The sequence below is a fragment of the Sorex fumeus genome, unplaced genomic scaffold, assembly GCF_029834395.1.
Source record: "Sorex fumeus unplaced genomic scaffold, SorFum_2.1 ptg000058l, whole genome shotgun sequence".
Lineage (NCBI taxonomy): Eukaryota > Metazoa > Chordata > Mammalia > Eulipotyphla > Soricidae > Sorex > Sorex fumeus.
The window spans coordinates 1,489,917-1,562,005 of record NW_026606115.1 but is presented as its reverse complement, the minus strand read 5'-3'; the positions used below and the strand labels follow the sequence as shown (position 1 = coordinate 1,562,005).

The window sequence follows — 72,089 nt, the reverse complement described above, 5'->3', positions numbered from 1 at the left end:
AATCCAAACCCCCCAATAAATGGGGGAGTAAATGAACAAATACCACACAAAAGAAGACAGGTGGATGGCCAGTGGACACATGAAAAAATTCTCAGTATCATTTATGATTAGAGAGACTCAAACCAAGAAGACATCATATCAAACCAGTGAGAATGGAACATATCAAAAATAGTGGAATAATCTGTGTTGGTGGGATGTGGTGAAAAAGGAACTGTCAATCAGATAAGAATGTTGACTTGTTCAACCCCTCTGGAAAACAGATGGAGAGTTATCAGTGAACTTATAATTGAGTTGTCATGTCACCCAGAAATTCCATTTCTAGGCATTTGTCCCCAGACAGAAAAAACATTCATCCATATTTATCCCTGTATCTACTTTTAACACTTAGTTCTTAAATCATTTCCAACTATCATTGTCATACTGGTCCCTTCTCTGTCTTACTTACCCTCTGCCACACACACATTTGTGATATATTTCAACCATTGACTAGTCTTCCTAACCCCTGTTTGCCCTGGCCTTGGATATTAGTCTTTAAGAGTCTATCTTACAGTGATCCAATAAAAATATATTAAAATACAAAAGAAGAAAGGTAAGCATTCATCCAAAAGGATATATGAATACCATTATCCATAGCAACATTTAGTACAACAGCTAGATGTCGAATCAACCTAGGTGTCCAATGACAGATGAATGGAGTATGAAGATGTGGTATATATACACAATGGATCTGCAAGGAAAGATGAAATAATGAAATTCCCTGCGACCTAGTTGGAACTATAAGATATCATATTAAGTGAAGTAAGCCAGAGGAATGACAAACAGGATAATCTCACTTATCAGTGGTTTATGAATAACTGGACGAAGAAATGTAATGTGGTAAAGGGGGCTTGACCAGATGAGCCTTGATTCCAGATTATAGGGAAGAGAAGCACAGAGAAGGAAAGAAATAAATCAGTGAAGGGAGAAGTAATGAGGGGAACAAGGGCCAGGGGCCTCAGGTATAACCATGATGTGGGACAGTGATATAGCTACATATCTAAAGCACAGACTTAACAACACTGAAAACTTCAAATCTAAACTACAACCATACAACCTTGAAATGTGCCAGTTAAAGCTCAATAACTGTAAATTATGGTCCCTTCATTGAATAAAAACTTAAAAGATAAAAGATAAGAAATGAGTCAGAAAAAGAAGGACAGGCATAGAAAGATTGCACTCATCTGTGGAACATAAAGTAAAAGAATGGGAGATTAACTCCCAGGGATAGTAGAGATAAGGACCAGGAGGTCTGCTCCATGGCTTGGAAACCGGCCTCACATGCTGGGGGAAAAGGCAGCTCAGATAGAGAAGGTAACACCAAGTAAAGGATATTGGGAGGACTCATTTGGGTTGAAAGATGAGTGCCAAAAGTAGACTATAGACCGAACACAATGGCCACTCAATACCTCTATTACAAATTGCAACACCCAAAAGGAGAGATAACAAAAGGGAATGCCCCACCACAGAGGCGGGTTGGAGTGGGGGGATGGGTTGGGGGTGGTAGGAAGGATATTGGGAAAATTGGTGGAGGAGAATGGGCACTGGTAGAGGGATGGGTAAACAATTATTTGCTCGAGCGGGCCCAGTAACGTCTCCATTGGAGACTTTGTTGTTACTGTGTCTGGCATATCAAATACTCTCGGTAGCTTGCCAGGCTCTCCGAGAGGGGCGGAGGAATCGAACTCGGGTCGGTTATTGTATGACTGAAATACGAGAGTTTGTAAGTTTGTAACTACCTCACAGTGATTCACTAATAAACAATTTTTTTTCAAAAAAGATAAACTAAGGGACTGGAGCGAAAGCACAGCGAGTAGGGTGTTTGCCTTGCACGCGGCCAACTCGGGTTCAATTCCCAGCATCCCATATGGTCCCCTGAGCACCGCCAGGAGTTATTCCTGAGTGCAGAGCCAGGAATGACCCCTGTGCATCACCAGGTGTGACCCAAAAAGCAATAAAAGAAAGAAAAAAAGATTAACTTAAAGTTTTAATTTAGCTCCATGAAATTATAACGTTATTTATGAGTGGATTTCAGGCATGCAATGTTCCAATAGCAGTCCTTTCACTAGTGTCCACTTCCTCCCTCAAAGTCCCTCCACTGTTGGTCTCCCACTTACAAGTCTGCTCTTATGAGGGGTACTTTTTTAAAAATAGGGGATTTTGCACTGTGATTTGTGGTGATATTGATAGGGTTTCATATATAACACTTAATAACCTTTCAGCACCCACTCCTCCGCCCAGTTGAACACTTCCCTCTACCATGGTTGTAGACCCTCCCTGTCCTATCCCCCAGATCCCCAAGTGGCATGTTACTTATTGAATACCAGTTCTCATGTTGTTTCCATTACCTTCCGGCATTTGTTATTCTACCATTATGCTTCTTTATAACCCACATATGAGAGATCATACTATGTATGTCCCTCTCTATCCTTCTGACCTACTTCACTCAGCATGACATTCTCCAGATCCATTTATGTAGCAGCAGATTGAAAATATTATCTTTTCTTATGCTGAGTAATATTCCATTGTGTTTATGTAACAGCTTCTTTATCTAGTCACCTACTTTTAAACACTTGGGTTATTTCTAGATTTTTGTCTGTTGTGTATAGTGCTTCAAGGAACAAGGTGAAAATGTATTTTCTTCATTCTTGTTCAGCCTTTCTGGAAAAAAAGATATGGACATTCTTTTCAATAGGAATTAATATTCCATTTTACTTATAAATTTCACTTCTTAGAATATATCTCAAGGATGTTGGGTTAATTTTTCTATTGGAATTCTGTTTCCATAGAATGCTGTTCAGTGCCCCTCACAACTGATTCACATGTGGCAAATGCCCCCATCTCTTGTCTGAGACTGTTTCTATGATGTCCTCCAAATGTAAGTGATAATCTTGTAAGATACAGGACAGTTAAAGGTTCTTTGCATTCAATATAATTCATATATTATTCCATTATCTTCTTATTTGTAGTTTCACTTTCAAAATCTGATGTTAATCTATCTCATTTAAGAGGATTTGCTTCAGACTTGCTGCTTTAAGGAACCTATCTCCATCGTTAGCTCTTTCAGTTTTTATTGCAATGTGCCTTACTGTTGCTCTGTGTGGTGCTCTGTGTATACTCCTGGGTAAGTATACCAGTCTCCTTCTTCAGGTTGAAAAGATTCTCAGCTATTAGTTTTCTAGCTATACATTCTTTCCTTTTACCTTTCTCTTGTACATCTGTAATTCCAGTGTTTCTGAAGATTTTCCTCCTGGTATTGTCAACTATGGCTCTAAAATCTTCACTTTTATCAACATTTTAATTATATCTTCTTTATTGTCATATACCTATCTTTAAGGCCAGAGATTTTATTTTCAATCTCATCCATCCTACTGCTAAGACATGCTACTGCATTATTTAGCTCCATCATTTCTACTTGAATGAGGTATTTCATTCTTTCCATCAGTTTCTAGTCAAGTTTATTTATTCTGTTTAATTTTTTTCACATCATTAAACTTTGAGAGGATTATTATTCTAAAGTCTTTGGGCAGTTAAAAATCTGAAGCCATTGCAGATTTTCCTGGATTTGGGGTGAGTCCCATCCATTGGTGTAGCTGAATTCATTCGTTTTTCACATTGCTTCTGATGCTGTGTTGTTTGCCTGGATGTGAATCCTACCACTCAGATACCTAAAGTGTCTCTCTGCTTTAGAACTTGGATTCTGCCTCACTTCAGAAGAGTGGGTGAACAACCCTTGGTCTACTTGTACAACCTGTGTGGTGGGGCTCTAGCCAGATGTGCCTCTGTTTTTTTTTTTGCTTTTTGGGTCACACCTGGCAATGCACAGGGGTTACTCCTGGCTCATGCACTCAGGAATTACCCCTGGTGGTGCCCAGAGGACCATATGGGATGCTGGGAATCGAACCTGGGTCGGTCGTGTGCAAGGCAAAAGTCCTACCTGCTGTGCTATCACTCCAGTCCCTGTGCCTCTGTTTTTAAATGTGACAATTTTATTGCTGGATATTTCTTTCACCTAAAATATCCAGTGATCTGATTTACTCTCCTTGAATTTGTGTTCCTTTTGATTAATAATCTACGTCACATGGGTCTAAAAAATAGAGATTTTGTGCTTTCTGATTCAATTAGTCTCTAAGCCAGAAAATTATTTCTCAGCATTTCTATTCTTTTTTATGTATGAAGGGGGCACATTCTGCAGTGTTTAGGGCTCATGCCAAGCTCTGTTCTTAGGGCTCACCCCTAGTGGGGCTTGGAGAACCATACAGAGTGTTAACAATGGAATCAGGGTAAGTCATGAGCAAGGCAAGTGCCTTAACTTCTGTACTATATTTCTGGCCCCTCAACATCTCTTAGATGTCCTCTTCCTCCTCATTGTTGCCTATTCCACCCTTCAAAGTACACATGCATTTTGCACAGTACAGGAACATTAATCTTTCTAAATTGTGCTCTTCTGTTTGATAATATATCTTAATGAATTCAAGTTAAAAATGTAAAACAAAAAATCTTATGTTATACTAAAGTAATTTCAATGACAACTAAAATATTTTGACTTATACGTAGATTGATTTTTGAGGTTTAGAATGCCTTTGAAAGTTAAAATAATAAACAAGATACCAATTCCTACACAAATCTATCATTGCTGCCTATACTAGCTTAGGCTGAAGTTCCACAGCTTTCTAAATACTACACAAGTACTAAGGAAGTATATTGCAAACTCACTAATCTCTGTAACTGAGGAGTTCCAAATGGGCTCTAATTAATATGCAGTGTAACAACTTTCTGGAAGGCAAATGAGAAGAGAAGACTGTAATATAACTCTATATATCTTCCAACAGATGAATATATTCAATTCAAATAATATACTTGGGTTTTTGGGTTTTTTTTTTTTGCTTTTTGGTTCAAACCCAGCGATGCACAGGTGTTACTCCTAGCTCTACACTCAGGATTTACTCCTGGCGGTGCTCAGGGGACCGTATGGGATGCTGGAAATAGAGCCCTGGTCGGTCACGTGCAAGGCAAATGCCCTACTTGCTGTGCTATTGCTCTAGCCCCCAAATAATATACTTGTGAACTAATATCAACATTTGGAGGTATGTACGTCTCCACAGAAAATATATGGGAAATATTATGTGTTGATACAAATATTATCCAATATTGTGTTTAAGATAGAGAAGGGGACATTATGACAATAATAGCTGGAAATGATCACTCTGGACAGGAACTGAATGCTGAAAGTAGGTAAAGGGAATTGCATGATAACCGTTAAGTACATGTGTTGCAAATCATAATGACCCAAAGGAAAGAGAGAGTGGGAGAGTGAGAAAGAAGAAAATGCCTGCTATAGAGACAGGCTGGGAGCTTAGGGTGGTGGGAAGAAAATTGGGAACACTGGTTGTGAGAAATGTACACTGGTGATGGGACAGGTGTAGAAACATTGTATGACTAAAACCCAATCATTAACAGCTTTGGAACTGTGTATCTCATGGTGACTCAATTTTTAAAAAAATAAACAAAATGTGCGGCTGGCCTCCAAACCATGGAGTGAACCTCCTGGTACTTATCTCGGCTATTCTTGAGTGTCAGTCTCCCAATTTGTTACTTTATATTCCCCAGATGAATGCAATCTTTCTATGTCAGTCCCTCTCTGACTCATTTCACTTAGCATGATACTTTCCATGTAGTATCACTTGTATGTAAATTTCATGACTTCATCTTGGCCACTTTTTTTTTGATAATTTGACTTATTTTATTTTTTTAAATATTTTTAGTGAGAGACCGTGAGGTACAGTTTCAGACTTACACATTTTTGTGCTTGTGTTTCAATTATAAAATGATCAAATACCCATCCCTCCACCAGTGCCCATTTCCCACCACCACGAATCCCAGTGTCCCTCCCATCCCCCCATCCCCTCCATCCCACCCTGCCTCTGAGGCAGGGCATTCCCTTTTGTTCTCTCTCTCCTTTTGGGTGTTGTGGTTTGCAAAAGAGGAATTAAGTGGAAGAAGTCAGCTCAGATAGAGAAGGGAGTACCAAATAAAGGGTATTGGGATGATCCTCCCAGGATGAGAGATGCAAGCTGAAAATAGACTATAGACCAAACATGATTGCCACTCAGTGCCTCTTTTGCAAACCACAGCACCTAAAAGGAGAGAGATAACAAAAGAGAATGCCCTGCCACAGGGGTGGGGTGGGATGGGGGGTGGGGGTGGTAGGGATTTCAGGAGCACTGGAGGTGGGGAATGGGCACTGAGCACTGGTGGAGGGATGGGTACTCAATCATTGTATAACTGAAACCCAAGCACAAAAATCTGTAAGTCCACAACTTTACCTCATGGTGTTTCACTAATGAAAAAATAAAATAAAATAAAAATAAAATGTTACCCAAAATTAAAAAATAAAATAAACAAAATGATATATTCTTCAAAGAGAAAAATATTAGCCAATATTCATATGAAGACACATCTGCAAAGATGAACTATGTGAAACCTCATTACAGATCAACAATAAGTTAAGAATAAGTTATTAATTGAGATGATAGAGAACACTAACTTCAGAATTTTTATAGGGAGCAAATTCAACAGTGGTGGAGGATGTGTTATTCTTTTGGCAATGCTTGAGCAATTTGGTTCTTGGTGACATGTGTCAAGGCCACAAGAGCTACATCTTGTGCTGAGTGGAGCGTGCAGACTAGGGATCAAACTCAGGTCCCTTACACACCAGATACTTGAACTATCTCTTTACCTGAATACACTAACTGAACTTCACCTAAGCAAAATATTATTCTCCTTAAAAATTCCATTCCAAGTGCCAGAAAGTTGGGTAGGGCACTTGCATTGCATGCAACCAATCCAGGTTAAATCCCTGGCATCCCATACGGTTCCCCTAGGCCAACCAGGAGTGATCCTGAATTCAGAGCAAAGAGTAAGCCCTAAGTACTTCCAAATATGCTCGCCAAAATAAAATAAAATATTTTTATTAAAAATTAGTAAAATTGCATTCTAGGTCAAGCTAGAGACAATATATATGACAGAGAAAAGTGAAGGGTGAATAAGGTGGGGTTGGAGGGATAGCACAGCAGGTAGGGCGTTTGCCTTGCACATGGCTGACCCGGGTTCTATTCCTAGTATCCTGTGTGGTCCCCTGAGTACCGCCAGGAGTAATTTCTGAGTGCAGAGCCAGGAGTAACCCCTGTGTATTGCCAGATGTGACCCAAAAAGCAAAAAAAAAGTGGTGAATAAGGCTAGACACCGTGGTTTGGCTCTTTTTGCCCCCTTGTCCCAAGAAAAGGAAGCAGAGGGGCTGAGGGCACTATTTGTTCCTCAAGATTGCCATTTTGGATCCAGGTTAGGAGGCCCTATTAAACACACAGCCACACAATTTTAATTCACTGTTAGCATACAAAGAAATCCTAACCTAGCCACACAACAACACACAAGAAACACTTCCAGCTGCAAAAGTCACAATGGGAAGGTAATGCAGAACCTCATCATGTATAGGGACCAAAGATGGTAGCCTTAAAGATTCAGCCAGCAAAAGTGAGCTATATATCCTCTCTGATAAGGACTTTAGAGAGAAAATGTTGAGGATATTTAAGGAGCTCAAAGAAACAATGGAAGGTACTGACAATAAAACACAAAAGGATATGGGAACAGAAATGAGAAAACTACATATAGAAATGACAGAACTGAAAAACCTGGTAGGCGAGATGAAAAACTCACTGGAAGGCCTCAGCATCAGAATAACAGCTGCTGAGGACAGAATTGGTGAGTTCCAAGATGAAGTTCAGAAAACCTCCAGACAACAACAGAAGATGTGGAGGGGAGACTCAAAATAAATGCCTAGCTGACAAGAGAACTTTGGGATGAATTTAAGAGAAGCAACATAAATATCCCCAGAGTTTCAGCAGAACAACCTTAATAAAGAAGCAATATTCAAAGACAACATTGCTGAGAAGTTTCCAGAGTTGCAGAATATATTCACCCAGATCCAGGAGGCCCTAAGATTACCAGCTATAAAATTTTCAATAAAAATATTTCAAAAAACACCCAAGAACAGCTGTGATAAATACCAGGTTGTTCACTCCATGGCGTAAAGGCCAGCTGCACACTCTAGGGGTAAAGGCAGCTCAGATAGAGAAGGGAGCACCAAATAAAGGGTGCTGAGAAGATATGCCCAGGCTGGGAGATGCCTGTTGAAAGTAGTCGATGGACCGATCATGATTGCCACCCAATGTCTCTTCTGCAGACCGCAGCACCCAAAAGGAGAGATAGAACAAAAGGGAGTGCCCTCATGAGAAAATGCTCCACATCATTAATCACCAGGGAGATGCAGATCAAAACCACAATGAGATATCATTGCACACCACAGAGACTGGCCCATATCCACAAGAACCAAAGCAACCGGTGCTGGCGCGGATGTGGTGAGAAAGGGACACTCCTTCACTGTTGGTGGGAATGCCGACTGATTCAGCCTTTCTGGAAAACAGTATGGACGATTCTCAAAAAAATAGAAATTGAGCTCCCATTTGATCCAGCAATACCACTCCTGGGAATATATCCCAGAAAGGCAAAAAAGTATAGTCGAAGTGACATCTGCAATTGTCTGTTCATTGCAGCACTCTTTACAATAGCCAGAATCTGGAAAAAACCTGAGTGCCCGAGAACAGATGACTGGTTAAAGAAACTTTGGTACATTTACACAATGGAGTACTATGTAGCTGTTAAAAAAGACAAAGTCATGAAATTTACATACAAGTGGTACCACATGGAAAGTATCATGTTAAGTGAAATGACTCAGAAAGAAAGGGATAGACATAGAACGATTGCATTCATCTGGGGAACATAAAGTAACAAAATAGGAGACTAACACCCAAGAATAGCTGAGATTAGTACCAGGAATTTTACTGCATGGCTTGGAGGCCAACCACACATACTAGGGGAAAAGAGAGCTCAGATAAAGAAGGAGAACACCAAATAAAGGTGTTGGGAAAATCCTCCCAGGATGGGAGAAGCATGCTGAAAATAAACTATATATCAAACATGATTGTCACCCATTGCCTCTTTTGCAAACCACAACACCCAATAAGAGAGAGAGAACAAAAGGGAATGCCCTGCCACAGAGGCAGGGTGGGATGGGGGGGTTGGGGGGGTGGGAGGGATACTGGGATCCGTGGTGGTGGGAAATGGGCACTGGTGGAGGGATGGGTATTTGATCATTGTATAATTGAAACCCAAGCACAAAAATGTGTAAGTCTGCAACTGTACCTCATGATGTCTCACTATTAAAATTTTTAATAAAAATATTATAAAAAAGGGAGTGCCCTGCCATAGAGGCAGGGTGGGATGGGGGATGGGTGGTGGGAGGGATACTGGGATTGGTGGGGTGGAGAATGGGCACTGGTGGTGGGATGGGTACTCGATCATTGTATAACTGAAATCCAAGCACAACAGCTTGTAAGCCTACAACTGTTCCTCATGGTGTTTCACTAATAAAAATATTTCAAAACACAAATGATAGATATAGAAGATTAAAGCAGCAAGGTCAAAGAAGGAAATAATATCCAAACGACCATTCTTATGGTTTACAGGAGACTTATCAGATGAAACCCTCTGGGCCCAAAGAAAGTGGTGGGATAGTGCGAAAAAACTCAATGAAAAGAATGTCTCACCAATAATACTTTAACAGGCGCATTCTCATTCGGATTTTAAAGGAACAAAACACAACTTCACAAATAAATAACTCAGGAACTTCATGTATTCAAAATCATTCTTATAAGAACGAAAAGGGCTACTTTAAGATGAACCCCATACACCAAACTCTTGCACAAAACTTCATGACGATAACCTCAGTCATTATCAAAGGGCACCAATTAAGAGACACAGAGTAGCAAGATGTGTTAGAAAACTGAAGCCATTATTCTTCTGCCTACAGGAAACACATTTGAATAGAGCAAAACAGTCTCAAAGTCAAAGACTGGAAGACAAGTCTTCAAGCAAACAACTCTCTCAAAAGGCCGAGGTGGCCATACTAGTATCAGCTGACATAGACTTCAGGTTCAAAAATATTACAAAAGACAGCAAAAGTCATTTTTAATGATCAAAGGATACATACATCAGAAAGAACTGACACTCGTAAAACATATATGAGCCTATTGAGAAACCAACTTAAATTAAATTAAACTAAACCAACTTAAATTAAAACAACTACTAATAGACTTGAAGATATTGATGGCAACACAATAGCAGCTAGAGAGTTCATCACTGGTCTATCACCACTGTATAGATAAACTCAAATTCAGTATGAAAATATTTGCTCTGAAGGAATGAATGGAAGAGAGGGATTTAGTAAGCACATATAAGGTTTTTCATCCTCAAAAAGCTGAACACACAGTTTTCTCCAATGTACATGGGATATTCTCCAAGATATACCTCATGATAGAATGCAAAACATATTTTCACAAAGTCAAGAGGATAGATATCATACCAACTATCTTCTCAGATCATGATACATTGTAAATATAAGTTAATCACAAACAGAAATGAATAAACATCTCAAATACCTGGAAATTAAATAGTTCGATACTGAACAACCAATGATTCATAGATGAAATCCAAGTGAAAAATTAAAAGATTCTTGGAAACAAACGAGAATAAGGACATAGGCTACAAGAACTTGTGAGACATAGCAAAAGTGTTGTTAAAGGAAAAATTCATAGCTATGCAAACGTTTTTCAGGTAAGATAAAAAGACCCACATAAATACTTTAATGAACAAATAAAGAAACTGGAAAATGACCAACAAAAAAGAGCCCAATGCAGGTAGGAGTATGTAGATAATAAAATTTAGAGTATAAATTAATGAATTGAAATTTTAAAAAGAAGAAATTAGTGAAATCAAGAGCTGGTTCTTTGAAAAACAAACAAGATTGGCAAACCACTAACAAGACTCAAAAAGAAAGAAATTCTAATAAATCAAATCACAAAATCACAGTGCAAAGACATACATGTATATATACATATATATGTATGCTTTTTAAAAGAAGCCAATTTATTTTATTTATTTATTTTTCTTTTTGGGGTTACACCCAGCAATGCTCAGGGGTTACTCCTGGCTTTGCACTCAGGAATTACTCCTGGCAGTGCTTGAGGGACCATATGGTATGCCAGGGATCTAAGCCAGGTCGCCCGTATGCAATGCAAACGCCCTACTCGCTGTGCTATCGCTCCAGCTCTATGTATGCTTTTTAAGACACTCTCATAGAAGCATATTTTGGGGATGAAGGCAAATGGGGGGCATTGGTAGATAAAACTGGACACTGGTAAAGGGAATAGTGTAGCAAAATTGTATATTTGAAACCTAACCATGAATAACTTTGTAATTACATAGTGATTGAAAATAAACTTATAGAATAAAGAAAAATTAATCATACCAAATCAAAAAGGTATTAAGTCACAGGAGCAACCAAAATTCTAAGAGTGACCCCACAGAGTTCACAGCAGTAGCCAACAAAGAAATTTGGAAGAATTTTTATGCAGGAAACTTCTGAACATTATCAAACTCTAATGCTGTGGCCCAAGGTTGGAAGAGTGTCAAAGCAGATGGATGTGTCATGGCTAGATGTTCAGAAAAAGAAACAATGGGGTAGAAATTATGAATCTCCAAATGCACAAGGCCTGGGTGGAAGGCTGTACTGGAAGTTTTGGCTGATATTTGCAGTGTGATGGGTACAACTTTAATTCAGGCAAGGAAATAAAAGTATTCCAGGCTAAGAAGTCATGCAGATTAAGAGAAGCCTATGAAGTTGATAATAAATATTCTCCCCTCTCAAAACAAACATCTGAGTGAGTGTAATTATTCACTTAGACTCAGAGATGAGATCTTATCTGAGAAATAAGGAACCCTGGTTCTGGTGTGTACACTTTCCAAAATTCAATGACTTGGGCAAAGTGACAGGGTTGAATCACTGAGAACTGAGAACATATGGATGCAATGCTGGTTTTCACTGCAAAGTCTCAGTAAGGGATGGGTGCGGCATCAACTCAGCATCACAGGCTCTGTGTAGAATTTGTGAATTGAACAGTAGCCTTTTAGCCATCCCTGCACAGAAACACACACTCATCTGTAGCCCTTACAATATATCAGACACAATAGATAAACAGATCAATAAACCCTTAAATAGATCCACAAAGAAAAAGTGATATGATACGCTAATTAAACAGACCAGAAATGAAAAGGGAGAAGTTACAATAGATACCACAAAGTACTATGAAAAACTTTAGGCTACAAAACTGGAGATAAAAAAATAAATAAACTTTGAGAACATTCAAGGCTGAATCAGAAGGAATAAGAGTACCTAAAGCTGAACATCTCACATTTTCCTGACACGGAAATTGAAACCGTGATCAAAAGTATCCCCCCAAACAAAATCCTAAGCTCAGATGTATTTACTAGTGACTTCTTCCAAAACTTCAAAGAGAACCCTCTTCCTATTATTTGCAGCTTCTTCAAAAAAGTCAAAGAAGACAGAAATTTTCCTGAACAGTTTATATGAGACCAGTATTTCCCTAATACCAAAAGTGACATAAACATCACTAAAAAGTTTATTACAGATCTATATCCGTGATGAACAGAGAAACATATATCCTCAGTTAAGTATTAGTGAACATTAAAAGGATCACATATCATGATAAAATGGGGTTTATCCTAGAGATTAAAGAATTATTTAATATATGCAATTCAATAATGATATATCACATTAATACAAGGAAAGGTAAACTTTAAATTATTATTCTGTGATGTAACTGTAAAGGAGAAACATCAATTAAAGTAGTTAATTGGCCATTTTTAATCTTGCACAACAAAAAGGTATCCAGTCAAAATAGGTAATGGGATGGCTGATGGTGGGAGATTGTAGGAGATAAAAAGAAGCACCAACCAGACAACTTCCTTTTTGCCTTCTCTACACAGATGTAGGTGATTGTGGAGTGTGTCAGGGCTCACCTATATCTATACAGATGGCAAGAGAGCAGGGATCTCACCCTTGTACATGTAGCCAAGGCCAAAGATTAAGGAAAGCCAATGAGGCAGAAAGCCACTGGGCTACAGTCATAGAGAGGCCCAGTAATAAATTAGAGATCAGTACAGGACACAGAATACAGCACAGGACACAGGATTCAGAATTTTAGCTGCATATTTCAAACTAGAAAAGATTATATTAGAGAGAAAATGGTGTAGGGACAAGACAAGATCATTATATACTGGAGGTGGCCAAATGATGAGGGACAAAATCAAAACATCATAATATGAGCTGGGTATCTAGGGACAGGACATGTAAAGTCTTGTGCCAAAATGGAAGGAGAAGACTGGACATTAGAAAAGGACCTAAGACATCTACTTAAAATAAAACAAATTTTATCTTAATAAGCATGTGAGTTTGTCTGTGAATCTGCCATACAAGGTTCAAGAACCCACAAGTCAGGAATAAATCTACTTCAACAATAACAATTATATCAATAAATGCACAGAAAGTATTTGGCAAGACCCAAAACCAATATTTTTATAAAAGCTCTCAACAAACACCCACCCAAACAGAGCCATGGCACAACTCCACAATCGCCACCATGCTCCCGGCTCCAATCTACACTGCTCGGACAAGCCTCATCCAGAAATCAATTTTTTGAAAATCTCAGGTATGTGGGTTTTGTGACTGAAATTCCAGCTTTCATGGGGATGAACTACCTCCTTCTATACTGTACTTCCAGAATCCCTTGCAATAACGCACACACTCCAAACTTCGAATCAGCTAAGAATTTAACTCCAGCTTGCATCATCCCATTAAAAATTTTGGACACCCTGGAGCGAGCTGCTGCGATTTCAGTCACGCAACATCTCAAACTCTGTAACACTGATAAACCCGGAGTAGCACACCAGATTGGGTGGGATGTAATGTAGAAGGCAACCAATCTCGATTAAAAATATATAGAAACATAGAAGGCTTAACCTGTAATAACACCTTGGTAATCTCTGCTATAAGGGTTTAAGGGCTCCATGATGAGATGAAATAATCTTCACTACCTTGCTTTTTTGGAAACATTTTTATCACTATTATAGAAAATTATTTATAACAAGCAATGTAAAATAAATTATTGAGAACCTGCTATGGACGTAGGCTCAAGAGGTGGTTAGGAAAACTGGAAATAACGATGGTGGGAAGGTGCAATGGTGGTGGGATCGATCTTAGAATATTGAATATCTGTAACTAAACTAATGACTGTATAAAGTAATTTTTTAAAAATCTCAACAAAATAAAGACAGAAGGAACAACTATCCTCCAGTATAGTAAATGCCATGTAGCACAATTCTACAGATAACATCACATCCAATGTAGAAAAATGAAAAGCTTTTACTCCAAGATCAGTCACAAAACAAAGAGGGTTAACTCACATCAATATTCTGCATTATAGTATTGGAAGTCCTTGTCATAGCAATTTGACAAGAAGGATATATTAAAGTGGTTAAATTGTAAAAGAAGTCAAACTATAATTGTTTGCAGATAATATGTTTTTATATAGAAAGCTCTAAAGACCACAAAAACTTCTAGAAAAAATGAAACTACAGAGTAATGTGTAACAAGGAGACAGGATGTAAAATACACTGACATATATTTTGTATTCTTGTATATATTGAGGTAGAAAAGCAAGAAAAATATCCATTTACAATTATGCCCCTCACTCCAATATTAAGTACGTGGGGATCAAACTTAACAAAGGAGGTGAACAACTTATACAGAGAAAACATTAAGTCTTTACAAAAATAAATAGATGACAGGGACAAGAGAGATAGTACTTGTCTTGCACACATCCCATCTATGTTGGATCCCTGGCACCACATATTGGTTCCCCAAATCCTTCCAGGAATGATCCCTGAGCACAGAACCAGGAGTAAGTCCTGACAGAACTAACGTCTATGATCCAAAAACCAAAATGAGAAGAGAAAATAAAAAACACAAGCAAATGCAAGCACGTTCCTTATTCATGGTCTAAAAGAACATTAGTAAATTACAGTCTTACTTAAACATGGGCTGGAGTGATAATACAGTGGTAGGGCATTTGCCTAGCACGTGGCCAGCATGGCCGACCCGGGTTTGATTCCTCTGCCCCTCTCGGAGAGCCCGGCAAGCTACAGAGAGTATTTCGCCCGCCCGGCAAGCTCCCTGTGACGTATTTGATATGCCAAACACAGTAACAATAAGTCTCACAATGGAAACATTACTGGGCCCTCTCAAGCAAATCGATGAACAATAGGAGGACAGTGCTACTTAAACATAGATTCAATGCAGTCCACTTAAAAAATACCTTAGCATTTTTCAGGGACATAGAGCAAATACTGCTAAAATGTTTATGGTGTAATAAAATTCTTTAAGGAATCAAAGCAAATCTGAGGAAGAAAAAGATAGAAAGCATTGCATTTCCTGATTTTAAATCATATTATAAATAACTGTTTATAAAGTATCTTTTTTCTCTTTTGTACCTGTCTTACTTCTGGATCCCCCCCCCAAATGCAAGTTATTTACTCAGTGCCTTCTAAAGTTTCCCTAAATTAAGGTGCCTTTATATTGGACTGGTGGTATAGTTTGAAGGACAATTATAATATTAAAAGAATAGAAGTTGTATCAGAGAGATAGAACAGGGACCAGAGCTTATGTCATGTCATACACGTAGCTGGCTTGAATTTAATCCCAGCAGTACATACTCCTCTCAGCATCACCAAATAACTAGAAGCCACTCTCTTGCCTATCAGCCTATCCAGACACTGTTTTTCCCTTAACCCACTTCCTCATCAGTACCTAGCACCCAGTCCACCCTCTCAACACCCTAAGAGAACCCTAAGAACAATTAGGGTGGCCACTACAATTCCTGGCATAGAGGGACTCAAAGAGCACCACATCGTCTGGAACTGGCACTGAACCATCTGGTTGACTGAATCTCACTAAGAGGGAACTACTGAGAAGCATGACCACCTATCTCCCTCCTTCACCCTGAACCACAATTTGGTTGGCCCATTATTACGAGGGGCTGGTCTCCAGGGAGTCCATTATGAACCATATTAGGACCTCAAGCCGAGGGTCACTCATTGGCTGTATAACATGTCAATGCTCACGTCTCCACAAATGAGCGTGGGGCGCCGGAGGAAGGGGCGTGGCCTATATTCAGGAGAGGCCTATGTTCTTGTCCAACGTCACCAACCAGGCAACCTGTTCCACCAGTCCCGAGAGCGCCGCAACAATAGGTGAGTTCCTCCCTTTCCTTCCCATTGCCCGCCTTCCAGGGGCTTCACTGCCAAAGACTGCTATCTGCTGGACGGGGGGGGGGGGGGGGGAGGAGGAATCCTCCTGCCAGCTCCCCTCCATGCTCCCTTTGCTGGTTTTCTGTCCAACAGCCTCCACTCCACTGTTGCTGTCTCAACGGCCGCCATCTTGCCCATCAGCTGGCTGAAGTGCCTCCAGGGCAATGTCGGCCACTGGAGACCAAAACCAAGGGAGGCCTGAGAGCCCTGTGATCATGGTGGGGGTGTGGGCAAGGGTTGTGGGTGCTGGGGACGCGGTGGTTAGTGCCGTGGAAACCCTTGAGGATAGGGCACGGGCGGAGCAGAATGTGGTGACCGAGGGGATGGAGGAAGCAGGGGCAAATCCAGAGGTTGAGCCAGCCGAGGAATCCAGCGAGGTAGAGGTGGCTAGGGGGTTTCCTGCAGCCGAGGTGCTTGAGGGGCTTCAAGAAAGTGGAGCAACTGGTAAGGATGGAGAGGTAGCAAGATCTGGGTGGTGCAAGATCAGAGAGATTGGGGACGCAGAAAAGATAGGAGAGGCTGAAGAAGCAGGAGAGATTGGGGAGACTGGAGTTATTGGGAGAGCAGGACAGGCAGGAGAGGCCGGGGAGACTGGAGAGGCAGGAGTGGCCCCGGAGACTAGAGAAGTAGGGGTTGCAGGAGAGGCCGGGGGCATTGGAGAGACCAGAGATAAAGATGAGTCCAGAAATGTTGGGGAGACTGGAGCCACAGAGATCAGGGAAACAGGCGAAATGAGAGAGAGCCCAAATGCTGAGGAGACTGGGACAGTGTCAGAGAATGAAGAAGTGGAGAAGGTCCAGCTGTTCTCCACAATTAGAAAGGACCCCACATTTGAGGGCCCTGGGTGCAGCCTGCATGAAATGGGGTCCTCAGAGTTCATGGACATGATGCCAAGGAGCTGGAGCCTTAGTAGTTTGAGTGGTGCCAGCAGTGTGGGCTCAGGTGGCAGCAGTGGAGTGGAGGATATCTTCTGGCCGTTTGGTGATGATGTTAATGATGAGGATGAGGAGGAGGATATGTACAACGCAGAGCTCTTGCTAGAAGCCAACAGCTTCTCAGTTGGCGGTTTGCGCTTCATGTTTCTTGACATGGTGCACTCACTGTTGCACCGCATCTACTACAGCGACCACATGCTAGTGCGTGCCCGTGGAGGCAGAGTCATGTCCCGGTTCTGGTCCCGCCAGAACCCTCCACGTGCCCTTCTGCCCTTGTTGAGTGTTCCTAGGCAGTTACTCCATCCAGAAGCTGAGATGATAGAGAACGTGGGTCAGGGTTACATAACCCCTGAACTGGACGCTGACACAGAGAATGAGGAGAATGAAGCCATTGTGGCATTGCTGGAGGACGCTCTGATGGAACCTGAGCAAGAGGAGGCTACTGCCTTCCATGGTAAGACACCCCTATATTGAAGCTGGGAAGGAAAATAGAGGGCTGGGAGGTTTGGGAGACCCCCTTCACAGACTTGGGCATTACCCAACTAGCACCCTTTACTTGCAAAGCTTGGCAATGGCTTTTGGCTGTGCTCTGGGTCTGGCCTTCCACAAAACCAAAGCCTAAGAGACCCCAGCAGTAGCCAAGTTCCATAAAGACCTTTAACCTGTGGTGCAAAATAGGCTGCACCTACTGCTGTCAGGACTCAGGTAAGAGATCTATGGTTAACAGTGTATTGTAGGAACTTCTGCAGGTTGGTGTGGCAGTGAGACAGCAAGGAAATTGGAGAAGCATGCATAGAAGTACTAGCAAATGGTGTACCCTGTTTCTGTTTCAGGACTTTTAAAAAGGCCAATTTTAGAAAGTGGATCCCGAGTGTGACCTATAGCTAAACATTAGGAAGAAAGTGGACAAGAGGATGTTGCTTATTGGTCATAAAATGGGATTTATTTTCTGTGACCATCTGGTCCCTAAGTATGTATTATTCTTCATTACAGAAACAACTAATTCTTTTACTGAAAACTCAGAAGATGTGGACACTGGTGCTGAAAACGAAGAAGAGTATGAGGACACTCAGGAAGGACCAGAAGAGAATCCCAGTCTGGAAAAGAGTATGCCCTGAGAATCCAGGTAATGCAACAAGACCCAGCCATTTTCTGCCTTTACCTATTACTGATACCTCTGTTTTTTTAATTCTTCCAGTAAATTAAGAACAAACTTGTTTTCACTTAGCTTAAAATTCAATTTTAGCTACTTAAGATGCCAACAGATTACTCAAGTACCTAGCTATATAAGATAAAATATATTGTCACTTCGTCATGGTCACTTATTTGTACTTGTAAATTTTCTTGTACTCTCTTTGTATGATTCTGAACATGGCCTGCATTAAGTGGATCAGCACCTCAGGCAAGTAGCCCCTGAGGCAGCTAAAGTGACTAGGCCAGACACTTGTTGGGTCTTTGTTTTTCATCACAAAAATGCAGTCTTTCCTGAGTTAACTAGGAGGTAGAGTTAACTAGGAGGACATGACTATTTCCTGAGTTAACTAGGAGGACATGACTACTTACAAACATAAAGATTAATAATTCCAAGTATAACCACATTTAGTGATTAAAAATTGGACATTTGTTTTGTTGTAGAGGGTTTTTTGTGGGCTACTCAAGAAAAAAGTCATTGTATGATTGTTATTTATTACTGAATTGGTGAATCAGTCTTAAGGTTTATCTTCTCTTTTCCAGTGTTGAATGATTAAACTTTTTTTCCTTTTATTAACCTTTATCTCTCTTGTGCATTGCCATAGTTGTGCATTTCATAATAACTTTTTTCTCTATGGTACATATAGAAACTTGAGGGACTGGGAGATGTCAGGGAATTTCATTATGGTTTGAGCAAAGGTTTTTTACTTGAAGAGGTTTATTTCAAAGCCAGAACAACCTCCCAAGAAAAAGAAAAATTCTATGGTGAAAGGCAAGAGGGATACAAGGTGGTTGTGATCACATGACTGACACCATCAGCTACATATGCTCTTCATCCACAGGTGTGAGGTTACAGTTGGCAATTGTGCTGTTTTCTAGTCAGTAAGCACATGCAGCAAATTTATTAAGAGCTATCTTCTTAGCTGTATAAAGCTGTTAATTATGGCTAGTTCTGTACAGTTGCTAAGTTTTCCTCACTCTTTTTTTTCTTCTGCAGATAGAAGAACTACAAAAATGATGAAGGAAGAAAAAGAATTTATTGTTCACTGTTTTTTGATTATTTGTTTTTCAAAAGCTGATGGAGATCTTAACTCTGCCTCTCTAAAGTTCATTCTCCAAAAAGTGACATCTAATGTTATTTGGCAGCTTTTGTTCTATTAAAATCATTTTACCTTAAATTAACTGAGTCGCAAGCACATTTTGTTTAGATAAGCAATCCTCACTTAGATAGCTCTAATAAATATCGTTGTTCTGACCCACTCCCACTTTACTCCCTGGAAGATATTGTTTTTCACAATTTTGAAAGCCTATTTATTTTATTGCAGCCCACAAATAAATGATGTGTCACTTTAAAGTGTTTTGAAGGGTGAAAGTGGTATAGAGGTCAAACCAATGGAACTGCACTGTCCAATATGTTAGTCACTACCCATGCTTGTCTACCAAACCATTGAAATTTTACTGATTTGATGTGAAATGTGCTCTAGGTATTAAAAATGTCATTGAGTCCAGAGAGATAGTACAGTGGGTAGGTCTCTTGCGTTGTGCATAACTGATCCAAGTTCAATCTTCAGCACCTAATATGGTTCCCTGAGTCCCCATCAGGTATGATCTCTGAGCACAGAGCTAGGAGTAAGCACTGAGCACCTTTAGGTGTAGCCCTAAAACCAAAGAAGTCACACATCTTACTAGTAAATTTTTTCTTATCACATGTTGAAATGCTAATATATTGAGTTGAAAATATTCAAATTATATCAAATTATATTTTAAGTTGCATTTTATTATTTTAATGTGGCCACTAGAAGACTTGGAATTACCCATGAATTACATTTTATCTCTACTTGACAGCAATGCTCTAAAGCAGTGTTTCTCAGACAAACACATATGATCTTCTATTGCCCCTCAGATATTTCAAGGGGATCATACTATTAGGAGACCAGCCAATAGGATGGGGCAGTTATCAGCATGGAAATGAGGTTGGAAGAGATGACAACTGTGAAAAGATTGAGAATAACTTCTCTAAAGCATATATTTGGAGACAACCTCATGCAGGTAAAATGGTGTTTCTGAGTTTAGGCGTGCACAATATATTTCAAAGACTCGTTCTCAGGGTAATCCCCAAACATCATCATTGGCATAACCTTGAATTCACAGGCTCTTCCCAAGACCTAACTGAATAATAAAATAGGGTAATCCCAGAAATCTTTTGACAAACCCTCCAGGGAAGTTTGATATACATAAGGCCTTATAATCACTGGTCTAGGGACTGGAGTAATAGTACAGCAATTAAGGTGATTGCCTTGCATGCAGCCAGCCTAGATTCAATCTCCAGCATACCAAATGGTCCCCTGAGAACTGTCAGGAGGGATTTCTGTGTGTAGAGCTGAGAGTAATCCCTAAACACACTGGTGCGGCCCCCCAAAAAAACACTGGTTTATTTTAAAATTAAAAACATTTTATAGATTGAGATTCTGTGGTTTACAATACTATTAATAATCACCAATGTACCCACCTCCCTCCATCTCTCAAGTACCCCAACTCTCCTTCCTCTCAGCCCCCTCTCCAACTCAATTGTGTGGATCAGGTCTCCCTATTATTTTGCCTTTGGACCTTTGTTGTTACCATGATTTAAGTGCCACAAATTAGAGATAACTATATAACTATATATATATATATTTCCTTCTGACTGACTTCACTCATTATGATACCCTCTATTTCTATCTACGTTGCTGCAAATTTAATTGTTTTCTTCTTTCTCAGAGCTGTATAGTATTCCATTGTGTATATATACCACAACTTCTTGATACATGCATCCATAGTTTGGCATTTGGGTTGTTTCTGTATCTTAGATATTGTACCAAGTGCAGTGCTGAACATAGGGATAAGCATTATTTTTAAAGTACAGGTGGAGAAACTCAGACCTAGATATGATAGGACCAGTTTTCATTCAATGGCTTTAGTCTGTTACAGGTAAGCTGAAAGAGAGGATAAGGGTATGGCTTATGAAGATATTAGCACAGATGGCTTATGTGGAAGGGCTAAGTTTATTCCAGGAGGATGAAAACCACTTGACACAAAGCATTTGAAGTCTGAAAAACATGTTGGTTGCAAATACAAGTACACTAAAATGCATACATGTGAAAAATGAATAAAATGACATAAGGAAAGATGTTGCAAAGGTAAACATATTTAGGGTGCTGATTACTTGCGTGGGTAGTATTGGGTGAAGAAGGATTTAAGATATAGATATGACAATGTAATTGACGATGTAATTGACAATGTAATTGACAATGTAATTTCTTCATTCAGTTAGCAGATTTGGAGATGCCCATTAGATAGCAATGATAACATCTCCCAGTCTGTTGTCCCATATCTTATATATCCTCACTCATATATGTATGTATGGGCTTCCCATACTGAACTATTGGGACCTTAAAGGTCTTCTGTATTTTTCTCTCCCAAAGCCCTAGGAATTGAGTTTTTTCTCTAAGTGGCGACTTAACTAGATGACTATTGAAGTAAACTCAATGCTTGCACAAAATTCTTTTGGTCACCATTGTTGTTATTTCAAAATCTACTGACACACACAATTCTTTGTAGCTGGATCATATGGTGGGACAAAAAAAAGATTTCTTGCCACCATTATTGAAACTAAAATGGCAGCACAACAAATCTCACATGAAGCGTAGGTCTTCAATCTGGTTCAGATTCATTAATACCTATACTACACTAATTGTTATTTAAAGCAACTGTACCATTTTTTGCTTTTAGATGCTAAAGGGTCCTTTGTTCTTATTTTAACTTATTTTACATCCCTCCCCACAGAAGCAAAATTCAAGCTCCTACAAGAATAAGGGACATGTCTGACACAGAGGCGGAGTGGGGTGGAGGGGACAGGGTGTGGGTGGTGGGAGGGATGCTGGGACCATTGGTGGTGGAAAATGGGCACTGGTGGAGGGGTAGGTACTCACCCATTGTATGACTGAAACACAAGCACGAAAGTTTGTAAGTCTGTAACTGTACCTCACGGTAATTCACTAATAAAATTTTTTTTAAAAGGATAAGGGGCATGTGCCTGCACCTGTTACCTAAACACCAGCGACCTGAGGTATGTAAAGTAGCCCCAAACCTGCTGTCTAAGCCCATGTGCACCTTCAGGAGCTGTCCTTGGAAGGGCTGACTGCACTGTTAGGAGATGTGCTGCTAGGTCTAAGTGAAGGTTGCATGCTCAGAACAAGTGAAGTGGCTGCTCAAGAACTTGGGGCAGAGGGATGAGGAGATAATTCTTTCAACATCAGTGGACCAGAATGTGGAGGAGTCTAGAATTAGAAAGCTCATACACCCTCACCTTTCTTGCCATCATGAATGTACATTGTTCATGGAGGGACATATCATCTTGAAAAGGTTGTGCAAGGTGAACTTCAACTATTAGGCAATGGTATGTGAATGCCCACCAGCTAAACACTTTTTTTCTGAATGCTACAAATGTCTGAGTAGTATCAAATTACATGCCTGGTCTACCAGCCTTTTCAAGTCTTCACTTCCCTTTGTTGCCTAAGCATATTGCTCCTGACAGTGTTCTAAAAGCCCATATTACTTTAGAAATAGATGCAGTCCCCACACCTGGAAAGAGTATAACTACCAATCATCCTGCCCCATCAACTCACCCACAGCTACTCTACCCTCCTAATGAGAACTTTCTTTGCTCCCTCCAGGTGGATTTCCACAAAGACTTCTCTTCAATGCTCTTCTCCACAATAAAATAGCCACCTTATAGCTGGAGCCAGGGGTCATAATTCCTCGATAAGTCACTGTTTTGGCGAGACACAACTAAGCAGTGGCATTTTTACCTCCACAAGTTTCTCTTTGTTTGTTTTATTGAGTTTTTTTTGGTTTGGGGGACACACCCAGCCATGCTCAGATATTACTTCTGGCTCTGCACTCAGGGATCATTTCTGGTAGGCTTGGGGGGACCATATAGAGTTATAGAGATTGAACACAGTCAGCCATGTATAAGGCAAGCACCTTGCCTGCTGTACTATCTCTCTGACCCCTCACACAAACTCTGTAGAACATTTTATTTCTCTTGCAACCCTCAGGACTGAGTTACAAATACCATGTTTGACTTTCCTCCTCATGTGACTTACAGACTGAGACATAGACACCAGAACATGCTTTATTTTGTTTATTTTGATTAGATAATGCTACAGATAATCGAAAACTTGGCAGAAAGTACATTGTAAAACTTATCACTTAAATTTTTTTGTTGTTACTTGTGGAAAAGAAACTGTTAAATGGATAGATCTCAGAGTGATAATAGAGTCCACCCTGATTAAAGAAGGAGAAGTTATAGAAACTTATCATTGACTAAGATTACCTGGATAAAGGGTAGAAAGCTACCAAAATAAACAACTCACTGTGGTAATACTAAGGAACTCAAATTAATCAAACACAGCACTATCAAAAGTAAATATAACGTTACATGAACAATTTTTTAAAATAGCTTTTAGTTGTATTATCATACCATGAGCAACAAAGCCAATCAATCAATATTTTTCAGTATGTCACTCAGAAAGAAACAAAGGACCAGCCTTTCATTTCTGCTTAGCAAAACATTGCTCTGAGTTGACAGAGGAAAAGATGAATCATTTCCAGCTCTCTTCCTGACTCCCGTGGAAGAAAAAAAAAAGAAAAATTGGTGAAATGTATGCTGAGCAGGTACTTATGAATCTTAAGAAATTGAGACATGTACAGTCTAGGTATCCAGCAGGAACTCTCTTGTACTGGTTATTAGGTTTGAGGGATTAAATAGGAGACAGGGCATGGAGAAGATTAGTGAAATTTTAATGTGGTTTGTGTCTTTGAAAGCCAGCAAATTAATCAATCAATTGTTATGGTAAAGAGTTACATATTTTCATTTCCCTGTCTGAACTTTCTTAACAAAGGGAATGCTACCAAAGGAAAAGATCATGGGTGGATGACAATGGAGGAGTCAAACTACCAGGTTCTTAACAATGACCACCCCTCTCCTACCCATGTTTGACTTTGTCTCTCTTCCATTGCTAGGGTAAGTGTTTTATTATTATAGGGAGGTGAGGTTTGTCTAGTCTAGTGCTCCTTAAGTATATTCCTATAGAAATGAAGGTTGGGTTGGTTTAATCACTTAAGGCTTCTAGTTAGCAGAAAGGTTCCTTGAGGATTGGATAGCATATAGTCTAGCTGTGGGTCTCATGAAACAGGCTATTGTGGAAAAGGGACTGGAAACAGTCCAATAATGGAGTCTCCACATTATAGCTGGAGCCAGGGGACCTTAATTTCTCTTTAATGTTGAGTTTTCTCTCTCCATGATTAAAAGGACTGCTTGTGAATCTTTAGAATTTCAATGGGATATTAAGACCTTAAGAATAGATTTTTGGTAGGATATTCAGTACATTCATGTGCAATTGGAGAGGGTCATAGTGATGCGTCAAGAGATCAAACATTTATGGGCTAGAAATTCAGAGGACTATGCAAGAATTTAAAAACTGTTCTCATAACAAGGAGGTGATGCCAGCCAGGCAGATCACTGCTGCCTGAAAAGTGACAGGTTGACATAGAACATTTGCAAAGAAAAAGCTCTGTGGGTACTGAGCGATAGATAGAGCGATAGAGAGAGGATGTTTAAGGGCACTGGGCTGCTTGAAGGATAGACTATACAAAAGTATTCTTGACATCCAGAATTTTCACTTTCACTACCTCATCCAGGAGACTTTGCAAAGCTAGGGAAAGAATCAAAGGACAGGAGCACTTAACCAGGTTCATATAACCATCATTGTGGCATTTCCATTAGAATTTTTTTATGGTGGGAAATGACCACCTCTTTGTTGCTCTGACAAAATGGTTTATAAATGATTTATTCTAAGACTCATTGTCCAAAATTAAAACATTTTCAATTATACAGTGCTGCAAATATTTTGCAGAGATTTCTTGTAGCATATGCGTTGTTTTAAAATGTTGACTGTGATTTTGACTTAAGTATATGATTTTACTAATTTTAGTTTAATCCTTATCTTTAAGATTGTTTCACTTAACAAAATCATTAAAGTAAGCAAAGCAGCACATGGCACTTATATAGCTGTTGTAAGTTATCATTTGAAATGCTGTTGCTATACTCAGGAGCCATTTATTGCGTGGTGTCACTTATATTGCTCCATGCTTTGGATTTCTTCTTGGCCATGGAGAACCAGGCTGGCTCAGCTGAGTCAGCAGGCTGATGAAGCTTCACTGGGAGAGCTGCAGAATTTTTTGCTTCTTTACTTACGTCACCTGCTTGAGAAACCCTTTTCTCTTCAAGTCCTGCTGAAAAGGCAGCAAATAATGCAAAAGCTATAAGAAGTTCTGTAGATACTGAGCTACATTTCTGCGATGCCATGTTTCCTGCCTTTCAGGTATACTCTACTTCTAAAATCAGTGCACAGAACATGGTCATAAGGAGTCAAGCAGTATGTTTGTAGTCACACAGAATCTGGACAGAGAAATCCCAAGAAAAACCAGCTACAGTTGTAACTGAGTGTTACTTGATTATCATATGATTTTAAATTTATACCACAAATATTTATTGTGTCGTACCTGTTTAATTTTTAATTTTAAAAATATTTTTTTCTTGCAAGTATATGTCATGTGAAATGACTGATGATTCAGTGGAGCTACCCAGTAAATCTCTATGCAGAGTAACATTGTACTGAGTATGCTGACAAAACTGGCTACTTTCTTATCCCCCAATTCTATTCTTTCCTTCACCATGCCTTAGGCTTGGTTGACTCAGAGGCTTAGACACAACTAGTGGATCTCAATTTACATATTTATGATAATCACCTGGGGGTATTTTTAAAAGTACCAATATTCGTGTCATTTCCTTATCTGAGATAGAAACTCTAGCAATGGAGTGAGGGACTAATGTAATTTTTACAAAGATCTCCAATTTGCCAGAAAGATCATACAGGATTTAAGACAATTGCCTTACATGTGACTGAACCTGGTTAGAGCACCTACACCACATATGGTCCCTTGAGCACCACCAGGAGAGATGTCTGTGCACAGAGCAAAGAGTAGCTCTTGAGCTCTGCCAGATGTAGTCTCCCAAACTGCCCCCAAATAAATAAAAAGCACGTCAATTTATAATAATACATAGTGTACAGATCCACTTGGCCACTGCATATTAGGCTGTTTATGGCCAGGAGCAGGTCACTATTGCTATTTTAGAGCCAGACAATAAGTTTCTAAATTCCTAATCAAATTGTCTCACACTCACTGCTCACTTATGAGATCATATTCTATTCTATCCTATGCTAGCACAGAGGCTTTTTTATCTTTCAACATTGCCCTGTCACTTATACCCCTGCTCAGAATAGATGGCTTGGGGGAAGTGGAACCAACCTTTTATATAATTACAATTAATACTGCTGGACTTTTATTTTTTATTTTTCTTTTTTCTTTTTGCTTTTTGGGTCACACCCAGCAATGCACAGGAGTTACTCCTGGTTCGTGCACTCAGGAATTACTCCTGGCGGTACTCTGGTTCGTGCACTCAGGAATTACTCCTGGCGGTACTCAGGGGACCATATGGGATGCTGGGAATTGAACCTAGGTCGGCTGTGTGCAAGGCAAACGCCCTACCTGCTGTGCTATTGCTCCAGCCCCTGCTGGACTTTTAGAGCAAATTATTTGCAGCAGTTTTGCTGGGAATGTGGACAGTGAGAAGATACTACTGTGGAATGAACTGAAAAGTAGCTTAGTTCTTTCAACTTTATCAGTGACAAGAATGTTCTAGTGAGTGATTATAATTTTGTGCTTATATAAACTCAGCAGGGTAAAACACTAGAAGACCTTCTTAAATTTACACATGGTTCTCATATCAGTCAGATTTTTCTGAAGCAAGGTGATGAATTTATGAAACAGATGAAGTGTCATGAGAGAATCACAAAACTGATTTGGCAGAGAGGGATAGAGACATATTTTTCCTAAGTCTGAGGTTTCAAAAGTTTCACAACATTCAGTCATGGCTATATTCTATTATAGTTAGGGTATGTGTTTACCTGCCAGGGTACACTTGAGTTGATTCACAAGTGCCATCTTCTGCTCTGTGTCAGCATAGGGAGAAGAGTAAACCTTCTTGGTTGATTGGATATTTGAAGCTCCAACTCCCTTTAAGATAAAAAAAATGAAAACAGAAAGCTTATAAATCCTGACATGAAACAGAAGGAAAATGTTAGATACAGAATGATCGTTCTCATATATGGGACTTAATGATACACAGCAGGGGAGCAACAAAGTGCCAAAGGAAGTCCAATGGGAGAACTAATCCATAAAACTGAGTTTTGCATGGGTGACTGGAAGGGACAGTCCTGGGGTCTTTGGAGGAGGGAGTGGGTACAGCAGGGAGGGGTGTGGTATTGGAATTATGTGAATGGGAAAGCATCGTTAACAGTATTGTAAATCACAGAATATCAATCTCTAACAATTTTTCAAGTTTTGACATCAAATGACATGTTTAAAAGACCACAATATACACGACCTGTCTTGGGCATTATGAGTTCAATAATCATCAAAATAATATAAGGAGTAAAGGGGACATCAGTTGTTGGGTCAGAGAAAAAGAAATTTTGAGAGTTCCTTTGTTCAGATATTAAGTTCACAAAACCTAAACTGGTTCAACTTTAACACCTTTCAGATCTGTACGAAAAGGTTTCTAATGATCAAATAGTGTGCGCAGGTTCATATGAGCACTATTTAAACTTGAGAACCTTTTCCTAAGTAATTTACCAGCACTCACTAGCAAGTTAACAGAATGTGTGGTTACAAGAAAATCTTATTCATTGAAGTGAATTCCATAGGATTTCTACTTAACTAAATTTTTTGAAAATTACTTGGAACACACCTTGTGCTAGAAAGTGATAATCTGCAAAACCGTATAATCAAATCTTTTCAAATTAGTTTCACAACATATATAAATTAATGAGTAATACATTAGTATATTTATCGCTGATAAAAGTTTTAGACATGGTGGACTATTTCTTTATGCTCCTGTTCTTATTAAAGTACTAATGATAAAAATATAAAGTTTGTGGGGGGGAGGTTTGGGCTACACACAGCTGTGCTCAAGGATCACTCCTGTCATTGCTCAGTGGACCCTATGTGATGCTTGGGATCAAACCTTAGTTGGCTTCATACAAAGAAAGGCTTCACCTGACCCACTGTACTATCTTTATGGCCCCTGATTTTTTAAAAAAATTAAACAAAGAATTAAGAAAATAATGCCTAAACAAATTCAGTAAGCACTTAAAAGTATGGAAAGCTACATATATCTCTTGCTGTGTAAGTCTGATATGTTTTCTTGGATCAGTTTTTTACCACTTTGTCTAGAGAAATTCTTATTCTAACACTCTCAAGGACATTGCAAATGGGAATTTGGAAGCACGGTGTTATTCCATCACCCTCATTTACATGAGGTGTCATAGCCTGGTTCATCACTTAATTTTTTAACTTAATGTGAGGTACCATGCACATCAAAATCAATATGGAGAAATCCAAACACTAGCTTTAGTTACATAAAGGCAAACTAATATGCATTGACATGAAAAGGTGCCCAGAAATGAAATGTTAAATGAAAAACAGTATGTAGAGTTTGGTTATATTTATGTTTTCATTTAAATTTCTAGGTATAACTCAAAGGATAGCTGCCTTGCTCTCCTGTGGCTAACCTTATTGTTTTGTGGAAGTACATGTGTGAATGTGTGTGACTGTTATCAGACATTAAACCCAGGGTTCAACATATGTGATACATATTTTCTATTTTGATTCACATCCTTAGCCTAAATATTGATTATTTTTAAATGACCTGTTGATAGGCTCTATACGAAACAGTGGAAAGATTTCTTTAAAAATTAAAAATACAACTCCCACCTGACCCATCAATTTCAGTCTTTGGCATTTTTCCGAAGAGCACAAAATTATTAACTTAAAAATGTATAATAGCATTTATGTTAATTGCAACATTCTCGATAATAGTCAAGATAGGGAAACAACCAAGTTCCTATCAACATATGAATGGGTGAAGAAGTCATATCTATATACTACAGAATATTACTTAACTATAGAAACAGACAAAATTCTGCTTTTTGCTACAGCTGAATGTAACTATACAGTGTCCGGTTAAGTGAAATAAATCAGTAGGAGAAGGACAAATACTGAATGATTTCATACGTGGAATATAAATAAATTAAGAGAGTGGGTGGCATCTAATGACAACAAACCTTTGGCTTTTGAAACAGAAATGAAGTTTCCAAGAGGAGGAAGGACTGGAAGAGATGGATTAGATGTGACGTAGAAGTTGTAGAGATAGTAAAGTAGGTAGAGTGCTTGCCTTGCTTGAGGCCAACCTGGGTTCATTCCCTGACACCTCATATGAACCCCAAACACCTCCAGGAGTGATACCTGGGCATGGAGCCAAGAGTAAATCCACTCACTGCCAGGTGTGGCCCAAATGCCATCTCCCACCCCCGCCAAATTATAAGTGACAAGGACAATGGTGGAGGGCTTTAGGCACTTTACACTTGCCTTGCATGCAGCCAAGCCAGATTCAATCCCAGCACCTCATATGGTGGACCTGAACGCACCAGGATTGAATCCTGGGTGCAGAACTAGGAATCACCCCAGAGTACAGTCAGTTGTACTCCTCCAAAACAACCCACAAAAATGTAAATAATATTGTAACCATGATACCTCAACAACATTTAAAAAGTGTAATTTCTTAATGAATTTCATAGAATCCTTCTCTAGAACATTTAGCCCAGGTTTTGACTTATGAAATATTTTCAAACTCATCAATTTTTTACATAACTTCATACTCTTTAAGTTTTTTCAACGCAGGGAACATAGGTGTAAGTACAAAGTGAGTCTTCCCTCTTACTTGCTTGGTTAATGCATGCAAAGGAGGGACTTTAATGCCTGGCAAGTTCACAGTGCCAGTTTTGTTACTTTGTTCTTGTTTTATTTGTAGGCATCATGATTTATAATATTGATAATGACAGTGTATTGACAATGCTAAAAGCACACCACAGGGGCTGGAGCAATAGCACAGCGGGTAGGGCATTTGCCTTGCATGCGACCAACCCGGGTTTGATTCCCAGCATCCCATATGGTCCCCCAAGCACGACCAGGAGTAATTCCTGAGTTCATGAGCCAGGAGTAACCCCTGTGTATCGCCGGGTGTGACCTAAAAAGCAAAACCAAAAAAAAAAGCACACTACACCCAATGCCAATTTATTTTTAATTGAATCCCCACGAGACACAACCACAAAGCCTTCATGATTGAGTTTCAGGCATACAATGCCTTAACACCAATCCCTCCACAAGTGTGCACCTTCCACACCAAGGTCCCCAGTGTCACCCCTGCCTCCGAGGTAGGCATCTTCTCTCCCAGTCTTTCTCTACTTTTGGGACCCAATACCAATTTAAGTACTAGCTCCAGCAGCCTTTTGGATTGATTTTTGGGATGTATTAGTCCTTACCCCATATTTGGGTTCAATCTTGGCTTCAGCAATGCTCTTAAACTTTGGTTCTTTCACTGGCAGATCTTCTTGGAAAATCTTCTGTCTCTGCTTTACCATGGTCATCCAAGTTGGCTCATAGGAGGCATGATCTGATTTTCGAGTATGAGTCTTTTCTGAGAAAGGAATGTAAAGCTTTAAAATCAAAGGGAGGCAGTCAGGGAATCAAGCTACCAACAGTAATGTCTCAAATAGGATCCTTGTTTTCCAAATAAGAATAAACCTATCACATATAGCTAGTCCCCTTCTTTTGTGTTCTGTGCAACCTGGTAAAGTTGCATAAATAAAAAACACATACTTTAAAATTTTCAATGATGCCCTTAGTGGTCCTTTTCCCACCATTACCCATCTCTATTTCTCTCTCTAAATCCACAAAGACCATAAATCCATGAATTGCCAGAGGTGTTGAGGTTAATTCAAAAAAAGGCAAAAACCAGAAATTCAGGCCATTGACATTACTTTTGTGACTCCAATGGTAACTAGCTAATATTTGTTACTTCATAGTTCCTCGTGGGAGTGTGAGTTTACACTATTGTGGTTATGGGAAGACACAGGCCAATGTGATAACGAGTCTGAAAGTATAAATGTTTGTAGAGAGATCACTTTTGAAAAAAAATCATGTGCTCTGCATTCTTAGACATTTCAGATGAGTGAAGAAGCTTTGGCATTACTAACATTTGCAAATTTCAAGTTGAAAGTCTTAACATGATGGTATACTAATGCATTAATTTGCTTTAAAATCCACATGGTTTTGGGAGAGCTCGACAATGTAGTACTGTGATAAAGGTATATTCCAATCAGCTGTAGGTGTACATAGGCTAAGGAAGAGTCAATAAGGAAATAAATTACTGAATGTGGGCAGTGGTTCAGAGGAAGACCCACTTGGGAAGGAAGGGTATCAAATTAACCATCTACAAACCCATCAATTTAAAAGGAGGCACTTCCTGGCCCTAAATTCACAAACCAATAATCAAAGATTCAACTTACAGGGCTAGAGCGATGTACAATGGGTAGGGCATTTGCCTTGCATGTGGCCTGCCCAGATTTGATCTCTGGGTGTGGCCAAAGAAAAGCTACAACTAACAACAGACTTACAACTCACCCCACTAGCTGCCACCTGGAAAGAAAATGTCTCACCTGGAATCTTGTATTGGTCTTGCTTCTTGGTCATGCTCTCAGGTGTATATCTGCTGTGTGGCTTCTCTTCTAAGTTAGATATTTTGGTGAGGTTCTCTGAGGTTGGTAGGTGCCCCTGGGAGACACTACTTTGCTGCTCTTGAACTAGTGGCGATGAAACTTGGCCTTTGGATAATGACAGAATACTGGAGTAGCCCTCTGGCTTGTCGCTCTTGTACTTCTGTGAGGTTTTTCTCAGTCTGACTCCAAATAGGGTTTCAACATCGGTTTTGTGGGTGGAAAACTCTAAACCACTGGTTTTATTTCCATTATCTTGCTTTATAACTTCCTTAGAGTAAATGCTCCCAGAAGAGGGTGTTTCACTTGTCGGAGGAAGGGAGAACTTCACAGCTTTGGAAGCAGGGTTCTGGATGTTCTTAAGGATGTCTTCAGAGCTCTGATACTGTTTTCTGGTTTTGCTTGGTGAAATTGGGGGTCTTGGTAGGGACCAACTGCTGAGATTTCCCTCAGATTTGACTCCATCAGCAGCATCACCCATGGCTTTGGAATAAACTGGTTGTTGAGGCTCAGGTTCTTCTACTACCTGCCAAGGGTCTTTGAGAGACAACTGTTCCTCAGCACCAGAGATGGAACTTATGGAGCCTTTGGGGAACTTCTGAGACTGGAAGCCAGCTCTATTTTCAGCTTGGAAAGGGTATCTGGGAGGCTTCTTCTCCTCAGGACTCTTCCTTTCTTCAACAGACCTCTCATCTTGCTGGTACTCAGACTTTCCCCGGGGAAGAGGTTTGAGAGGCAGCTTCTCTCTTGCAGTACCCCACTTAGCTAAAGGATTCTCCACTGGTGAACAGACTTCATCAAGGTCTTCAGATGTTCCCAAAGACTTTAAAGGATGATGGGTCCGTGACTGCTTGGTAGAAATGCCTTCAACAACATTCTCCCTACTTGAGCTAATCGGGTGTTCCACTTTTGATTTCATTAAATATTTGGAAGGCTTATTTGAGGCCAGAGAATGACCGCGAGTTCCTCCTGCAATGGCAGGACCCTCAGAAAAGATCTGTTGGGCCATGTACTTCACAAATGACTGGGAAGGCTTTCTGGAGGACAGCTTGCCTCCTTCTACTGCAGCCGTTCCTGGATGGCTGGGCATTTCCTGCACTTTTGGCCTCACTGAGAACTGGGTTGGATATTTGGGTAACACAGGCTTTTCAGAAATCTTTTCAGAAACTACCTCCTTGGACAAGCTCTCAAAATCAGTGGAGGCTTGCTGGAATTTGGGTTTTATCATGGACCGGGGTTGTTTGGGAGGCAGGTTCTTTGTTGGTATTGCCTTCTCCTTGGTAGTACTCTCTGGACCTGCTTCCATGGTTTGTTTGACTGTTGGTTTCATAGTGACCTTGACAGGGGCTCCAGGATTCATCTGCTCCAGAGGTGTGTCCCTTTCCTCCACATCTCTCTCTGGAGTTTCAAAGCCTTTCTTCTCAGGTTTGGTGCTCACCCAGGGTTGGACAGTGTACCTAGGAGGCATTGGTTGCTCAGACTTAGACCACTGTGAAGAAGCACTCTTGCTACTTGAGGTGATTGCTCGAGCAATGCGTGACCTTACTGAGGTCGAAGAACGTGTTCTGGGTGGCAGTGGTTCTAAAGAGATGCCCCAATCCTCAGCAATTTTCTTTGGACATAGTGAGTAATGTTCAGAAGATAAGGTCTCCCAGGTCTTCAAATACTGTTCGGAAGTTGGTGTCTCCGAACAAATGCTCTCCTGGGCCTCTGTTTTGATTGCCTTGAATTCAGTAACTGTATATGTCTGCTGCTTATATCTTGGGCTCTTCCATGGTGGAAAAGGGCTGCAGGGAGGCAATGGCTCCCTAGAGCTGCTCCATTTGGCAGAAACCTTCGTCACTTGGCGTGGGGGTGAACATGGCTGGGATTTTGACTTTCCAAAAGGTGGGATAGGCCACCTGGGCAGCAACCTCTCTATTAACTTGCTCTTTTCAGCAAATGTGCTCTGGGAGCTGTGTTCAACTGAAGAATAACTAGGGAGCACTGGCTCCATTGGACTGGTTTTCTTTGCAGTTGCCTCTTCCAAATCTGACAGCGTATCCTCCTGTTTTGTAGGGCTGATCAATGACTTGAGAGGAACTTTAGGAGGCGATGCCACCAGAGAACTCTTCCCTTCAACTACTGGTCTTTCTTCAAAGGGAAATTTTGGCTCAAATTTTGGGCTCACCAAGGACTGGGAAGGGAGTCTGGAGGACTCACCTGAAATGCTCTCCTCTTTTACTCTGTTATCTGAATCTGCAGAGCCATGGGGATTGACAAGAGGTTTCTCCCAGAACTGTGACTGAGCAGGGGTCTCCTCCCCCAGGGAACTTTTTGCATCCCAAAGGACTTCTGGCTTCTCTTCCTGTCCAACAAATGACTGGGGTAAAATTTTGGGCAGCAGAATATTTACAGAGATCCTTTCTTCAACATCTGTGCTCTCTGTACCTGTGGAAATTTCTGGCTTGCCTTCCTCTTGCAAGGAGGACTGAGGAGGGTCTTCTCCTAGCAGTGGTTCCACAGAAGTGATCTCTTCTGGAGGCATTATTTCCATATCTGATGTGACTTTTTCCTCAGTTTTCGGCCTAATGGGATGATTCAAAATGGTTTCAAGAAGCAGATTCTCTGTAGCAATGCCACACTCAACTGTGATCTCTGAAGAGACTTGTTTTTCAATTTGGGGGCTCACCTGGGGCTGAATAGGCAGACTGGGAGACTCTTCAAGTATGATCTGTTCTTCAGAAGCACTCACTGAGCTGGAGGAGTGCTGGCGCTGAGCAGTGGGCCTCTCAGTCAGTTGAGAAGGGTCTGTGGAAGTAAGCTGTTCCTCAGAGACACTTTCCTCATCAGGCAGGTTCATGGAAGTAGAGGTAATTTCCTCTTGGTTGTCAGACTTCTCTGAAGTTTCAGAAGGGGGTTTGGAAGTCACCCCTTCCTCTGAGCTGCTCCAATCTTCAGCACTATTGTACTTCTCCACAAAACTATTTGATTCTGTGGAAACTTCTTCAGCCTCTACCCAAGCCTGGGAGGTGCCTGTGGGAGTCAGCTCCTCCTCAGGAGTGCTCGATTTCTCAGAACCTTTGGATTCTGTGAAGACTCCTGGGCTCTCTTCAGACTTCACCAAGTATGAGATAGTATATCCGAGACTCATAAGCTGGTTAGAATCAGTCCCCTCCTCTATAAACCTCTCTGATTTGACCAGAACATCATCAGCCTGGAACTTCTCAATGGACTGGACATAAAATTTGGTGGACATTTGCTTCTCAGAGGAATTTGGGGGAATAGAAAACTCTTCTAAATCTGGAGAGACTTCTGGTTCATCTGGAACTATCTGTGTGGAGTGGAAAGAATATCCAGGAGTTAGTGGCCGGTGATTGCCACCCCGTTCCTTTGAAGCACAGCTGGAATCCAAGAGCACTTCATCATCATCATCATCACCATCATGCTTTTCTGAGGACCAGGCAAAGATCATATGAGGCTTTTCTGTGGAAATGTCTTCTTCGGCTAAAGCACTGGCTGTGCTCAAAACACTGCTTTGAAAGGCCTGGCAAAGGCTCCCAGTAGGTTTTTCTTTGAAGAGAGATGGAAGATCTTGAACTGATTCCATTTTAAAATGGATACTCGGGAAATCAATGCTGGAAGCAGTTACATCTTCTGAGGGGAAATGAGAAGTCTCCTCAGATACTTGTTTCTCCATTGCCATGGGGACAGCAACATCTTCTTGCTTGGCAGATAGGCTGTCTATCATCGACAAAAGAGACTCTCTGGTTTCTTCTGTTGTTTTCTCAATTACAGAATTATTATCTCCAAAGTAGGAAGGTGAGCTTTGAATCATAGACTCCTTTACATCTTCAGACATAATTAGTGGTGCTGATGCTTTTGTGGATTCTAAATCTGGAATATATTTTTGCCCTCCCATATGATCTTTATCTGAGACCAACTCTTGAGGAGTAATGACCTCAGATGGTACAGTGGTAGGTGGACTCAGGCTTGACTTCTCCATGAACATATGCCAAAGCATGTCACTAGAACACTTATCAGGAGGTGGGGACCTAGTTTCATCACTGATATCAAATCCTAGACTGGACTGTTGAAATCTTCTTCCTGTTGATTCACTCTCACTTGTTCCAGAAGCACTTGAGTCATTTCTTCCATGCACTTGTTCAATGGGGTCAGACAATGGGTAGTCTGGAATTACAGCAGAATCTTGTTCTGTGGTCTTCTTTTCACAAAGCTCTGCTTTGTCACTCTGTTTCTGGCTGGTGGATTCTGTACCAAATATAAACAATGAATATAAAACTACTTTTGCTCAAAATAAGATTAATCTTATTGACCCAATGGACACCAGCAATTTCATTTAAAAGATAGAAATCTCAGATGTCTATGGTTAGAATAATTCTATGTAGAGATAGAGAGAAAGGACAAAAGGTAAGAAATTTGCCTTGCTGGCTGCCAACTTTTGTTGATTCCTGGAACTTCATATGGTCCCTTGAGCAATATTGAGATTGAACCCCGAGAAACGAACAAGGAGTAGTCCCCAAGCACTAATAGACATGATCCAAAATATCTCTCATGAAACAAAATAAATGTTTATTAGTTCTATATCAGTAGAGCAGTTGACTTCCATGTGTGAGGTTCTAAGTTTGATCCTCAGAACTAAAAATGATTAATAATAATAATCTGTGTGATATGCATGCATATACATAAATACATACATCTATGTAATTCTTGAAAGGGCTCTACAATTGCAATTAGTCCTTATACTTCAGGGCAAGGAAAGGCAGTAGTTATCCAGATGGGTCCTCTCCTTCTTAGTACATTTAGTAAGGAATTTAGTTTGATCTCCAGGTTGGAGGGTGAGGGGGTTGCTCTTGGTCCTTCCTTCCTTCATTATCACCTACTGTATCCCTCACTCCATCTAACGGTTTCACATCCAGCATCCAGGGCTAGGGGTAGCTGACAACATTCCAAACCACTCCTATTATATGGAGAAGTTTCAGAATATTTGCCTCAAGGAGAATAGATCAGTCCCATTTCATAGGATTAAACAAATGATCACAAGTCACATCTAACACTGAAACATCATTTAAATAAAATAGGAAATCCAGGGTAAAGTGATCCCTTTACCTGAAACATACACACACACACAAACACACGGCAGTTATATTTGTTAGGCACTTGAGACAGAAAACCAAGGACCACAAACACACATTAGAATGCATCTTAAATGGAAATCTTTGAGAACCAAGGGCATCAGGCAGACCCAGGAAATTTTTAACATACAGCTTCTGTCACATAGCATTGTGAAATGAAGGTCCTAGTACATGTTTCTGAGTGAGAAGGAAGAGAAGCCAATCCTTACCTGTATAAACATCATCTCTTGTCTTTTGCTCATCTTGTCTTGATTTGGTTGCAAACTTCTCTTCTTCAGCAAACAGTTGAAAGTTTGGATCCTCCTTTCTTTTCACCTAAAAGAGAAAAAACAAACTTGGGATAAGACTGATGTACTAGAGAACCACCTGCAAGATTTCCAAAGGAAAGCAAAATAGCACAAATATGTACATATATCCAAATAGCCTTGCTGGGATTGATACAATATCACGACAGATGTAAATTATGTCCAGTGGTATCCATGTATCACTGACTGAACATGTTACTTATTGAAAAGGGTTCATACAAATTTTGAATTTCTTATCTTAGAAGAATTTCTCTGGGCTGCAGCGATAGCATAGTGGTAGGGCGTTAGCCTTACAAGCGGCCAACATGGCCGACCTGAGTTTGATTCCTCTGCCCCTCTCAGAGAGCCCGGCAAGCTACCAAGAGTATCTCGCCCGCATGGCAGAGACTGGCAAGCTACCCGTGATGTATTCGATATGCCAAACACAGTAACAACAAAATCTCCAATGGAGACATTACTGGGCCCACTTGAGCAAATCAATGAACAACGGGAGGACAGTGACAGTGACAGAAGAATTTCTCTAAAATACCATTGAAATATCAACTACACTAGCCTTTCATCTGGTAATGATATCATTATATTTGACAACAGTTGTGCCTTTGGTACCACTGAAATTCCAAAATTTGCTTTGCCAGGCCAGGAAGTCAAAGTCAAGTATTAGGAAACTTAATGAAAGTATGATTTATACCCCTCCAGCTCAAAGGAACGAAGAGAATTAAAGTTTTGGGAAAGGAAAGGAGAACAAGATGTAGGGTGTGGTCCTTTCACTGAAGGAGTTGAAATGTATTAGTATAAATAAGGTTTTAAGGTCATTAACAATACAGCTTTGAGGATGTCAGGATAACACTGCATAATGTCTGAAATTTCATAATAAAAAGGAAATTTGGCTTTCCAGAGAAATAATATAATGGGTAGGGTCTTTGCCGTGCTTGTAATTGACCCAGGTTAAATCCCCAGCACCCAATATGGTCCCCCCAAGCCGGCCAGGAGTGATCCCTGAGCACAGAGCTAAGAGTAAGTTGAGAGCACCACTGAGTATGGCAAACACCCCAAAAAACATGAGAATGAAATTTGGCATTCCTCCTTAAACAGGAGGATCCTTCATGAACATACATTTCATGACAAACATACAATTTACCATGCTCCCGCTCAAGTACCTATTCAGATAGACTCAACTCAAAATACTTTGAGTGAAGGAGGTCTGCAGACTTTGGTTCCAATGTCTATTCCATCACTTAACTCTCTATATGAATGAGCATGGGCAAATCAGTCCTTAAATACCTGTTTCTACATCTCTACTTAAGAACACAGGGATAGCTTCTATAAGTCTGGTAGACTTAATAAATTCCAAAGCTAAGAAAAATAGCAATAGTATATTTGTCATAGGTGATCTCTAGACCCCTCTATAGTCATTCATGTGTCAAAGATAGAAGTCACAAGGAGGGGCCGGAGCGATAGCACAGCGGGTAGGGCATTTGCCTTGTATGCAGCCAACCCGGGTTCGATCCTCGGCATCCCATATGGTCCCCCAAGCACTGTCAGGAGTAATTCCTGAGTGCAGAGCCAGGACTGATCCCTGAGCAGCGCTGGGTGTGACCCAAAAGGCAAGAAAAACAAAGAAGTCACAAGGAAAGTCATGTCTTGCCTTCTTAAAGAGAACTGTCCAGGCCTTTTCTTAATTTTGCTATGCAAAAGCAAGAAATCAGGAGAGGCATACACTAACTTCCCCTTAGATGATATTGTCCATCATCCAGGTTTGTAATGAGATGTCCAGGTTCAAATATAAGTAGGGTTTAATGCAAAGTAATAGCCCATACTCTGCTCAACACCAATTGGAGGAGATCCTCTTAGGGTCACCAAAGGGCTTGCCTGGAGCTGCTGCCCTACCAATGCTACCTTTAATTTGTGCCTTGTTATCTTTCTGAAAGAAAATTGAAATCTTTATGCTATCTTTGGTTCAACAAGATGGGGAGAAAAAAGAACTGGACTGGAAGTCAGAAGACTTTTGTTAAAAGTCATACCTCTGGCCTTAGCTCTGCTGCCCTCTGGGGAACTTTGAGGAACTTCCCAGCCCTTTGCTGTAAAATGTTTACACAAAGAATGCTTCAATTCGCTTCCTGTTCCTATTTAGAGCCCTAAGGACATATGGCCCAAAGTCACCAAAAAATAGGATATTGGACTAAAGCAACCTTTCCAGATGATTGACACATGCTTTTAAACTTAAACATATTTTAATTCACAATTTCTAGAAAAATATTTTTCAAATTAATTTCTTCACTTTGTTCCTAATCAGAGATCAAGGAATACAGTTCCACTTTTCTTGATGGTTTGTACAAGTAATGAACCTAATCATTGGACTATGTTATGGTAACTTCTTTTTGTTGCAAAATCTCTGAGCGAGGTCTTTAGTCATGCTTTTTATTTATTGGTGCTGTTCTAATTTTATAATGAAATTAGGTTTCCAAAACCTACCTCTTCCTGCTTGAAAGTTATGACATCTCTGTGGCACCAAGAGATATTTTGAGAGGAACTGAGTTCTGAACGTTTGGGGCTTTTGGAAGCCTGCTGCCCAAATGAACAGAAGAAGTGATATGATTTGTAACTCATGGGTGTCATCTGATTAATAGCTAAAAGAATTCTAACTTGGGGCATGGCTCAACATTCTCTACAAAGTGGACTGAGTAAATTTTCACATGCTAAGTCAAGAAACAAGTTAGGTTTTTTGTGGGGGGAGGGAGGGTGTATGGATTTATGTTTTCTTCAGTTCCTTTTCTGTAGCTAGCACATGGATAGGACAGTCCATCAACTGAGTGCAAGTTTTCTGTCTTCTGGGGATTGTTGAACCCTGAGACAGAATTCTTGAATTTACCATCTCTCTTTGGAATATGGATCCTTCAAAACATACAACTTCCTCAGGAGAAATTTGCAAAGGTTTTAGTTCATCTTCTGAGTTGGTTTCCAAGTCTCTTGTTTCAGGAATTTCAGGTGTTAAGGGTTTCTTCTATTTCCTGGGATTTAAAGTCATCTTGTGTCGAGCAGCTAAAGTATCCAAACAGCTCATGGTGGTGGCTGGGGTGCCAAAACTAGTGGGCTGGGTGCTGCTGGGAGAGTTCATCATGGCAAATGTGGTCAAGAAATGTGAGCAAACTGATCCAGAAGGTTTCTCAAAGGATTTCTGGTAAAAGTTGGAGAAAACAAACAAGTCAACCCTATATGCTGCCAATGGTCTCAAATGTTGGAAATTCTTCCGGCTAAAGAATTCTTCGTGAAGATTTTTCCCAGAGCAATATTAATACTTCCGGTCAATAAGTTCTTTTGCAGCAAGATGTTTATTTTCTTATGGTTCTATTGCAGGTAGAACATGAAACCAAAACTTTGGGTTGCTTCCCTGCTTAGAAGGCATTTAGAGGCTTTGACCTGGGCATAGGAACCCAACACTTAATGGCATTTAAAGGTTCTCTTATAAATGACATGTGCACGTCCTCTTGTCTTGGAACCCATTTTTCTTAATAGAAGGGTACCATAATCTTTCCAAAGGAGCACTGTGTAAAAATCATATTACATAAGGACTTGTCTTTAAGATGTATTTGCGCAAAACATTTGCATCCTTTATTCATGTTTACTATTCATTGGTGAAAGGCTGATGGGAGCACTCCGAGAAACTGAATTTTTCACCAAAAATGAGACAGAAATGGATCTTGGAATCATGTCTTCATGATAATTAATCTCTATCTGTTCAAACTATATGGATTTGGAGCTCCTAATTGGGTTACACTGGAGAAGATTCAAAATATTATCCTATGAGTTTCTTGGCATAGCGTTTTTTCCCACAACTCAAGGAAATACATCTCTTTTCTAAGAAACTTCACACATCAGTCTTATCAAAAGCCATAGTTCTTCTGGAAATAAGTACTAAATGATGTCATTTAGCTTGTAGTCAGAATTTATATCTGCTTTCACTCACTATTCCTTTCTAAACTAGCATTACAGAGCACCGGGACCCCTTTGGTATTTTGCACCTTTGCATTCTTTCTCCACCCATTCTTTCTCACTTCATGGAGTGCCAACATGCCCTCTGAACCAATGCATGCACTGTGAAAGAAAATCAAGATATTTGCATTCATTTTGTGCTATAGAGAGATGCTGTCCTAGACGAATTCTTTTGAACAACTGGAGTTAAATAACCTCCTTTTGTGAAGTCCTGAAATTTGCTTATAAGTGGATGGTTATGGAGAATATCGTGAATAAGTGGAATGAGTCAGAAAGAAAGGGACATACATACTGCTCTCATTTGTGTAATATAAAATATTATAATATGATACTAACACCCAAGGACAGTAGAGACAGGGATAGGAAGATTGTTCTATGGTTGGAAGCCTGCTTTCTGAGTTGGGGGAGAAGGCAGCTGGGATAGAGAAGGGATCACTAAGTCAGTGATGATTGAAGGGATCCCTTGGGATAGGAGATGTGTGCTGAAAATAGATAAAGGACCAAACTCGATAGCCTCTCAGCATCTGTATTGCAAATCATAATGCCCATAAGTAGAGAGTAGTGAAAGGGAATTTGTCTGCCATAGAGGCAGGGCAAGGTGTCGGATGGGGGTGAAGGAATAATGGGGACATTGGTGGTGGAAAATGTACACTGGTGGATGGATGGTTGTTCTATCATTGCATGACTTAAACTCAAACATGAAAGCTTTGTAAGTGTAGCTCACTGTGAAGGAATGAAGAAATAGAAAAAATAATAAATGATCTTTTGATTCATTGTATGAACTATGTGATAGACGTAATGAGGGCCAGAATATGGGTTATGATATAGACCCTGGGAAAGGATCCTATAGTACGAGTTCATAGAACTGCCAGGCATCCATTATTGTCAACTGGTGTAATGGCTGATATTTGAAAAATTAAAATACATTTTAGCTCCCTTTGCACCTTCTGCCAAGAATCTACACACAATCCAAACATGTAGTCATTCATTCACACTGTTGATCATCCTTTTGAGGTTTTCTTAGTCTTGTGTATGATGGTAGAGTCTTTCCGTTTTCTTTGTTCATCAGAAAAAGTTAAGCAGGGACAGATATCAGAATAAAAAATATTCTTGGAATAATTAAAAGTTCCAACTGCTGTGTCTTAAATTAGTGCATTACTTTATAGCTATATGAGTACAGATTTCAACAACCATTTGGTCCAAAAGGTTATCAACCCAGGATAAATTTCTCTCTAAAGCTGGGAGATTTGTTATTGGAATTATGGGAAATGTGACTCTCTGCCAGTCATTAAATTTATGTTTGAAAGCAGGTAGTATTTGGAACATCTCTATAAAGTGCAAAAATGCTTGTGATGGGAAGTCTGTGCACAGAAGTCTTGGCATGTGGTATAAAACCTAATAGCTATAAGGATTTTACTTTACTCTGTTATTACTTTGTTCTTGCTGGGAGGCACACCCACTGGTGCCCAGGGGCTAGTCCTGGCTCTGGCTCAGGATACATTCGCGGTGGTGCTCTTTATGGGGTGTTGAACTGGAGTCAAATGCCTTACCCCCTATAATATTCCACCTGTACCCTTACTGTTATAATTGCAATTTTGTGAATGTGTGAAAGGAGATGATGTACCCAAGCCTGATAATTACTGTGCAGCTGATACTTCACTCTGAGTCTTGTATAAAAGCTCTTATTGGCCACCATTTTGCTAACTTCAGACTTCTTAGAAGTACTCTCCCACTCTTACTCTGAAAGAGTATCTACTCTTTCAGATTTCTCTGAAGCCCTCCTCCTCACAGGATCTCCAAATTTTAATTAGTAGATAAAAATATTAACCTTTGAAATTTGGAAAATCTGAAATTCAATATCTTTGACATGACACTTATTGACTCTTTCACCTTGGACAGGTTACCACACCTCTTTATTTTTTATTATGATTTTTTACTTAATCACCATGAGATAAGCAATTACAAAGCTGTTCATGGTTTTGTCCAGTCATACAATATTCCAACACCCATCCCTCCATCAGTGCACATTTCAAATCCACCACCAATGTCCCAAATTTTCCTGCTGCCTCCCCCCCCCCAGCTCCCCACCAGCCTCAAGCCTGTCTATGGTAGGCACTTTCCTTCTCTCCTCCTTCTCTTTCTTTGTCTCTCCCCCACCCCTTTTAGGGTTTCCTATACAGATTCTGAGAGGCTATAATGTTTGTTCTATTTTCAGCACATAGTTCTTATCCAGAGTGATTATTTCCAACTATCTTTGTCATAGTGGTCCCTTCTCTATCCCAACTGCCTTCTTGACCACCACTTGAGGCAGGCTTCCAACCGTGGACAAATTCTCCTGACTTTCGTTTCTACTATCCTTGAGTATTAGTCTCACATTATGTTTTTTTTAATATCTCACAAATGAGTGCATTTTCTGTCCCTCTCTTTATGAATCATTTCACTCAGCATGATACTCACCATATTCATCAAATTGTGAGCGAATTTCAGAATTTTATTTTCCTAAAAGATGTGCAGTATTACATTGTGTAGCTGTAACATAGTTTCTTTAACCATTCATCTGTTCTTTGGCACTCAGGTTGTTTTACCACACCTCTTTAAAGTTTCCATTTCAGTGCCTCAGAAATGGAGATAATAATACATACTTTATAGTGCTGTTTTAAAGAGAAAATGAAGCATCTTTTAGAGTGATTTTCACATAGAAAGTCTCATAAGTGATAGCTGCCATTGCTATTGCTGAATGTTGTGTAAATTTTGAAAGATGTTCAAGGTTGCATTATTCAACAGAAAATTGTATAAATTTGAGATGAAAGCATGGATTCGAGTTCCAGATTTCTCTAATTTGGCCTGTGGTCTTCACCAAGTCATGTATAAGGCCAAGAATTTGATCCCTGGCACTGTAAAAAAATTAATTAGTTGAGCAAATAAAAAGAACTCATATTAATATTGAAACAACTTACCAGATTTAGTTGTATTCTACAAAAAAACTCTTAAAGTTATACCTAAATCCATAAATTGTCAAGCATTTGTTTTTCTACCCATGTATTCTTTGGAGGAAAGTGTTGGGCCACATCTGGCGATGCTCAGATATAATTCCTGGCTCTGCAGTCAGGAATTACTCCTGGAGGGCTCGGGGACCATATGGAAATCCAGAGATTAAACTCAGGTTGGCAGCATTTAAGGCAAGCACTCTGCCCCTTGTACTATCTCTCCAGCCCCTCTACCTATGTCTGAACTTTGATCCTACCATAAACTGTTTTTTCCTGTTGTTTTAGACATATCTAAATGACAACTGTGTCTCTCAACAGAATCTCTTAACATTAAAAGTGAACTTTTTCTGACTATGCAATTTTATTTTTTATATAAGATCTTTTAATTGATGTTTAATTTCAAAGTTAATTGTTCTAACACTTAGGTCATTCTAAAAGTCCTCTTAAATTCAATTACAAACAATTCCATTAGTCTGTGAATGGACACTATCTTCTCGTTGGTCAGGTGATTTCTCATATCAGTATGTTAACCAAACATACTACATGTCTTAGGCTCTCAGACCTGTCCATTTGAAATTATAGAGACTTCCTAAAAAACACTATTGTTCCAACTCTAAAACGATTGAACACATCTGCAGACTAAAATTTTTCTGAGATATTGTCTTCCATTGCTATCAATTATAGTGATAATAATTTGGTTTTAGAAAGGGATGGAAAATGTAAACCAACATGCATACCAATAACCAAGAATGGTCTCTCCTTTCTCTTCCTACCAGAATTCAGCTACAGCAGGAGAAAAAGAGAACCCATAAAGAAATTATGCAGCTAATTTGTGCCCTTCCCCACTGAGCCTAACACCTAGGAAATTGCTAACACTCACCCTTTTCAATGCCAACAGCTTGTGTGGTGAAGTCTTTTTAAGTACGCTCTTATATGACTCTTCCTCAATAGAGATTAATTCCAAGTCCTTAGAGATTGCATGAGACCTCATAATTGGTGGGCTGGTGCTTTGTTGGCGTGGGCGAAGTACTAGGGTCTGTCAAGGAGGAAGATAGAAGGAAAGAGTTAAAAATGTGTGTTTCCACCTTAAATATTGATCCTATTATGTTGCTTAAGGGTAACTAATTACTAACTGAAAGTGAAAAGACCAGTTTGGACAAGAATTTACTTCCCTGTCTTGATTTCTGGTACTTAGTCAAACTATGACCAAAAGCCTTGGTCCTCACAATGGGTTGCTGCACACATGTAGCAGCCCCAAAACAAAGGCAGAAAGTTCAAATTTCTTATTTGGTAAAAAGTACTTCCCTGAGGGTTTTTCTTATATGAGGAATACAAACAGCCAAAACAGACGCTGCACAAAAAAAAATAACTCAGAGTGTGAAAAATATAGTAGTTACTGAAGGGAAAGGGGACAGGGTCAATCTGATAGTATGAATGGTGTTAGAATTTTGGTAGTAGATGTAGTAAAACTTACACACACACAGAGCCATGAATTTAGACTGTTGAAATATGTAGCACTGCACTGCACTGTCTTTCCGTTGTTCATTTATTTGCTCAAGCGGGCCCAGTAACATCTCCATTGTGAGACTTGTTACCATGTTTGGCATTTCGAATATGCCATGGGGAGCTTGCCAGGATCTGCCGTGCATGCGAGCGGGATACTCTCGGTAGCTTGCTTGGTTCTCCGAGAGGGATGGAGGAATTGAACCCAAGTCTGCCATGTGCAAGGCAAATGCCCTCCCCGCTAAGCTATCGCTCCAGCCCAAACAAAAAGTTTATTTGAAAAATATACCAGATTTCCACTGCCATTTCACTAACAATACTAAGTACAAATTCTGTTGAATTCTGATCATTGTTTTGATTTTGACATCTTTGGAAGTCTGGTTCTTGTGGTGGTGACTTCTGACATTCCAGAAATCATGTAGACTGGATTTTGACTGCTGTGGTTGCTTATCTTAAACCCTTTAATATCGCTCTTCTGAAATATTTAGAAAACTAGAGCTGTGTTATAACTACTTTAAACAGTTCCCTGCAAGGGGGATTAATTTGGGGGGGGGTTTCCTTGGGCTTCAGTAGATTAATTATATTTAAAACTCAAGACACACTTGAATTTGATGTACTAGACCTTGCCATGGTCATTAATGTGAATAAGAAGCCCTGAGTTTATCATAACAAATACTGACTAAGCATATGAATTGTGGTATACCTCATTCTAGATACTGCTTGTATAGGAACCAACAACAACAAAAATCTTGCTATCATGGTGTTGACATGTTTGCTTTTATCATAGACTCTCTTTCTAGTAAGAACAGGTTGTCTTCAAATTCTCAGAGAAAAAGAGTCACAAGGAGGGTTGCCCCTGGGGTACTCCTGGCTAGGGTCTGAAGTTAATTACTATTACCATGAACATGCTGAAGGGTCTGGACAAGAAAACCTGAGAATCAATTATCACTTGTGTAATCTCTGGGCGGCTAGGGAACCCTGCGTGGCTCTCTCTCAACGCCTGTGTTCAGTGGACTGGGGGCACTCGCCTACCCAGGACGGCCAATGCCATGGGTGGATGAAGGAGGAAACAAGAGCCATCAGCCTGGTTGATGATCAGCTGCCATTTATTCCATTCTCCACATGCGCCTGTTCCAGTTCCTCATTCTAGTCTCACACTGCCCCTCATTCCTGTCTCCTCCTGTCTCTCCCACTCATCTCTCCACATTCCCTCTCGCAGCCCATCTCTCCACAAGCCTGCTCCTTCATTCTTCCCCTAAATTCTTCTCCCTTTGTTCCCCTTGCTAGTCTCTCCATGCTCCATTTTGCTGCATGGGTCTCTCTCTAGTCTCTCTCCAACTTCCTGCATTGCAGTAGACACCACATCCCCACTGGTAGCACATTCAACATACCAAAAGACCTTCCTAATCACTGATCAGGTTCAAGGAAGGGAAATACCACATAGGGGTGTTTCTCCTCACCTTAGTCCAATAACTTAATTAACATCTTAATTAACATCTTAAATCTACCTCTTAATATTAGTTATATTGTATGGACAACAGCAAGAGATACATTAAGCTTGTAGAGTGGCTCTCCTGAGAACATCTCATTATAGATCTCAGACTACAGTGTTCATGCCAGATTAATCATTCCTAACCCTAGCAGGGTCCTAATCCAGTAAGTACTTTTTGGATAATGACAGAATTTGTCCATGACCATGTTCTTAACTTATAGTTAAGTATTATAGCACTGTGGCCAGGCCCATTTCGATGCCAGAGTAACTCACTGCTTGCCCTCGTTCCATCCAGTTCCTTGTTGGGACCCTATTTTTGGGGTGCTAGGAAGTAAGGGCAACTGAAGTTTAAGTAGAGAGAACAGATGGCCAGATATCATTTGGAGTCAATTAACTCCCAAGTTACAACAGCATAGCATTAGCTGTCTTCCTGTGTCTATAAAAAAGAACATTGTTCTGAATTAACTATACAAAGGACTTAAGGAGAAGAGAAAAACAATATTTATAAGCCAACAGAGTCTGATCAAGAGGCAAAGGTAATTGACAGGTTGAGTGAGCAATCAACAATCCCAGGCTCGCTGCAGTCAGGGAGGAAGGGCAGACCAATGTTATCCTACAACTATGCCATGCTGAAGGGTCTAGACAAAAAAAAACCCGAGGCTCAATTATCACCAAACACAATTTTAATAATATTGACTACAATAATGGTAAGTAACTCATTAGTTAGATAGCTTAACCTGTGCCAGGTAGTGCTCTCCATAGATGAATTTCATTAGAACCTTCTACCACTTTTTTAAGCCTTTGTCCCTATTACCATTAATTTATAGAGGAAAAAATTAAGATTCCAGATGCCCAGAATAACCTACCAAATCACACTAAATATAAACATTCTACTTTCAGATAGAAGAAAAAACTGTGTCTTTCTAGTTACAGCTCCAGCATGACCAGAAACATTTCTAGATTTGAGCTCTAGAATAGTCTTACCAAGCAATGGTTAGGATTAGCTGAAGGAACATGACTATCTTGTGTACATGCTGTGTTTACTTTTAGAAGACTATACTTCTGAAGTAAATATAAAGTTTGAACTCAGTTGAAGAGACTGAGGTTATTAAAAGATTATGGATTTGGAGGTCAACATATCCACATCAGATACATTTACTATCCGGGTGAATTTGAGCAATTTCTTTTTAAAGGGTCTAGGGTAGAATAAGGTGGCATGGATATATCCAGAACCTTATTCATGTGAATCATGTGCTCTAGCATTAAGCTATATTGTTGGCCCTTGTATCATTTCTTTAGCTTTTCTGAGACTTTTATTCAACAATCACAAGATTTTGGAGTAGATATAAATATTATACCCCCTTAAATTGAGTATAAATGCCAAATACCAGTAACAATGATGGGTCTCATTCTCCTAAAGAGCCCTGAATATAATCTCAGGGCTAGGATGAAAGAGACGTTACTGGGGCCTGCTCGAGGCAATCGACGATTAACAGGATGATGAAATGATGAAAAAAAATTGAGTAAAGAAAGGCTCAGAAATGTTAAGCAATCATTCTTAAGTCACAGAGAAAATAAGTAGCAGTAAAAGAATTACATATAGTTGTTCTGATTTAAAATAATTCAAGCCCTATGTTTGTGATTTGTGTGTGATTATTGTGTTTAGTGTGTCGTTTGTATGTGATTTGTGTGTTTGTCATTAGCTGTGTTGTGTGTTGTGTGTTTGTGATCAGCTGCCAAGCCACTTACCTCAGGGATCGGAGAGCCTGGACGCCGGACTCCACTTCTGGGTGCATAGCAGGGCATAGCTTCATAGTCAGCTCCATGCATAACAACAGTTCCAATTCTAGGCAAAGTTCTGGAAGTATGAGCTTTCTGTGGAAGATAAAAACCATGAGGGTAGGAATTACTGTTCATTAAAAACAGAATAAATATGGTAATATCATCCAATACTGTGTCAGGCCCAAGATGAGCATACCATGTATTTCTACATTCTCTCATTTAATTTTTAGTATCATCCTGTGAAGTTTAAGTTGAAAAGCAGGGTGAAATTTATCCTCTTTGGTGAGTAGGACTAAATAATGAAAAAGGACTAATTTGATTGTGTGCTGATGTTCAATTTCACTATTACCTGCTGAGGTATGCCTTTTTGTGTCTCCGGAGTGGAGTACTTTATATTTGTTGATCTTTCAAGCTCAGGATCCAACATAAAGATGCTGTCATGGGACAGAGCTTTGCTCCCCAAGGTTGTTTTCACCCTGAATAAGAAGGAAAAGATCTTATAGAAGTAGGACATAAGAGCTAAAAAGAAATGGATATGCATACTACTACCCAGTGAAGACTCCCCAGAAGGAAAGAATGTAAATGTGCTGGCACAGAAAGTTATTCACAAGACATTAAGTGAAAAAATAAACAACGGAAACAAACTCATTTTATATAAACACAAATTACATAACCTATGGACATTCTGGCCATAGAAAAGTCTAGAAGGATATCTGCCAACCTCTGAGAAATAGCACTAATACAGGGGAGAATTTTTTGCTTTCTACTTTATGGGCCTTTTCTACTTTATGTATTTCTGTATAATGTTGATGTTTAAAATGATCATCACACATATTTTATGTTATTTATGGAGACATGGCTTACATATTATTAAATTTGACTATTCAGTGTTCAGTTCAATACTGACAACACTGCAGAATGGCAAGAGAAGTCCCTGAGAGTTATACAATTTTTTTCATATATAAGGTTCTCTGCAGTGGTTTTATTTTCTTTTGTTTTAAAATAAACAATGTCTGCCCAATGCTGTATATTTTCATTCACTAGGTCTTCCCCTTTACACAAGAGTTCTGCCTTGCATATATATTTCTTAATGAGGAAGCACCACCTGCTTCTCCCATAATTGCTAAAATCTTCCGATTTGTATTGAAGTTAGTTTGTTGATAATGATGTCTTAAGACAAAGAAGGGTAAGGTTAAAAACAGAGGAGAGGCTAAAGGCACAAAAGGTCCTCTTAAGATGTGAGAAACTGTAATAAAAGACATCAGAGGAACAGAAAACTAGAGGCCAATATCTCTATGAATATAGGTGAAAACCCCCGAAATAAGGTATAACCAATTCAAGGCTCCAAGTTGGATTTTCCAGGAATGGAAGATTGCTAGAATATATGAAAATCACTTACCATAATACATGGTTTCAACAGAATACAAACAAAACCCATATGCTTATTCCAATAGATGCATAAATAATGTTTGTAAAATTGAGTGCTCTTTCAATGTGAATACACTAAACTTTGAGACTATCTGAGAAACTCAGGGTCAATATCATAATTTTCTCGAGTGGGCCCAGTAACGTCTCCATTGGAGACTTTGTTGTTACTGTGTCTGGCATATCGAATACTCTCGGTAGCTTGCCGGGCTCTCCGAGAGGGGCAGAGGAATCGAACTCGGGTCGGCCATTTTGGCTGCGTGCAAGGCAGACACCCTACCCGCTGTACTATCGCTCCAGCCCACTCGAGCAAATCATAATTTAATGACAAAAGACTGATTTTTTCTTCATCTAATGAAGAAAAGTATCTGCTCACACTACATCTATTAAAATATTGTTCCAAAGGGTTCTAGCCAAGGAAACTAGGTAAGAAAATGAAGTAAAAGCCATCATTATTTGATGGGTAAATTTGAAATGATCTCTAATTACAATTTCATGATATTAGGCATAAAATATTTTCAAATATCATTAAAATATCAGATAAATTTAGATAAGATTTCAGGAGTACATGATCAATACATAAAATTAATTCTAGGGGTTAGAGAGATACTACAAGAAGTAAAGCACTTGCCTTACATGCAGCCAACTCCATTTTGATCCCTCGCACTAAAAAGGATCCCCTGAGCACCTTCAAGAGTAATGTCTGAGCAAAGATCCAGGAGTGAGACCTGAGCACTTCAGTGTGTGGTCCAAAAGTAAAAAAAAAAAATACTATTATATGAAGGTTGGAGATAGCTCAAATAACAGAAGCACAAGCATTACATGCAGAAATCCCAGATTTGATTCCTGGTACTGCCTGGTTTCCAGACTGCCAAGTATAGAGTAGCTTCTAAAGACCAGGTATAGCCAAAAAACAAACAATGCCATTCTAGGACTGGGGAAATCTTAGGGGGGTGGGGTGCATGTTTTTTTATGAACAGAACCCCTGTTTGATGCCAAAACTATATAGCTTCTTGAGCACTGGTAAGTGTGACCCTTGTGGTCAGTGGCATAAGAGAGCCAAAAAACACTGCATACTTGGATCCCATCAAATTCGGTTCACTGAGTATTGCTGGAAGTGGTACTTTATCATATGAGCACTGCTTGGGAGGGCCAGAAAAAGATTATATTTCTATAAATAACTTGAAAACAAAATTAAAAATAAAAATAATTCTATTTACAATCACTGTCACTATCCTCTTGTTCATTGATTTGCTCGAGCGGGCCCAGTAACGTCTCCATTGTGACAATTGTTACTGTGTTTGGCATATCAAATACGTCATGGGTAGCTTGCCAGGCTTTGACGTGAGGGCGAGATACTCTCAGTAGCTTGCCGGGCTCTCAGAGAGGGGCAGAGGAATCGAACTCGGGTCGGCCATGTTGGCTGCTTGCAAGGCAAACGCCCTACCCATTGTGCTATTGCTCCAGCCCCTATTTACAATAGTATCAAAAAAATTAAATATTTTGGAATAAGTTTAACAAAAGGAATATGAAACTTGTATTCAAAACTATAAAACACAAAAAATTAAAAAAGATCTAAAATAACAGAAAGACAACTTTATGGCTTGTAATATTAAGTTTGTCAAGAAAATAATTCTGTTCTACAAGTTGTTCTATGTATTTATTGACATTTTATTGAAGTTCTAGGTGCCATTTAAAAATTTTATCAAAATGGCAAGTTATGCCAAGCATAAAGGGCTAGAGGGCACTTTTGTTTGTGAGAGCGTTGGATTCAATCTGACACTTCATGATCCCCAAAACCCATTGGAAATGGTCTCTGAGTACTGCTTCAGAAAAGATACCCAGAACTGTGGGGTGTGGCCATCACCAAAAAAAAAGTGGACAATTTGATTTTATATCGATCATAAAATGCAAGGGATAACAAATAACTGAAAGAATCTAGGAAAGAGAGAAAAGTCACAGGACTGACATGAGCTAATTTCCAAAGTACAATAAAGTCATAGTAACCAAAACAGCATGGTACAAACACAAGCTTAGACATATAGACCAATAAAACAAAATTGAAACCCCAACAATAAATCTATTCATATTTAATTGATTTGTAACAAGAGTACCAATATCAGCAAATGGAGGTTCAGAATATTGTTTTTATTTTTCAGTAAATTTGCTGGGACCAGTGAATAGCCACGTGAAAGAGAATGAAATTGAACCCTTGAATATAATACAAAAATTAGCTCAATGATAAGTAACTCAATATAAATTAGGCAAAGACAAGCTATGTTCAAAATATATGAATGGATATAAAAGTTGTACTACATATACACAGTGGGAAACTACAGAGCCACAAGAAAAAATTAAGTCATGTAGTTTTTAACAACTTGCATGGAACTGAAGGGTATCAGACTGAGTGAAATTGGCCAGAGGCAAACCGACAAAAGATGATTTTACTAATCTGTGCTACGTAGAGAAACATCTTAATGGCATGGACAATATGAATCAACAATAAACCTTGGTTACTGGAATACAGACTTGACAGTGTCAGGATTGGCAGAAAGGGATTAAAGAAACAAATAGGTTTCCAGTAAGTTACATGAGAATAACATGCAGGTCTGGAGCACATGGATGGTGTTATGGAGGTAACAGTATACACCAAAACCATCACTGTGGGTTGGATGGAAGAATTGTTGGACTGGAAGTGAGAAAGGGTAGAGGATATATGGACTCTTAGGTGGTGGAAGCATGAAGTAATTTTGTACCTCAACCTCATAAAGTTAAACACTATCAAGCCATCTTATCTAAACAACTATTTTAAGTAAACAAAATTAATAAAAAGAAAATATTGGTCCAAGAATCTCAATAGACATTCCTCCAAAGAAGATAAACAAATGACAACATAGGAAAAGATGCTCAACATCATTAGTCAATAGGGAAATGCAAATCAAGACCTTAATGAGATACCACTCTCATGCCCAATGAACTGACTACAAACAAAAATAGTTAAGAACAAAGATCAGTGAGGTTGTATAATACTTTGAAACCACGTGATGACCCTAGTGGGATATCTGGTGCTATGCAGATTAAAATGATACCCATACCTAAAAGGCCATGATAGGAGATGAGGAGGCAAATGTCAACCATGCTATATTCATTTCTAACCCACCTTTCCCCAGTAAGACTCAAACAGTCAGGTGAGCCTTTCGGTGACAACATGCTCTACTATTTTATTAAAACAAGATGGCCTCTCATCATCTGTATTCCAAACCATAATGCCTAGAGTGACAGAGAGACAGAGAGAGAGAAGAAGGAGGATGAGAATGAGGAGAAGGAAGAGGAGGAGGAGGAGGAGGGGGAGGAGGAGGAGGAGGAGGAGGAGAAGGAGGAGGAGAAGGAGAAGGAGAAGGAGAAGGAGAAGGAGAAGGAGAAGGAGAAGGAGAAGGAGAAGGAGAAGGAGAAGGAGAAGAAGAAAACTGTCTGCATAGAGGAAGACTGGGGCACAAGAGGAGGGATATGGGGAATATTAGTGGTGGGAAATTACACTGGTAGAGGGATGGGTGTTGGAACATTGTATGAGTGAAACTCGATCATTAAAGCTTTGTACCTATATCTCACGGTGATTGAATTAAAAATAATATATATATATATATATATATATATGGGCTGGAGTGATTGTACGGCAGGTAAGGCATCTGCCTTGCACTCAGCCAACATGGCCGACCCGAATTCAATTCCTCCATCCCTCTCGGAGAGCTCAGCAAGCTACTGAGAGTATCCTGCCCACATGGCAAAGTCTGGCAAGCTACCTGTGATGTACTCAATATGACAAAACAATAACAACAAGTCTCACAATGGAGACATTACTGGTGCCCGCTCGAGCAAGTCGATGAACAATGGGATGACAGTGCTATAGTGCTACATAGTAGTTCAGAAGAAATGTAACAGGAATCTACAATTCAATGTTTCCTAATGTGAGCAATACTGCACCCTAGGGACGCACTGGTAGAATATCATCAAGGGGAGTGGTAATAGTCTCAAGGGCAATTGTGTGTGTTTGTGTTTGTGTGTGTGAGTGTGTGATGGGGGGGGGATATCTGTTACTTCAACTTAAACAATACCCAGTTCAATATTGCTGGGTAATATTTTTCCCCTTCAAAAGGGGCAGTAGGCCAAATAAGTCCGGAAAACTCTGGTCAAAATAAGCGCTTGAAGGGGCATATATGAGTGAAGCAGCATTAAGAAAGCAGTTTCTAAACATCTCTAAACATACATGTTAATGCATGCACTCATATACACTTTCATTCATTGCTTCTTTCCAGCCTACTGACTGAGATTAATCTGGGTACCCATCTGTGAATGCTTAGCCTTACCTGCTTTGTGCCTTACCTAACTTCAAGATATTCTCAGGCTACAAGAGGGATGGAAATTATCACTTTCAGGCTATGTATCATCCAGAGAACAGCTATTGAAGTGACTCTCTAGAGTCAAGACATCCTTGATCAAAATATTTCATTTGTACTGCCTGTAGCCCGATTTGGACACCAAAGCTCCTGATCACTAAATCTATATTGTGCTTATCTATCAGTTTACTAGGGGCAAAAGACATAAAATACATTTAAAATTACCACCCAAGTCTTGGCCTTAATTAAAGGCAACACAGCATATCACAAAATGAGGAATCAAATTCAGCTGTTCTACCAGATATAGCCTTAGAAATAGACAATGGTTCTATTAGATTGATCAAAGGGCTAGCTGTAAAATTTTATGCATGATTGCTTTGATGATGAAAAACCCAGCTGTTCTCCCTTCCCATTCCTGAATGACATTCTCTAGGGTTTCTCCTTTATCACATTAAACAAGAAACGTGGGTCAGAGGTGATCTCCAGGTCTTCTAAGTCATGCTCAAATTAATTTATTCACTGGATTAAAATAAAAACACAAAATTTACATTCTTAGAAAAGCATTCTTCTCCAGGTAGGGAGCTAGCACACAGATCTGGAACACAGAACTTGTATATTCTAGACTCTGAGTCTAGTCCCTGCCTAAATACCAAGATGTTAGACTCACAATACAAGCTGAGGATTGCCCCCTGAGCATATCTTGGGAGTCCACCTACCACATAAAAGAACTCTTGCCCCAGTGGAAGTAGTTATGCTTTCCCTCTTCCTCGCCACAACTTCAAGTGTGCATGCACAAACACTTCCTAGCACGGTTAATAGAACCCAACAAATGGATCATTTCAGAGGCGAGGGGACAAGTAAGACAGGTAGAGGTAGAACTTTAGAGATAGCCCTTGCCAGCTTATATAAACAACTGAGTGATTTTAAATTCCACTCTCCATCCCACTTCTGGTGTTGTAGTAGGGCCAGTATTAATTGGGACTAAAAATGAATGATCAGAGGAGCCATGAGAATGGAGATGACATAGGGACATTATTTGGGGGTCTTGAGCTCTTTGGTGCTGATGAAGTGAAGTTAATTTGTCCCTCAATATCATACATGTTAACACAATTGTAACCATGTTACTTAAACTATAATTTTTTAAACTAATCATTGAAAATCAAGTTTAAAAATAAAAGTGAATATCTATAGTTATGACAACTACACCACCTCCGCTTTGCTGATGACATTGTTTTAATAACACCAAACATCAGCCAAGCGGCACAAATGCTGGCCAACTTTGACCGTGAGTGTGGAAAGGTAGGACTACAGCTGAATCTTACGAAGACAATGTTTATGAGAAACAGCCTCATTCCTGATGCCCCATTCGCTCTCAACGGAACGACCATCTCCGAATGCAACAGTTATGTGTACCTAGGTCTCTGACTAACATGATATGAAAGGCTTATGATTTTGCATTGCTAGCTAAGCTGACCAATATCCCAAAAGAGAGTAAGCCATCTTGACCTTCGAAATCAGAGACCCTCCCCCAGTTCCTCCCAGGTGAAAAGATTTACATCTCAAGTTTTTCCACTATGACAGGAAAGTTTTCCATACCTATTTGCACCACCACTGGGGAATGAAGTGTACATCTGCCAGGCTCCAAACCCCCAAACTATGCAGTGTTAACTAGCAAACATAGGAACACAGGGAAAAGGTCCCTGAACATGGTTGCTTTGGCAATGACTGTGGATCCAACTCCCATAGCAAGGACTTCAAGAGTCCTAGTATCAAAGAATACTGGTGATTTGGTTGCCAAAGAGACACCAAGATTTATTTGCCTGTTCTTGGCCTCAACCATATTCCATTCCAAACTGACTTACCTAGGTTCATTTGGCGAACCTTCCTCAGCTGCCTTCAGGCATGAGATGCTGATGTTGCTGCTGGACAGGCTAGATTGTAGCCTCCTCCCTCGTTGAGAAGGATTCTCTTCAGAGTCTTTTTTCTTCTTCTTAACAAAGAAGCTCTTTAAGACTTTAAATTTGGATTTCTTCTTTCCTGGAGATGAGACCAAAAAGTAAGGTCTGGTGTCATGGTTAAAAGGTAGATAGGATAGGAACCAGAACGTTGGGGATAGAAATAAGGAACCTGTGGACCTACCATATATCAACCCTTGTCCCCAGTGCCAACAAGACCATTTGGCTTGTTCTACTCTAACAATAGCAATAGTTCAGTAACAAAGGGTCTCTGAATGTCCAGTACAGAGTGGCAGCCCTCTCAATGTCCATTGGCCTCTCAATGTCAGCTGTTAATCTATGCCTCCCTCCTGACACAAAGATGATCATTCTAGTGCCATGGTTATTGGGTCAACAGAAACAGCTGATCCTCTGCCTGCCCCCTCCACTCTAGTGGCAGAAGTCATCATAATCCAGATGAAGGGTAAAATTTTCCCATATAAAAACCACTTCAGGACCCCTGGAAATCCATGTGGGGTAACAATTACACTGAAGTTTTACAGACCCAAGGAATGAGTGTGGGAGGGTGGAGTAGCCAGAATCAACTTGTTCAAGGAAGTAATTTATGAACAAGAGATAGGACTGAGAATTGAAAAGAAGGGGTGTCAGGCCAATAAGCTTATGATAGGACATGACAAAAATCAGATGCCAGAGCGTATTCAAAATGTGTCTGTACATATTAGTAATCTCTTAAAGAAGGGCTTAATGGCTCCAGGATGAAATACAACAATCTTCACACACTTTCCTCTAAGAAGACTTTATAGGACCATTTTTAGTAGATTATTTATGACAAGCAATACAAAAGTAATTGTTTCCATTCTATTTTGGGGAGCACAGTTTGGGATTTGTTGTGGAAAGTTTTGAAATATGGTGGTGGGAAAGTGCAATGTTGGTGGGATTGGTGTTTGAATATTAAATGTAACAAAATTATTGTGAACAACTTTATAAAAATAAAATAAATAAATAAATTTGATTGTGTGTAATTACATGGTGTGTGTTCTTCAATGATTTTTCTTTGGGTTAGCCACAGGGGGCTGGAGCAATACCACAGTGAGTAGGGCATTTGCCTTGCAGGCAACTGACCAGGGTTCGATTCCTCAGTCCCTCTCGGAGAGCTGGGAAAGCTACTGAGAGTATCCCACCCACATGGCAGAACCTGGCAAGCTCCCCATACGTATCTGATATGCCAAAAACAGTAACAACTAGTCTCACAATGAAGATGTTACTGGTGCTCACTCAAGCAAATAGATGAACAACGGGAAGATAGTGCTACAGTGCTAGCTACAGGGCTGCTGAAATCTGTATATGTAGCTAATCTAAGTTTTGCTTGTCTATAAAATCCCTCAGGCAGCAGTGCCAATGTACATTCCAAGTACTCTTTGGGCATTGTTTAGGTTGTCTTTTGTTTCCAAATAAGTACATAAAGCTCTAATTTGACTCAATAGAAGAGAGGAAAATGGAAGGGTTTTTTTGGTTACAGTCTAAGAAGGGGGAAATAAAAGTTCCTACTTCTTAGCATGGGCTGGAGCGATAGCACAGCAGGTAGGGTCTTTGCCTTGCACAAGGCCGACCCGGTCGACCTGAGTTCGATTCCTCTGCCCCTCTCAGAGAGCCTGGCATACTACCGAGAGTACCTCACCCACATGGCAAAGCCTGGAAAGCTACCTGTGACCTATTATATATGCCAAACACAGTAACAAGTCTCACAATGTTACTGGGCCCGCTCAAACAAATCCATGAACAACGGGAGGACAGTGACTTCTTTGCATTCTATAATTTATCAACTCCAGTGTCCTGGTCCAGTTGCCAATAGTTAGTCTCTAGAAGCCCCCTGGCTTGCATAGCAATCCTGCACTGTCGTTGAAGGGCAAGCCAAGGTTGTGAACAAAGGGGCTATCATTAGAGTCTTAGTATGGTGTTGGAAAGTACTACCAGAGTCAGAATAAAACTCTGTTTCTGGTATCAGTTACTTCCATAACCTTGGATAATTCATTCAGCCTCTCTGGGATACAGATGGAAGATGAGAGGAATCACAAAAATCAGCATTTTCCAAAGTAGCTCATAGTTGTCTTGCATGAAAAGGATATATAGTTTAATTGTTGAAATCAGACAAAGCTTAGAGATCTGTTTTTCCTCAAAACCTACCCTGTATGACTGAGGTTCTGGGTTCAGTTTCTGGAACTGCAAAGGAAAAAATTAAAATTACTAGAAGTGAACTTCAAGTGGGGCACTTAATATAGACTGTACATTTGTTGATTTTTAATAATACATACTCAAAACTTAGATGTTATAAATGCAGTCTTACTTCCATATAATAGAAACTTAAATTTAAAAATAAAAAATAAAATTACATTTCACATCCCTAGATTCTGCTGATTTCAGAAACATAAAAAATTGGAATAGGGGCAGGTGGGATTATGCAGCAGGTAAAGCATTTGTCTTGCAAGCTGCTGACCATTGTTCTATCCCTGGTACCTCCATATGGTCCACCAAGCACCACTAGAATTGATCCCTGAGCACAGAACCAGGAGTAAGTCCTGAGCGCAACCAGATGTGCTCCCCCTCACTCAACACTCCCCCAAAAGCAAAATATTCATGAAAATAAATATGGACGTTTGCTCAAGATCCCTTATTTATATTTTCCATAAAAATGTTGGAATTTTCTATGATAAAACTGCATCTATAGCAGGTGCTAAAAAATTGAGACTGCATATAGTTTTCCCATGAAGATCATAAATCTAGTTTGTGTCTGTTTCCACCATGGACAATAGAATGAAAAGAAAACTTGCATCCATCCCTGTTGGGGAAACTCCAACTATAGTAGTGGTATAGCTCTTTCGGTGGGGACAGGGAAGTCACCCAGAGATGGAACACATAGTGGGTTGGCTGCTCATTAATCTATGGAAGTCACTTAAAAGTGGGGAATGGCCTTACCAAACAACCAGTTGCCAGGGGTCCAATGTCACCTATAAGTGTTTCGTCCTTAGCCTACTCTGGATTAGAAGACCTCCCTGTCTCTAACTATACTGACTGACCCTCTGTATGGGAATAAGCCCTAGGCATGAGACTCCAAGTTGGGTATGCTCTACTAGCTATAAAACTTTTGAACTATTTTTCGTACTTTGATATGTATAGTATAGTAATACATTTTGAAGAAGTAAACATTATGGACTTAATCATATAGACTTTAATAAACAAACATTCACTCAAAAGTAAATTAAAAACGTTTAATTAATTTATTTATTTTAATGAATCACTGTGAGATGCAATTACAGACTTACAAACTTCTTACAAACATAATTAAAAACTTTTAAAAGGAAAAAATCTTATATGAAACTTTTGCAATCTTAATGGAGTCTATAGCAATGCCCAATCTCATCTGAAATCATAATGGAGAGACTGGAGCAATAGTATAACAGACAGGGAGCTTGTTGTGCATGTAGCTAACCATTGCACATGACTAACCATTGGACAGCCATTGATATCCCTGTCCAAGCCTGGGGACTATGCTTTCTCAAACAGCCAGTATCCTTTCACAGTCTCATCCAATAAGGTATGTCATATGCCAGAAAATTCAGTCTCCCAGCCCCAAATAACAAAACACTCCTAAATCCAATGAAGAAATTATTGCTTTGTAGGCCTCATATTTCCTTATCTACCATTGGCACAGGCAGTTCACTGAAGTTGAACTTAGGGAACCTTAAAACTCATAATGGTGACCTTGTTCTACTGCAGTGTTGCTTAGAAAGAATATATGTTTCTTTTCTTTTCTTTTTCCTTTGTTTTTGTATGGAGATGTGGACCACACTTAATGGTACTCGGGGTACTCAGAGCTTTCTCCTGGCTCAGAGATCATTCCGGATGGGCATATGCAATGCTGGGTATCTAACACAGGCCGATCACATGTAAGGTAAGGACCCTACTCACTGTACAGTTTCTCCATCCCCTCTTTTCTTTACTTTCTTTTAAAAACTATTTTGGGGGCTATACTGAGAGGTAATCTATTCGTGGTACTTGGTCTTCTCTCTTCAGTGCTTGGGTGGTTACTTACATGCATGGGTGATATCAAAGTTTAGGCAATTGAATACATCAGTAAGCATTGCAAAAAGGAAATTTTTGTAAAGTGAATCCTTTATAACATAAGTTAAAGGTGGTATCTTTTATTTCTAGCTACCTCCCCACTTTGCTTCTCAACTGACAGAATTATTAGTTGATTAAATCCGGATTACTACCTATAGTAAAACCTCAGTTGAATCTCTCAGAGTATGGTGTTCTCTCATATTTTCTCCCAAGTAATACAAAATCCTGTCTTAGAAAACAAAATCTGAGACCATCTTCAAAGAAGATGGCAAAATCTCAGATAAGACCGTGAAATGTCAAAGTCAGAGATAAAAGATAGGGGGTTAGGAAGCTGAAAAATAGGGGCCAGAGAGATAGTACAGCTGGTAGTTTGCTTGAATTGCACACGGCCGGTTCTGGATCCATCCTTGGCATCTCAAATGCTCCCCCAAACACCACCAGGAATAATTCCTGATCGGAGAGGCAGGAATAAACCCTGGATACTGCCAAGTGTGCCCCTCCCCCAAAACTCCTGGAAAATAAATGTGGACAAAGTCTAATGTTAGTAGATATTTGTTATGAATATGTTTTCTTGGGACCTGATTCTTTTTCCTAGGTGTTAAGTAACACCTACAATAAACATATAGAGTTCTGGTCATTAAGTTTTTTCTCAGTTATTAATATTGGATCAGGTTACTTACCCTCATCACTGGCCTCCATAGCTTCTATGTTCATAGAAATTTCACTTGGTACTTCTGCCATCACGGGATCACTAAAATAAAATATTGAGTAAAATGCAAAATATTGATATTTGGCACCCAGCATGCAACATAATCATTGTACCTACACAGAAAATGCTTGTTTATAGCATCTTTGGCTATGCATTTATATATATATATGCACACACATATATATACCACATGTCTATACCACCAATGTACCCACAACTCATGAACCTTCCCCTGCTAAATCTCTTCCTCCTCTTCTTATGCTCCCCTTGATTTCTTTCCTTGTATACATTAGATAGATAAATTGTATTGGATGTGAATTACATCTCAAAAATCTGTTTTCAATGAATAACTGTAAAAACCCTTATCTATTGCTTTGTGTTGGGAATCAATCATTTTGGAGGGTGTTACTATTGATGGGTATTCATCAGTAGACAAAATTTTCTTCATAAACATCCAGATATGTACCAGAAAATCTTGAGATATTTTACTCCATTAAAATTTCATAGTTTTGGCAAAAAAATCAATAGAAGAAAATCAAACCAGGAAATACTTGCAAGAGATTTTTAGGGAGCAATTTTCTCATTTCTTCAAAAGTATATATAAATTAATTAAAGATGATAAACTAGCTAATAATATTAGCTAGTAAAACTAACTAATAATCACGTACAATTACATAAAAAATGTTAGCCTCATTTATAATTGAAGAAATATAAGTCAAAATACCAAGCTAACATTTTCAACTATTGGATTGTGAAAAAAAATTTTCATTTTGATGACTTTACGTTGCTGATAAGGATAGAAAAAAATAGACACTATCTCTTACTGTGGAGCGCAAATTTCTTTCTCAAGTACAATTTGTAACAACTGGAAAGATAATACAGGGATTAAGCTGTTAGCCTAGAATGTGGCCAGCCTGGTTTGAATCCTCTAGAACTGCCTATGGTCCCCAAGTGTTACAGTGTTGCCCCCAAAACAAAACCCAATTAAAACACATCAAGAAGGAATATTTTAGTATCAAAAAATGTATAAATTTACATTGAAATTACCTTAAATTTAAAATTAAATTTATAAATTTAAAGTAAATTTATTTTACCTTTTGATCCAGTAGCATCACTTCTTGAATTTTACCACATAGATATGATCTCACTTGTACACAAAAATATACAAGCAAGAATGTTTTACATATTGTTTCAAATAAGAAACAGCCAAGGTGAACACCCAAAGAATAGTTCTCAGATGACTCTGATGCTATGTGATAAGAAATTTAGTTATTTTTCTATTCTTTTTCATTAGAACATATAATTAATGATATTCAACTGTAAATTTCTCATTCAGTCTAGCTACTATATATCTATAAGAACTTTAGCTTTTTTTCTGTTCTGTTCCATTAGAACATATAATTAATTCGACTCAACTGTAAATTTCTCATCCAAAAAAACAAAACAATAACAGGTCTGGGAATACATGTCAATTGATAATTAACCATTATAAAACAGTGTGACACATTTGATGGAAGTTTATGTGTAGCAGGGAAGGAAGGGATCTAATGAGCACCATAATCCAGAGAAAAGGAATGATCTTTGTACCCAGCAGGAGTGCTGCACTGAGACTCCCTGTGTAATAGCTCCCCTTGAAGTTTAGATGTGACTGAAGTAGAAGTAAATCAAATTGTGCTAAATCAGTTCTAGAGGCCCGTGCTCCAGATCTGCTTTACTGTCAGGCATAGTCAAGTAGCCATTGCTTCAAAAATGGACTCCAGGCCTCTTAGGACATATTGCCTCCCTCTATGTCCCTCACACATATCTCAAGGTAGAACCTCAAGGCTCTGATGTTGAGGAGCACATAGGAGGTCACCCAAGAGGATTGACTGTGACCTTGGAAAGGAAAAGATGATAATGAGACCTTTCAGGGTCTTTGTGTCAAGATGTCATTAAATAGGTTCCCCATGAGTTAAGTTGTTTCTAACTGCAAATAAACAATAAACCCACTTGGCCAATTATAGATGTGTTTCTTGTGGGGTTAGCTGAAAGATGTTGATATTCTGTTCAAATTACTCAAACTCTATGAGCCTGTAATCACAACAATATCTGAAGTTGACTTATACCCTAAAGAACCCATATCTGGAAGGAGCAAGAAAATAGAAAAAAATCAAAACCCAGAAATTTGAAGGGAGACTAGAAAAATCTATGTGCTCAAGAGAAATTCACATTGCTGGTGATTTCCTGGGACATCTTTAAAAAACATGGCTGTGTCTCCAACCCTGAAACTAAGGAAGACATTTTAGACTCTGGGTAAATAAGCTGCCTTTTATATTTGGAGAAACTGAGAGAAGGAGCTATTTTCCAATGTTCCATAAAGCAGTAGGCAACACTTTCCACTGATCCACCACTGTCAGGGATAGAAGAAAGGGAAACAAGGCTGAAAAAATAGTAGGGTACAGTGCTTGCCTTGCATGCACCAAACATGGAGCTTCATCCCTGGATCCTCAAACAGTTCCAAGAGTGATACAAAAAGAAAAAATATAAGCATCAAAGAGGAACAAATATGAAGGCCAAGTCAGGACAAAGAAAGAGAATACAGAGTGTCATCTGCATCCCTGAAACACTTATACATCATTTTATCAAACTTTCTCTTGAGTTTAGACTGAATCAAACTCTTTATGGCATTCTTGCATCCCTTTATCCAACTGAATCTAAATAGCCTCAAAGATATCACCAACCTCTGTTGAGAAATCTGCTTAACACAAACAAGACCACAACCACCATGAAAACACAAAAACATCCCCTGGATTTGAAATCCTTGTCCTGTTACCATCCTACCCCGCATGCCTTTGCTCCTCTTTAAAGAAAGCAAAACTCCAAAGAGAGATTTCTACTTACTGTCTTTCGGTCTCGGCATCTAGTGGAGCTCTGACCAAAAGTGCTTCCAAACTGAACTGCCTCCGAAGCACACCAACAAAACTACTGTTGTTACATCCAACAGGGAGTTGTTAGACCTTCTAGCATCATCTGACACAGTCATCCACTCCCTCTACTGGGTACAATTTTATCGCCCACTTTCTGATCATCCCACTGCCCTCCTTTTCGTTCTCCTACCTCATTGGCTAGTCATTTTCAATGAACTTTGCTCAGTTTTTCTCAGCTCCCTAAATTTGAAATGTTGTAGCACTCAAAGACTCTGTCCTTGCCCATTCTTTTTATGTACAAGAATTTCCTGTGCCATTAAAGTAAAATATCAGCAGTAGTCAAAATTTGTGTGCCATATATGCTCTGTAATCTCTGGGAATAAAAGAAGAAAGTCCAAGGTGAAGTTCCTTTTATTAATCTATTTTTATTTAATTCAAGAGAAATAACATTATCATTTCAACAGATAATTATCATAAAAACATTATTAATGAGATTGTTTTCTTTCATCTTCATTCTAAACCTTCAAAATCTGGTGTGGAATTTACACGTTCTCATTTTGAACTAAATGCATTTCAAGTATTCATCGCTTGGAGCTAGCAGCTACCACATCCTAGATGTAGCTCCTAAAACCACATTCAGATTTTAAATGCCTTCAGTACTCCCTGGACTCCAAAATTTCTTATCTTTACAACAGACCTCTTTCCTTAATTCCATATTCCCATAACCTGCTGCCTAATCAATAACTCCACTTAACAGTGCATATGAAACTCTTACTTTCCCTCACATTCACTCCCCTATCCATTTTTCTCACCACAGGAAATGACATGAAGCAGATGCTCAGCAAAAATTAAAGAGTCAATAATTACTGTCTTTTTGTCATAAGCAATAGCTAATCCAATGGCAAATCCTATAACTCTTCCTCCAACATATTTCTGCAGTCCAGTCATTTTGACCTGGAATCTTTGCTTTGACTATTCCAGAAGTCTAGAACTTTTTTCCCCATCTGGAAGGTATGGCTGACTTCTTTGTTGTACTTAAATCAGCTCCAGTGTTCCCTCTCAGAGACCATTGTAAGTCCTCCCATTCTCCCCTTCTCTCTCTTACATTGCCCTTCATGAACATCATCATCATAGCACTTGCCACTACTTGATATAATAATATATATGGATTTAATGACCTGCTTCCTGTTGGAGTTCTCTACTACAATGCCAAGTCCACACTGGAGCAACAGTAAAGCAGGTAAGTTAATTGCCTTGCACCCAACCAAGCCTGGTTGGACAAAGCCAAAATCCCATATGTTCCCCTAAGCCCTATCAGGCATGATCTATGAGAACTGCCAGGTGTGGCCAAAAACAACAACAAAAAAATAGATTGTAAAGTCATGAAAGCAGGAGTCCTGGTCTATTTTGCTCATTTCTGTATGTTGCAGCTCCTAAAAAGGTACCTGGCATTTAGAAAGAACTACTTATATGTTTGTTGATTGAATGCCTCAGTGACTACAAGAAAGAAATGTAGGAACCTTCCTGGAGGTCAGAAATTTCTAAGTAGAGGTGTTCTCAGGGCCAGACAATAGTATAGCAGTTAGGGTGTTTGCCTTGCACAAGACCGATCTGGGTTCAATCTCCAACATCCCATGTGGTCTCCTACGCACCATCAGGAGTAATTTCTGAGTTCATGAGCCAGGAGTAACTTCTGAGCATAACTGTGTATGACCCAAAAAGAAAAAACAAAGAAGTAGAGGTATTCTTTAGGAGATACAGAAAGACTTGTCCTGGGAGGGGAAATTACTTGATTCCCAACTGAGCAGAACATGCCTCCCCTCCTAGCCCTCCTAGCAAGGTTGCATATACATCCACGTTACCCCCTCCCCAGTACATAACCAAGCACTTTGAGGCCTCTTATGTCTTCAGCACATGGTGTCCATTCATAAGTTTGCCAGACACAGGAACCCTGGGTTGAAGTTCCATTCAGTTAGGTTAGATCTTCATGGTGGAGGCTTCAGGAACTGGCACCGTACCTATTTCTTTTTTGCAACCACCTGCCCTGGCAAATCTCCTACTCCTTGGGCCTCAAGCTAATCCAGAGCTGTGCTTCCCGGATACCTCCTCACAAAGACTTCACTGTATTTCTTTCCCAGTTGACACATTATGGCCCACACAAGTTTGAAGAGAATTTCGTAGCTTCGTGACACCAAGGAATTTGAACAGTGGCCTTGGGACTGTCTCCTAGAGTCTACACTATTATTTCAGTCGTTTTGCAATCTTCCACCGATATTTTTGCACTGGCATCTCAGTTTCATGTAGTTCTTGGTAAAAGACCCATTGGACCATGAGACTGCCTGACTAAAGCCTGGGTCCAACATTCTGCTACCTGTGAGATACAAGTTCTTCGTTCTCAAGGCCCTCCAAAGCCTGGTGTTCTCATATCCACTCCATTCCAACTCCAAGTTCATATATCCCAGAGTCATCAGTCATCCCTGTGGACACAACACGTTCTTTCCCATTTTCCACACTCTAGACAAGATGTGCCATTGACCTGCAACACTTTCTACTCAATTTCTGAAGCCTTTAAATTACACATTCTTCAAAGATTCACCACCCACCTCTACCCTTGACCTTTTGTACATAGCCCTCTCAGAGCTGAGATCACCTTGATGACAGGGACCATAACTTGTTAATGACTATCATCAGAGTCACCGAAGTTACCAGGCAAACAAGAGTGCTCACAGCACATTTTTATATATGAAGAAAGGTAGGAGTTGTGAGTGTCAGTGTGGAGAATCTGTTCCTTCAAGATCAACCAGAGAATAGCAGCTTCACAGCTAATTGTGAAATGTGATCCTTTGACGCCCTTTTAAAACAGTTTACCTGCGGTCAGGGAGGTAGCTCAAATGTTAGACACCTGGTATGTGCAAGGCCATGAGTGTTAAGCCTGGTACCTAAATGTGCTGTCCTGGGGATTGTAATTGGACCACCCCTTGCCATAGAACCAGTGTAAATGGTCCCTGTTAAAACAAACAAAAAATCATAAATAAAAGAGTCCACCTCATTGGGTCAGGCCTATTCATATTCAAGAGTTCAGGGGAACAATGAATCTTGGGGGCCATCTTAAAATTCTGCCTAACACAGTCGTTTTGGAAAATATTCTGTCCTGGTAGGTACTTTTGTTTAATGAGGGCAACTGCTATCCATTAGCATTCCCCTCCCTCTCCTCTTCCCCCTCCCCTTTCCTTCTCTTTCTCCTTTTTTCCTTCTTATCATTTTTCTCTTCCTCCTACTTCACCTCCTCTTCTTCTTCCTCCTCCCCTTCCTCCTCCTCCTGCCATTCTTCCTTCCTCCTCCCCCACCACCTCCTCCTCCTCCTCCTTCTTCTCCTCCTTCTCCTACTCCTTCTCCTCCTTCTCTTAAGCATCCTATCCTCTTAATTATCTTTATGGCCCACTTTTAGGTATTTCTTCTTTCCTAATGTAGTTCACAGGCTATTTTTTCTAGCTTCATGCTGCCTGTATTCTATGGCAAATTTATCTATTTATCCACAGGTTAAAAAGGGGGGTTCACGTGGACGGAAAAAAGGCCTAGAACTAAACCTACAATCTCAAACACCTTAAGTCTCAATGTAATGACTGGGTGGGGAGGATAACTTCAGAGAGGTCTGAGGCCCAGCCTAACACACTTAGTATAACTTTGCAAGACCTTGAACAGAGGGTCCCACTAGGTTTTGCTAAGAGTCCTGGCTAACAGGTGCCAAGAGGCAGTAACTTTATGGTATTGTAAAATATGTCAATTTTCATCACTGGTTGCACAACAATAGGAAAGCAAAGAAAATCCTGCAAGCTCCAAGTCTTCAGTAAAAAAAGCCCAAAGTGAGAGCCAGGATACCACACTACATACGGAATCACACAAAGGACTTCTGTTCTTCAAGTCCACTCACCACACTTAAAAAAACTAACCCCTTTACATATTAAAATGTTTGAATTATTACGGTTGAGGTAACATGAGTTTACAATAATGTCAATGTTGATGTTTTGGTGCATGACATTTATGCACCTTCACAACCAGCAAAGTGCCCAAGCTCCTCCACCACTAGCCTTGGGTCACTCCTAGTTCAACCCTGTCCTCCTCAGCCCTTCTTTTCACTGCTTGGTGATCTCAGTTTTGTGAGCCATGGCCAAGAATTTGTCCTTTTTTGGTACTGTCTACTCCTTTGTTTTAATTAGTTACCATTTGTTATGGCCGAGGTAACATGGTTGCAATGGTATTGATGTCAATGCCTTTAGGGAGTTCATGCACCTTAACCCACCAACCAACCTATCCTTGATATCACTTCAAGTTCTCCTCTTCCTGCTCCTCAGTACCCCTTCCTGCACCACCTGGTCATCTCAGTTTTGGAGTTCAAGTCCCAGGGTCTGTCATCATTCCATACAGTCTATTCATTTCCTTATTCTGCACAAACACTTCTCTATGAGAAATATAAGTTGCCCTTCTCACAAGCATACTGTTATGAAAATAAGTTAGACCCTGTCAAAATGTTAGACATGCACGAGTTTCCTAACACTTTACCTTGAGAATTCTACCTCAGAATGTGTCTACCCCCTTTCACACCACTGCTATTCTCTTCACGCTCACATAGGGTATGTCTCTGTGGCTCGCTGGATAAAGAGCATTGTGGTTGACTCTTCTGTTACGTATTGGCAAGACAGAGAGAGAGGTATACAGCAAGTGTTTTTCTCCTTCAAACCCCCTAGCCAGTTCTATCCCCTATCTTTCTAAACTGGGAATTTTTATTATCTTTTGAACAATTTTTTACAAGGACAGCATATTTCTTTCTTTCTCTTTTTCCTTCTTTCTTTCTCTATCTTTCTTTCCTTCTTTCTTTCCTTTTTCTTTAATTTTTGACCACACCTTGCAGTACTCAGTAATTACTCCTGGCTATGCACTCAGGGATCACTTCTAGAGGGGCTTGGAGGAGCATATGGGGTTAACCCCATTCAAGGCAAGATTCTTACCTGTCATACTCTTTGGCCTTCCCCAAACAGCATTTTCTGTTTATTCCATCTATAAGCTCACACTGCCCTGTTCATGATCACGATGATCAGGACCATCCTGTTGTTTGTCGATTGCCTCGAGCAGGCCCCAGTAACATCTCCTTTGTCCTAGCCCTGAGATTTTTTTAAAAAGTGCCATATTAAAAGCTCTTTCAGGGTTAGGAAAATGAAACCCATCATTGTTACTGGTATTTGGCATATTGGGTACACCATGGGGAGTTTGCCAGACTCTGCCGTGTGGGCAGGTTACATTCGGTAGCCTGCCATTTTGTCCAAAGTACAAATGAGATAATAAGGTGTCCCGCGGCTGCAAATGTGCCGCGTGCTTCCAGGAGCTGGGTTTTATAGTCTCTGGGTCTTGGCCGTTGATGGGATTACATGGCGCCAGGGGGGCAGTTGGTGGGTGTGACCCCTGTCTACTGGAATTTGGAGGATCTGGGTGGAAGATGCTTAGCCCCGATCCAAGCAGGCTTGGAGATCTCAGCCCCGGGACCTGCATGCCTTTGTTCCTCTGCTGGTATCTTCATGCGTGTGGAGAGTGGTCTCATCATGATGGTGGCTGGTTCTGGAGATCTTCAGCTGCCAGAGCCCTGGTCGGGGCAGGGAGGGAAACTCAACCCTCTCCCCTCCAAGGGGCCCCGGCGAGGACAGCCAGGCACGGGGGCAGGAGACTTTCCTGTTACAAGACTTAAAAATTGGATTGGCTTGGGGCCAGAGAGATAGTACAGTGTGTAAGGTACTTGGTCACACCTAATCCCAAACATAGTCTCAGAACACCATATGTTCCCTGAGCCCTGCCAGGAGTAATCCCTGAGCGTAGAGTCAGGAGTAAGTCCTGAATATCACCGGGTTGAGAAAGAAAGAAAGAAAGAAAGAAAGAAAGAAAGAAAGAAAGAAAGAAAGAAAGAGAGAGAGAGAGAGAGAAAGAAAGAAAGAAAGAAAGAAAGAAAGAAAGAAAGAAAGAAAGAAAGAAAGAAAGAAAGCTGGGAGGGAGAGAAGGAAGAAGGGAGGGAGTGAGTGAGGAAGGAAATGGGATAGTTAATGAGGCCAGTCTCAGACTCTAACAGCTTTGTAAGAATTCATTTATCTTTTTTTCCCTTTCTAGGACCCCAAATTGTGATTGCATGTGAGGCATGGTGATTGCATGTGAGGCATGGTGATTGCATGTGAGGCATGGTGGCCTTAACTCATGACCTAATGCTTGCTGCACCTTGTTGTGTGAGGCTCAGTGGCTTTTTGCTTTTCCAAAGCCACTGAGCTATCTTCTGGAACCTTTCTGATAGGACCTCTCTAGCAACAAGGCTGTCAGTATCATCTCAGTACATGTAGTGACATTTGGGTTTAAAATCATGACCTGCTGCTTGCTGGGCAAGCTTTCCCAGCCACTGAGCCATTTTGTGAGCCTCTTGATTATTTTCACAAATTGTTTCCCTGGAGATATATATATATATATATATATATATATATATATATATAGTAATGGGAGCTTAATTTAAGAAGGGCTAGGTCTGAATGACGGGAACTTCAGCCAAGTCAGGTGATGTAGGGTACCAGCCAGGGAAGCAGGGAGGATGAGGACCTTGGAATCTCATGCAAGAGCCAGAAACAAGTCAAAGACTTGGAAAAAGCATTTCATAGCTTACCATGTTGAGTGCCAATAGCTCTCAGACCCATCTCAAGGAAAAGTATGTCTGATATTTTGTGTTTTGTTTTTGCGATAGTAATTATTAAACTCGTTTTAGATGCCAACGAGACATTGGTTGGGACACAAAACTCCGATTATGGGGAAAAGGGCAAGAAAAGAAGAAAAGGGTGGAGCTAATGGGGAGAGGGGGTAAATTCCACAGGACTCATGGAATCTTTGGCGGGGAGTGGAGTGGGATGCAGCTTTGACAGTTGTTTCTAGGGAAGGCCATCACTAGGAGTCTCTTGGATGAGAGAAGCAGGGTAGATAAAGGAGGAAAATAACTCAACCTGAAAAATATGCTCCCCCAACCCCAACCCTGCTGAGCAGAACTATCTGTGCCATTTGTAAAGGCAACTTGTAACTGTTTCCGATCA

The 72,089-nt window shown here is 39.9% G+C and overlaps 1 protein-coding gene across 1 annotated transcript; it reads right to left on the bottom strand.

Moving 5' to 3' along the window:
* Positions 1 to 25,662: 25,662 nt before the first annotated feature.
* Positions 25,663 to 62,109, bottom strand: KIAA1210 (KIAA1210 ortholog). Its single transcript, XM_056125681.1, is given in 11 exon segments — positions 25,663 to 25,838; positions 27,575 to 27,683; positions 31,049 to 31,203; positions 32,225 to 36,532; positions 37,626 to 37,731; positions 40,591 to 40,896; positions 45,579 to 45,734; positions 49,443 to 49,568; positions 49,825 to 49,951; positions 57,157 to 57,331; positions 62,049 to 62,109. Coding segments are annotated over 11 exon segments (5,805 nt in total).
* Positions 62,110 to 72,089: the final 9,980 nt, after the last annotated feature.